The 72,089-nt window shown below is 39.7% G+C and overlaps 1 protein-coding gene across 3 annotated transcripts; it reads left to right on the top strand.

Moving 5' to 3' along the window:
- Positions 1-30,718: 30,718 nt before the first annotated feature.
- LOC147603451 (protein ALTERED PHOSPHATE STARVATION RESPONSE 1-like) lies at positions 30,719-58,337 on the top strand. 3 transcript variants are annotated; one of them, XM_086796836.1, is made up of 5 exons: positions 30,719-30,903; positions 31,621-32,977; positions 33,052-33,224; positions 37,555-37,778; positions 57,321-58,337. In XM_086796836.1, the coding sequence occupies exons 2-5, from the start codon at positions 31,780-31,782 to the stop codon at positions 58,150-58,152; spliced, it is 2,427 nt and encodes an 808-aa protein (XP_086652962.1). In that variant the 5' UTR covers positions 30,719-30,903; positions 31,621-31,779; the 3' UTR covers positions 58,153-58,337. The 3 variants fall into 3 exon arrangements, with proteins under 3 accessions (XP_086652962.1, XP_086652959.1, XP_086652961.1); XM_086796833.1 differs by having other exon boundaries at positions 30,719-31,350; XM_086796835.1 differs by having other exon boundaries at positions 30,749-30,954.
- Positions 58,338-72,089: the final 13,752 nt, after the last annotated feature.

Genomic DNA, 72,089 nt, shown 5'->3' with positions numbered 1-72,089 from the left:
ACACTCCAAAAAACATACAATTTTGGAGCTTTGGATGTGTTTTTTGTTTTGAAGTTTATTTGCATCATGGCATCCTAATTTCATATCTTCAAAGAGAAAACCATGGTTATTGTTTTTTTGCATGATTTCGGAGTCCACAAGGCTTAGATTTAATTGCATTGAATCAAGAAGTAGCTTAACAATTGTGATAAGGTGTGGTATCCACTCCAAAAACATAATCATTAAGCTCCATTAGGTGTGGCTTAGAGTGGGAGAATTGATTTTTATTAATGCATTTCAGAATTTTTCATACATTCTGAGAATTAGTAGCTTAAAAGCATGAAAAATCAATAAAAACTGATAAATAAACACTTAATTATTTGTATACCTACCTTTAACTAAGGTTAGAAACCTTAATCATTCTCCATCAAGTCTAAAAAAACATCAACCAAAATCTCCAAAAACTAGGCAAAACTAGCACACGGGTTGGGAGACGTGAACCAACAGGTGAGTCAACACACGTGAGCCTACAGACGTGAGCCATGTGCTTGGACACATGATCCATGATTCTAGACATGTGAGTCTGGAGAGTTATTCAACAGACATGAGTCTACCATACGTGAGTCATGAGTCTACTGTCCGTGAGTCTAGAGGTAGGTATACCTAATATTACTCTACCAACCAATTATTATTTCCTTGCAGACTTGTAAGTATATACTTACTCATGTTTTTTTAAGGATTTTCTTATCATACCAACTATAACTTACAAGGAAAATTCTTGTTCTTTGTAATTATTGGGACATTAAAGTATACTTATTAAAGTAATTATTACACACCAACTCTATCATAGATAAAAAACATGTGCCCAAATAGGCCTAATTCATAAAAATAGAATCTATAAGCCTAGTATATACAAAAAAGATGTGAGCCTACAAACATGAGTCTATAGGTGTGAGCCTACATCCATGAGCGTAGAGATGTGAGTCTAGAGGGGTGAACCTAGAGACGTGAGCCTACATGTACTAGCTCACTAGATTTGTGTGAGCCTATAAAGATGTGAGCCAATTGATGTGATTCTAGAGGCGTGAGTCCATAGATGTGAGCCTATAGATGTGAGCCTATAGATGTGAGTCTATAGGTATGAACCTAGAGACGTGAACGTCACAAAAAATAAAAGGTTCTTAAAAACAAAACTCAAATAAAAAAAAACTAATTTTTAGAACATATGTGTTTGAAATTATTTTCATATCAAAATGAACCTAGAGACGTGAACGTCACAAAAAACAAAAGGTTCTTAAAACAAAACTCAAATTTAAAAAAACACTAATTTTTAAAACATATGTGTTTGAAATTATTTTCATATCGAAAACCAAAAACTTAAACTACACACACACACACACACACACACACACACACAGAGTAATTTTTTGTAGCTTGAGTGGAACAGATGTGTATGAAATTAGTTTTAGACTTGCTAGGAAGCACTAGAGAATGTTTCACTAGAGTGCAATCCTTGATGCAAACACGACTTGGAAATGATGTTACAATCGATTGTAGCGCATCAAACCACACCTCCTCAAAGCCACCTGTCCTATGATCCCTACATAGACGACCATTGATAGAGTGCTCCTGTGTTAAGGAGGCAAGACTCCCCTTTGAATCTACCTTGAGCGAGGAGTTTTAGGAAGAAATGAGCCATTTAAACAAAGACATGAGTGAAGGAACACAAAGAAATATAAGGTATCCATAAAGAAATTCACATAACATGTCCTCAACTGGCAGCAAGCTTGTAAACCACAACTAGGCTGCATAGGACTAGTGTCGTTAGAAACCACTTAACCCAACCCCATGGGACAAAAAGTCCTAAATATTAAAATAAAGGATTTTTTGTTTCACCGCCATGTGAATATAAAGAAGACATAATTAGGATGTCGTTTGAAATGGGAAGAGGGGCTTGCAACATAGCACCTAGAGGCTCAGAATTGGGCAAAACAAAGCCAATCCACATCTCAAGGATGAAGAGCAAGTTTAATGGAGCTCGAGTTTCCATTCAATACGTAGAAAAGGTTGATCAAATTCACAAGGCCATGGGAAGGATTGTTGATTCTAGTAAGGTTTTTTTATTTAGACTTGATTTAGGTCTCTAAACCTACTTGAAAAGGCTAGCTACAAGGTTTTGATACGCACAATCATTATCCGATTCTCACCCAATGGAGCCAGATGAAGCTTCATTAGAGAGATCTATAATCTCAAGCAAGAGGGGAAGAGACAATGAGGGACTACTTTGCTAGAACCCAGGTTCTCCACACATGAGATGTAGTCCCTGCCTATGAGAGACTAGCTGATTTCATCGATCGATTTATGATTGATCTGAAGAGCAAGGGGCTTCATGACCATCTCTACAGTCTAGACACTACATCTTTGATGAGTGTTGTTGTCTGTGAGATAATAGACGTAGTAGACAATCTCCAAGATAAGGATGTAAAAGTCATCCACTTGAGCCAAGAGATAGGGGACACCTCATCCAAAGTCTCAATGGCTATGGGTGCCCAACTAGCACTAGCTAGATTCCTAGTCAAGGACATAAGCATGGTTGAATTGGCAAAAAGTATGCCAATCGTTTAGGCCAAGTGTTGGCCCAAGGGTAAATCTCAAGGCTAGAGCCCTAGTTAGTTCCTCAAGCAGTACACTCCCACCTATTTCCACAAAGAAATATGGTTTGGTGTGCAATTTGTTGCCAAAGTTATATAAGTACGTAGTGTCCAATGCTAAGGCAACCATCAATAGTTTTGTTCTCATTGCTATAGTAGCTCCACAGGAACCCATGACATAACTCATTCTCATTGTTGGTACCCAAAAGGGTGGGCATTGACACCATGACAGATGCTCCACTCATGAGGGTAACCATTAACCTTGCCAGCCCCACCAGTCACTCCTTAAAATGGCGCAAGCTCTAATGCCTACCCACTAAAATCCCTTACTAAGAGGTATGTATAGACCGCGACAAATGGCCACAATTTCTTACCATGTTTCTTGCATTGGCTTTCCTTGGGAGAGACATTCTTTCATGAGCTTGTAGAAGGTCAAACTGCAATCCTTGCCATGACTTGAGATACCAACGTATTGGGACTTGGTTGTGGTTCATCAAAGGTAAACACTTTAGAAACATTAGAAGGTGGTGTAGCTAGTTGCAATACTGGAGGCTTTGGTTGCATCTTCCATATCACGACTTGATTCTTGGCATATGGGTATCTTCAAGGCTCCTTCTAAGTCTTTAACACCTTCATACTTTACCATTTATCTTATCATAGGATTTAACCAAATGATAAAATGTTGCAGAATCAACCCATCCATCCGAACCATGACTGATGTAGCTTCCTTGAATCCCAGACCATTGCAAATGGCATTGAATATGCTCCCTCAACTTTGATGTGGGAATAACAAAGTTGCAAACTTTTTTCTGTGGGAAGATAAACAATCCCAACCATGACTGATGTACAAGCAATCCAGACCATTGGAAATGGCATTAAATATGCTCCCTCAACTTTAATTACCAAACCTAAATTTAAGTTGCCCCTTATTACTAGTTTATATTTATTTTACCCCTTATTACCAAACCAAAATTGAATTTAAATTGCCCCTTGCTACCAAACTTAACCCCCAAGCAAACCCAAGCACCACATTGGTTTGGACTAGGTTTGGTAGACCACCTTTTTTAACAAATAAATGTATAAAAAATGCAACATTATTGCATACATAACAACTAATCTCATGTCAACTCTTTCAAGGATAACAAGGTGCTTAAATAATTAAATGCAAATTTAGTATCAAGATGCTCCATTGATTAGATGATTAAGGTTTAAGGGTTCATTATGCTCGGGCTATCGATAAAGATCGGATGATCAAGGCAAATAATCAGTTAAGGAGGCTCAAAGTAAGCTCTTGTCTCAAAGGTCTAAATACATAGCTATGGAACCCCAGCCCAATAACACAACAAAAACCACGTTATAGAACACAATAAAACCAAAAACCACCATGAGTTCTTACTAACATAATGACATTATCACGTAGTTGAGCAATAACACAAGATCACATTAGTTCATACCAATGCCAAAATTCATGGAATTTTCCAATAACACCAAATCCCTAAAATTTTGAAGTCATGTGAAAACATATGCTACTCCCCCCAACAATAACATGAAACCAACAAAAAATTATAATAACGTCAAATATCTTATTGTTTTCTAGTAGTAATGTCAATATTTTGGAAATTTATAATAATGTCAAATATCTTGTCTAGAGAAGGAATCAATCCATGATTACATTAATTGGGTACGATACCTAGTCTCCTCCCGATGTGTGGATACCTAGGTTCCACCCAGTGTAGATGGAGATAAGTTCTCTCTGATGAAATAGTGAGACCGGGAGATTCTTCAAGGATCTTCGAGATGCATCATTACATAATGCTTTGTATACACAAAGACATTGGTCCTTTGAGCTATGATGTGTAGTCTTTGATGCTAACTTCATGGGAACTTCATATAGGAACCCTCTCATGAGAACTCCCTAAACGAACACCATCAGAGGTCTTTCAAAGGGAATAGAGACACTAGTGGACCACCCCAATAGAAGAGCTCACTCTGTAGCACTTATGCAAGTAGATGGCCCAACAATAGAGAGTTGGGTTTAGGAAGAGAAAACACAAGCTAACTATATCTATACCCTAGATGTGAGTTGGTATAGTGTATAATATACAGTGCAATTACACTAGCATAGAATGCCCAAACTTGTGGTCAATTCAAGGAGGTATTTGGTGCTCCCACCACTACTTGAGAGTCATTTAGGTTTGGGAAGAGATGACATGGGATAACTACATCTATACCCTAGACGTGAGTTGGTTTGTGTCCAATATGATGTGCTAATCAAACTAGCATAGAGTACCCAAAATTGTGACTGAGTTAAAGAGGTATATGGTGTGCCCACCACTAATCACACTAGCACATAGTGCCCAAACTTGAGACCGAGAAGACTAGTCACTTGTATATATGACTTAAGAAATACACATTCATTCCTTTGCAATAGAATACCTGTGAGCTCTTCTCTTCTCTATTATTGCTTGCATGTCTGCTATTGGATTCTTGCATACTAGATGGTTGATTGCTTGAATAGGTTTTCTTGTAGGTTTCTCCCTCTTATTACCTTCTTCTTCTCCCACCTTTTGTGAGAGAGAACCGCCATGAAACAGCAATCTCTCTTTGCCTCCATCTAGGCATAGGGAGCTCTTCCTTCACCTCATTGGCAAAGGAGCTTTGGTGTGACAATGAAGTGAGAATGCGATAGTGGACGAGAGCTAGCACACCCACAATGAGAATTTGCATTGTGGCCTGAAGGTAAGACCCAATGACACATGATTTAACAAGGCTAAGTTAAGCTCTTGACTAGAACATATTTGGCATGCATTTTATACTTTTTCATAAATTGTTAGGATTAGTAGTTTAAAGCATGCAAAATCAATAAAAATTAAAAAATAAACACTTAATCACTTGCATAACCACCATTAACTAGGATTAGAAACATTAATCATTCCCCATCAAGTCTAAAAAACTCCAAAAACTATGCCAAACTAGCTCTCGAGTTGGGAGATGTGAGCCCACAGTCCCATAAAAAAAGACATGAGTCAACACACGTAAGCCTAGAGACATGAGCCATGTGCCTTGAACACATGAGCCATGATTCTAACAGGTGAGCCATGCGCCTTGAACACATGAGCCATGATTCTAACATGTGAGTCGTGAGTTTGGAGATGTTATTCAATAGACATGAGTCTACCATGGACACATGAGCCATGATTCTAACATGTGAGTCGTGAGTCTGGAGATGTTATTCAATAGACATGAGTCTAGAGGTAGGTATACCTAATATTATTGTATCAACCAATTATTACTACCTTGAGAAGACTTGTAAGTATATACCTACTTATATCTTTTTAGGATTTTCCTATCACATACAATATGTACCAGCTATAATTTCCAAGGAAAATTTTGATTCTCTGTAATTATTAGACCATTAAAGTATAATTATTATCCAATTATTACACACCAACCCTATCGTAGGCCTATTTCATTAAAAATTAGAATATGTGAGCCTAGTGTATACATAAAGGTTTGAGCCTAAAAACATGAGTCTACAGGTGTGAGCCTACATCCATGAGCCTAGTGATGTAAGTCTAGAGGCCGTGAACCTAGAAATGTGAGCTTACATGTGTGAGCCTATGAGGCTTGTTAGCTCACTAGATATACATGAACCTATAAAGGTATGAGCCAGCAACAAACACGAGTCTAGAGGCGTCAGTCCACAGGGATGAACTTGCACATATGTGAGCCTAGAGACATAAGCCATGCATGAACCCAGAGATGTGAGCCTCACAAAAAATGAAACTTTAAGGTTCATGAAACCAAAAACTCACTTTAAAAAAATAAAAACTAATTTTTTTACTAGGCATGGGGAGCTCCTCCTTCACCCCATTGGCAAAGGAGCTTCGGTGCGAGAATGGAGTGAGGCTGCGATTAGACAAGAGCTAGTGCACCTACATTGAGAAGTTGCATTATGGCTCGAAGGTAAGATCCACCAATGACACACGATTTGACAAGGCTAATGTAAGCTCTTGACTAGAACATATTTGGTGCCACTGAATGGGAACTAGCCTAAGGTTTAGCTATTGAGGTTACCTGATATTTTCTAGTGTTAATTAGGAGGTCAGACTTTGAAAAACATACAGTTTTGGAGCTTTGGATGCGTTTTTGAATTTGAAGTTTATTTGCATCATGGCATCCTAATTTTATATCTTAGAAGGGGAAACCGTGGTTTATTGATCATTTGCATGATTTTGGAGCCCACAAGGCTTATATTTCATTGCATAGAATCAAGAAATAGCTCCATTAGCCATGGATTAGAGTGGGACAGATGATTTTTCTTCATGCAGTTCATAATTTTTCATACATTGTTAGAATTGGTAGCTTAGACACATGTACAAAAAATAATAAATAAACACTTACTCACTTGCATAGCCAACATTAATCACTGTTAACTAGGATTAAACATCTTAATCATTTTGCATCAAGTCTTTAAAAAATTAGCAAAAAACTCCAAAAACTATGCCAAACTAGCTCTCAATTTAGGAGACATGAGCCCATAGTCCCATGAAAAAAAGACTTGAGTTAGCACATGTGAGCCCAGAGACATAAACTTTGCGCTTGGACACATAAGCCATGATTCTAGACATGTGAGATGTTATTCAATAGACACAAATCTACCATGTGTGAGTCTAGAGGTAAGTATACCTAATATTATTATACCAACAACTAGTTATTACTACCTTGAATACTTGTAGGTACTTACCTACTCATCTTTCTACAGTCATACAATATGTACCATCTATTATTTCTAAGGAAAAGGAGATGATAGCAAAACACTGGCCAATGGGCACCATTGTCATAGAAGGTCGTCTCCATCTCTGTAGCAATACAATCACTATGCCAACGATTACTTTAGTGAAAGATCACAATTGTCATTTTCTTGGATACCCTATGCGTCCTAGCTAATCGAGCCACCTCCTTCCTCCTACCCGACATCTCCACTAATCAACTACATCACCTACTCGCCTTTGTAGGGCTCTACTCTACAGCAACCAAGGCACTGCCCATTATCAGTAACAAGCTCATCTCGTTATCATCGTCAACAGCCTGTCATCAATAATTTCTGGCCATTCAATGCACTAAAAGTTGACTAGTTTCTTAAAAAAGTTTTTGATTTAAAAAACTTAGTTTAAATTTCTCTTTAAGAACTCTTTGTATGGGTTGTTCACATGAAAAACTGATATGATGATTCATATATGAAATGGGTTCTTCGATCTTGCGTTATTAACATTGTGGGCCTTGCCTCTATCATCATGGGCTTCATCATTTATGTCTTTATCAAAATTCGTATCATCAAATGGAATACTCATCAGATTGGGCATCATCGACAACCTACTTCACCAACCAGTGTTTCATCAAGATTTTTTTCTCAAATGTGCATCATACACTTGATTATTAAGTGATGGCGTCCTCAAAATGTTGCCATAAAAAGGTGCTCTACCATCACAATTGAGGGTAGGATCTTCCTCAAAATCCTTTTTTAGTTTTTATATGTATGTATGGGTCATGGGTCCTCTCCTTGGGTGGTCATCCCTCAAAAAAGATTTGTAATAAATTTTTTGCGTGTGTTTTTTTGTGTGCTTTGAGTCACTTACCTTCAATAACAATCCACTAAAAATTCATTATCAAAGCAAGGGGGAATAATGTGATTGAGACCAATATAGGACATGGACAACTTACTCCCAATGTTACCTTGGACTCTGAGTTCTCTGGGTCAGAGTTGGGGACAAGCTACATGAACCTCTGAGCCAAGCAAGATAAGCCCCTAAGCCATGCTAGTGTTGAGCCTATTGAGGCCAAGCTCACTAGCCTCTGATCTAAGTTACATGAGCCTCTAAGCCTGCAACTAGAACATGCCAAGTTTGAACCAAAGTTGGAGCATTTATATCCCTACCTGCTAAAAGTTCCTCATCACACTTCCATCTTTGCTTCGAAGGGGGGTTTGTTGGGTATTTCAGAGTCTCATGTGTGTGTGTCCACCTTGTGTTTGTTCGTGTCTCGCCATATGTGTGTACCCATGTTTGGGCCTACTATAAAACCTTGGTAGTCTTGAGGGCTTGGTATTGAAGGTAAAGGGCATCCACGTCCTACCCATGAATGTTGGGTAGCACCTCCTAGGTGGTTCTGGTTGCCATAGCTTATGCTAAAGCCGGTGGAGCATGGCACTCTTCTCATGGGCAAATTAAAGTAGTTGTTTTTCACGTGTGGCTTTTTTGAGTTTTCCTTTGAGCATTGTAATCTTCTCATGGTTTTTTGGGCAGCTTGAAGTAGTTGTTGGGCATGGAAGTTTTGAGCCCTCTTCCCAAATGTAGGCATCTTGACTCTTAAGCTCTTCTTATTACTACAGGATGTGGCGTTGGGAGGCTTTGATGATATAAGCTTGATCCCTTGGTGAGTGTCAACATCAAAAGTAGGGGGTGAGGGCTACAAAATCTTTGGCCAATTTCAGGGGAAAGATATGGTCTATGCAAGACCAATTAATCGTATGAGAGACCAATTAATCACATCCTTGAGGGTGTCACAAAAGTGGGTATACGATGCTTCTATGGGAGGAAGGCCAACTGAAGCAGATGTGGTGGAGGTTGGGATAAAGTGGGAATATGTGACGGGTTTGGGGATGGTGGTGGTTGGTTAGGGGTGAAGAAGTCACGAGGCTCAAAAATATCGCTATAGCACGGCCAAGAGGAACTTCTTCACCTTGGGTGGATTGGGAAAACAAAAGGTGGCGATAGGAGGTTGAGATCGCAGAGTTCGCTCGGTTGGAGCCAATGGCGAGTGGCTAGTTGAAAGGTTTCTTCATTTGTAGGCCTTAGGGAAGAAACAGATGGTTCCCATTTCGGTTTCTTTGGAATAGGATGGTTCATGTTTGGGTTTCTTGGAAAGAGTGTGGGGCTTGGGGGTATCAGTGAGAAACGGAGTGTCGCAAGCTGGAAATGACTCATCGGGGTGAGAAGCTCTTTGTCAATGGCATGGCAAATGATCTTAGAGAGCATGTGGAAGTAATGTACCTTGTCAGCCTACTAGGTCCTTACAGTGGTGAAGGATTTGGGCTAGTTGGTTGGTTGGGCCTAGAAAGCAGCCTCTCCATTTATAGGATACGCTTTCCATGAGAGCAACCTTAAGGATTTGTGAACCCTTTTGTAAGTATGTGGTCTATAGCCCAATCATGCACTAACCTAGCATCCCTCATAAAAGGTCTTCCAAGTATGATTTCATATGAGGTGGGTTGGCTAGAAAAGTTCATTACCATAACGGTATGGCAAAATCAAAATGGGAAGATCTTAATCTTCAAATTCCACAAAACTCTCATAGGTTTGGATATCTTTCCATCTACCATTTTTACGAGCAGGTTGGTTTACCCCACCTCTCCTAGCAGTGTTTGGTAACAGTATTGACTATGTAGCTCCTGCAACTAAGAAAGCTCTAGCTTGATAACCTTTGTGAACCACTGGTAGTGTTACATCATCCCTCTCGTAATAATATCCTAGATGATTCACTGAAATCTGTGCCACTTGCTTTAGCAACCTCGATTTCTTTAATCAAGTTAAATTGTCATCAGACCTAGACTTGGATTGAAGTTATCCTTCTACCCATTCCTTCAAGGCCATCAATAAGCATTGATTTTCCCTCATGAATGAACCTATTGAAGACTTAATTTTTGAAGAAAGAAAGGCCATAAGTCTTGCTACATCTCTTGTTGAATGGTTTGAGTAATTATCGTATTCTAGGGATACTTGTTTAGGAATTTCTAGTTCCATGGGAACCCCCCCCCCAAACATACGATTGAACAGGTCCTCCTTTATATTAGACTTAAAATATGATACTTTCATGATTTTTTCCAGAATGGGCCTCTAAGTTCTCATAGGTTCCCTTGTCATTTCTCCCTAATCGTTTCCTTGCTTGGATAGACTACCTTTGTATCCCGACTGGCTCTTAACCTCTCATCCCAAATTTCTCCTGATTTTTCCGGATTAAAGGTGCCAGCTCTAATTTTTAATTTTCTCTTAACTTTCTCAGATTAAAGTTCTTGCCACCTCTAATTTTTATTTTCTAGCTGTGCATTCACCCATTCCCTTTGGAGTATCTCGCATTGATTCTGCTCTATTTCCCTTGCCAACTCCCTCCTGTACGCATTGGGGTTAGCAATGTTTGGTGAAAGCTCTTGTCTTGTTGAGGTTAACTTGTGGGGACATTCAGCCACACGATGAGGACCTTGGTAGTGGTAGCACTGTAGTGGGGCTCTTCTCAATGTAGCATTCATGTCCCCTTCCTTTCTATGTGTTATGGTTTGAAGCACTGGCACTGCCAGTGTCCATCGTTGCATAATGTAATATTCAAGACTGATCTCTAGAGCTTCATCAGGGTAATCATTCAAATTGTCAGCTCCGTAGAGTAGTCTTGATCTAACAAATCCTCTATAATCTCCTTGTGATAGGCATTGGTTTAGGTACGGGTGGGTGTGGTGGCAATACTAACAGTGGTATTAGTACCTCTGATAACCTCTCCTCTCCACTTTATTTCTTCATCTAAATAACTAATCACTTTCTATGGTTGTGGTGGCAATACTGGCAGTAGTATTGGTACCTCTCCGGTAACCTCTCCTCAACTCCACTCTATTTCTTCATCTAGATAACTAATCACTTTCTATGTTTGTGGTGGCAATACTGGCAGTAGTATTGGTACCTCTCCAGTAACCTCTACTCAACTCCACACTATCTTTTCATCTAAATAACTAATCACTTCTTCTATGGTTGTGGTGGCAATACTAGCAATGGTATTGGTACCTTCGGTAACCTCTACTCAACTCCACTCTATTTCTTCATCTAAATACCTAATCACTTCTTCTACATTAGTTGTGGTGACAATACTGGCGATGGTATTGGTACCTTTAGTAACCTCTACTCAACTCCACTCTATCTCTTCATCTAAATAACTAATCACTTCTTCTATTGTTAGTAAATACATAAAAGCTTCACTCGCTAGAAGCTCTTGCAAAGGTTGTATTACACTAGAGAAATTCTTTATGAATGCTCTAAAGTATGCTATTCTCCCAATTAGGCTTCTAAGCTCTATCGTAATAATAGGCCTATCCATTTATAGACAAAGTACTCTCTTCAAAGATGAGAAGCACATTTGTCCCATAGAATTTCTAAGTCTTCTAGTTATTTTTTAGTATCTAGGGAAAAATCAACTTTCATACCACTACAAAGGCTGAAATATTTCCTAAGGTCCTCATAATGCACTTTATATGAAATGGCTACTATCGTTGGTCTCTCCCCTCTCTAATATCCACTACAATTAGAGAAGTGAATTATTTCTAACTCGATCTTATCCCCTAAACCCGAATGCATGGCTAACTAAATGGCTAAACAACTAGGGTGGGCATCCTTTGTATACTCTAAGTTGTAAACCATTACACCCAAATTATTTACTCATACTTAATTATTAACCCATTAATTGCTAATAAGCTCAATTAACAAAGAAAGCAATCATCACTCATTTTCTATTAGATTCCTTTAACATAGTGAAAGAAAATTAAAAATAAACGTAAGTTCTGAATAAACTCAAACCCTATATTGTTAATCATATATTAGTAACCCTATATTACTAACCATCTTACGTTTTTATTTTTTTTAACAATTAAATTATTTAAAAAAAATAGATAATATTTATTGGAAACACAATTCAAGCCATTCAACCCTCCAAACATGTCCTCCCATGCTTGTAAAACATCCCCTTAATTTTTGGTAACCGATAAAAATCATTTTCTAATTAATAATAATTTATTAATTAAATTTACAATTTGCTAAAAAATAGTAAATCCATAATTATGATTATAAAACTTCATGATTTTCATTCAAAAATTTTTATAGTTAGAATAATATCTAATACAACTCTAACTTACACCTTTACTCTTAATTCAATCAATCTCTAAATTACAGTAAATCTTTAAAATTAATATTCAAATAGAAAAAGTAATCCAATATTTTTTTAAATTTTAACATAATATTTTCAAACCATATTCTTTCTCTATATCTCCTTAATTTTTGGTAGCTAATAAAAATTATTTGCTAATTATGATTAATTATTAGTTAAATTTACTATTTTTTTAAAAAAATTAAGTAAATCCATATTTATGATTATTAAAAAATAATTATTGATTAAATTTAATATTTTCTAAAAATTAAGTAAATCCATAATTATGATTATAAAAACTTTATCATTTTCATTCGAAATTTTTCTATAGTTGAAACAATATCTAAGACACCTCTAACTTACACCATTACTCTTAATTCACTTATTAACATAGTTTCTTTAATTAATCTCCAGAATTTAGTACATTTTTAAATTAATAATTAATTAGAAAAGTTAATCCAATAACTTGTAAAAATTCAACATAAGCTTTTTTGACCATATTCTTTCTCTTTTGTTAAGTAAATTTTAAAAATTATTAGTAATTAATATACTTCCTTGGTTTATTGATATGTAACCATAATTATGAAAAGTGCTTAAATTAGCCCCAAAATCATGATTAATTATTGATCCAAGGCATCCATTCTTTCATATAAGATGTAATGCAGCTTTGTACATTAGCATTGCATTAACTATGCATGACAACTCTTAATATAGTAGTTGTTATGCCATTTAGATTAATCACAAGAACACATCAAGAATACCTCAAGATTTATTATGCCATTTAGATTAATCACAAGAAGAACACATTAAGAATACCTCAAGAAGTATTATGCCATTTAGATTAATCACAAGAAAAATACCTCAAGAATTTGAATGATTAAATTAACATGGGTTGTGGAATGTGATGTTATAGTGTAGATAATCTTTAAACTACCTAATCCATGATTTGGAGCTGTTGTCATCCATGCTCTTAAACTTAGTGCTGCTAGTTGTTATTCATGCACTTAAACTTTACATACATTATCTTTTAGGGAACAAATTTTAGTTGGATGTCATTGATTTAAAAGTGTGAAATGGATCTTTACTCAACCTTAGTTTAATATGAGATAAATAAGATGGATTCAAATTTTACATGAGTATGACTTTGAGATTAAGTTCAGGCGCCAGGAAAAGAAAATGTAGCGACTAATGCTCTTAGCATAAAATCAACTACTACTACTACTACTACTACTACTACTACTACTACTACTACTACTACTACTACTACTACTACTACTACTACTACTACTACTACTACTACTACTACTACTACTACTACTACTACTACTACTACTACTACTACTACTACTACTACTACTACTACTACTACTACTACTACTACTACTACTACTACTACGACTACGACTACTATTTCTATGCCTTTCAACTCTATCCCTCATCAAGCCAAGGAAGAACTAACAAAAGATTAATATTTTGAACCAATTCTTAAGAAGTTTTAGCAAGAAGAGCCTCAACTTAAACCTAAAGGATTTAACCTAGAAGAAGGAAATCTTTATTTCAACAAGAGATTGTGTATCCCAAATGATGCAGAACTCAAGAGAAGCTCATGATGGTCCTATGGCTGCTCATCCGAATATCACAAGACTTACTCAACCATAAGAAGAAATTTCTTCTGGCCAGGTATGGAAAAGGATGCCTTGAATTATATTAATAAATGTTTTGTTTATCAGAAAGTTAAGATAGAAAGAATCAAATTACCTCAAGCACTCCAACCACTAGATTTATTGCAAATGAAATGGGAGAGTATCAGTATGGATTTTGTCACTGGAATTTCTTGAGTTCAAGGAGGGTATATGATGCAATCATGGTAATAGTTGATAAACTATCTAAAGTAGCCTATCTTATTCTAGTAAAGAAGGTATATATACACAGTGCTCATATAGCTAAATTATTTCTTAAAGAAATAGTTCAACTTCATGGCCTTCTTCACAGGATAGTCAGTGATCGAGACTCTAGATTCACTTTTAGATTTTAGACTACTCTATTTGAGTCCATAGGAACATATTTATATATGAGCCCAGCTTACCACCCAAAGTTAAATGGGAAAACTAAAAGAGTAAATCCAAGTGATTGAAGATATGCTTAAAGCTTATTGTAGTCAAGAACCTCGTAAATGGATGGCTTAACCTAGTTGAATTTGCTCATAATACTTCATTTTAAAGGAGCCTACACATGTCACCATTTAAGGCCTTTTTATAGATAAGAATGCATCACCCCACTCACTTGGTCCAACCCTTTAATCAAAGTCAAAGCCACTAAGCAAGACATGGAAATTCAAATGAAAAATATCTAAAGATAGCTCAAGACCATCGGAAGAGTTTGCTAATCTAAAGAAAGACATGGTGTTTCTCATAATCAAACCTAAGTGAAGTACCTTGGCATTGGGAAAATTTAAGAAGTTTTGAAGTAGGAGAACACGTATACGAACTTTTGTTACCTCCTCATCTCCGAATGCATAATGTGTTTCATGATAGTCTACTCAAAAAGTATATTCCTCACAAAACCCATTTATTCAATGATGAGCATATTGAGCTTAATACCTAGACAAAGTTTCTCACTATACCTAAGAGCATATTGGATATCCGAAAGAAGCCTCTAAGGAACTGGATCATCCGTAAAAGCATTACCTAGTTGAAGATGCAACTTGGAAATATCATGATAAAATTTGTCAAAGTTTCCCTTCTTTTACAGGCTGAGGACATCTCTATTCTTTTTAAGTGGGGCAGTTTATAAGGTAACCCTTACTGCTAATCATCAAAAAGATCTAAATTTTTTCACTTAGTTGGTCTAGACCAAGTTGCAACCAAATTGATGTTGTTAACAAAAATTTTCATGTACACTGGGATCTCCCCCAAGAGGATAGGGCCTTTGATGCTAGATGCTCCATAGGTATTGAACTTGTGTGAAAATGTGTAATGTAGGCTTGTTTATATATAGTTAACGCTTTGAATTATAGCACCCTTTAAGGGGGTGGACTTATTTATATGTAGTTAACTCTTTAAATTATAATACCCTTAATGGGGTAGGATGCTAAGAAATGCTTGGGAATTATGTTAGCTTAGAGTTGTCAATTAACACTCAGATTTATTATTTGACCAATTATGTGTACTCTAGAGAAATTGACAGATTGTGTGTACTCTAGAGAAAAATAAATTCTTAAACCCTTATTTCCCTTGAGTTAAGAATTAGAGGATTTAATTGGTTCCATTGACTAAGGTATCTTAGAAAACAATCAAAATTGACTTAAAAATATTCTTAAATAAAAGAATTAAATCCCTATTAGAAAGGGGGATGGGTGGCTATGGCCATACCCCTTTCTTCTTCTTCTTTTTAAATTCCCTTATGATGGTCCCTTTTTACTTTTAAAAAAGCATGTGAAGGTGGAAAAAAACCAGTTAAGCACTTTACATTGGATTTTTATGAAGAAAACCTCCTTGTTCAGCCAACCACCACCTCTCCATGACCATTGTTAAAATTGTTAGTTTTCATTGTGAGGAGTCTCACCCATGTCATCTCTTTTCCTAGAAGGTGCTATCAATTGCCTTCATCATATTATCTTCTTCTCCATTCAATAATCTGCATGCCTCATAGCTGTTACCCCCAATTCTCTCTTCCACCTTAATTTAGTACCGTGGGCACTCTCATGCCTACAAGTGACCTAGTTGTCTTCTACTTGCACCCAAAAGAAAGAGAAAGAGGAAAAGCTTTTAAGAAGAGCGGTGGGAAACCCTCATCAAATTCTCTAGGTCAAGTTCCATCACTATTGCTAACTTTACAAGACATTATTAAGGTCATTTCCTTTAACTCTTATCTCTTGAATCAAGTATAGTTTATAAGATTTTACTAGAATATATTTAGGTGTTACCTTATTAAATAAAAATTAGGGCTTCAAAAATTTCTCAAGCCACACATTTAACTAGGTGTTATGCTATGTGAATAATACTAACTAGGTACACATCAAAAAATTCTCAAGATACTATGTGAGTCATGCAAATGCATGTCTATGCTTATGTTAAAGATGCTAAGGTCAAAATAAGCTTATGTGAGTATCCCCAATGAATATGTATGTACATATTAGTGCTCTTCATGCGTGCATCTTGCCCTAGTAAGTGCCTAAGTAAGTGATAATAATAAATGCAAGTGAATTTTAGGTAAGTAAGACCAATACATGTGCATGTATTCAAGTTTGATAAGGTATCTCTTTAAATGATATGAATTATGCCATTAAGAAAATAAAGTCTTGTACAAGGGTATGTGAATTTAGCCATCCGATGAGTTTCCCTGATTCATATTTGTAATGCATAATGAGAATGAGATATGTATGTGTATGTTTATACATGCATTGTCTATATGAGTGTATGTTTATACATGCATTGTCTATATGAGTGTATGAGTATGCCAATAAGGTCTATGCATGTGTATGCTTACGAATGAATTTTTTATACCTATGTGGCTTAAGAAATCAATATCTATGTTTGTGAAGGCTTAATCATGAGATATATATGCATATAAGTACATACGTATGATTGTTTAATTGTTAATTGAGTGATTAAGATTTGGAGCTAGGATTCTCCAAGAATTTAATGTTCAAGAGCGAAGTAATTCTTCTTTCTTCTAAGTAAGATTGAAAGTAAAAAGTGAGTTATCTTCTTTGATTATGTGTACATGCTAAATAATATATCTTGAAGAAATGCCTATGCTATTGTATCCAGCTCATTCAAAACTTTATTGCTAGCAAGAAAGGTTCTCTTTACTTTAAGGATTATTGGGAAGACTAGTAAAGGAAGTGAACAAAGTGTGAGTAAGTAAACAATTAAGAATAATTCCTTAGAAGATAGAAGACATTTGGAAAAGAACAAGACATAGGCATGTGCAATGCTTAGACTCTTGACTCCTTAATCATAATCTAAGGCCAATTTGATTACTTAGGGGAAAGGAATGTTGATTTCCTCATGCATGCAAGTTAAGAAGGAAAATAAGGATGCAAGGAATCCCCCATTAAATTTTACTTGGAGAATTTTGTCCCCTAGGGATGAAAACACCTAAGATAAGCTAAGATGTGAAAACAAAATAATCGAATTTCACTTGGAGACTCTTGTCCCAGGGATGGAATCACCTAAGGTGATTTAGTTCAACCTAATCGATTTTGCTCCAGTTCAACCTAATGGATCTCAATGCTCATGTTTTTGGAGTGGATCCCACTCTGCACAATTGCCAAGCCAATTCTTGGGTCAAAGGAATGAAATCTAAATCTCTCAAGCTCCAATTTCAATCACCAAAAAATTAGGGTTTTGTCCTACCAATAGATGATCATACATTGAATGCCCTAATGCAAAATAAACTTTAAATCAAATCAAAAGCAAAAAATATGAGCCTCTTAAGCTCTAATTTTATATAAATCACCAAAAAACCAGGCTTTTGTCTTACTAATAGATAATCATACATAGAATGCCTTAATGCAGAATAAACTCCAAAGTAAATCAAAAGCAACAAATGCATCTAATGCTCCAAAACCGTTTGTTTTTTGGAGCGTGACCTCCTAATCAACGCTAGGCAATATTGGGCGATCCTAATATGTTAAAATGGATGAAAAATTTGAGCTAAGTAGTCCTCGGAAGCACAACACCAAATATGTTCAATTCAAGAGCTTACCTTGTTGAAACATTTGTCACTGGGTCTTGCCTTTGAGCCGCATAAAAAAAAACTTCCCATTATGGATGCCCTAGTTTGTCCATCGTGTCCTCATTTCGTTGTCACACCGGAAGGCTCCTTGCCAAAGGGGTGAAGAGAGAGTTCTCTCAATGCCTAGATGGATCCAAGAATAGATGGTTCTTCACAATGGTTCTCTCACAAAGGCAGGGAGAGAAGAAGAAGCTACTATAAGAAGAAAACCTATAATCAAACTTATCTAGCATGCATCCAATAAGCAAGCAAGATTCAAAAGTATACAAGCAAGCAAGAAGAGGGAAGAAGGAGAGCTCACAATTAAACTATTACAAGGGAATGATTGTATATTACTTATTATCAAAAATGACTTATATACAAGTGACTAGTCTTCACATTAGGCTTGCCAAACTTAAAAATGGTCTGGTCTCTATTAGTATTTTTAAGCAAGTATATACACTAAGTTTGTAGACTTTCCCTATTTGATATTAAGCTCATGATGGTAAGGCTACTTTATATGTTCCAGTGCCGACTTACAAATGTTAAGTGCCCTTTGAATCGGTAAGATAGCAAAGTGCCTTACGGTAGGTTAGGCAAGTAAAACCATGTTAACCAAGAGAGTGGTTGGCACTCATATATAGCTACCTCATTAATGCATCTTTGATGCATTAAGCCTGATCATATCCAACAAAGTGCATAAGTTGAATTAATGCTATATATACTCTTTTTTATAATAATCACATAATATGCAAAGTTTGTCAATCCTTACTCTTTACAAAAAATGAGGACATGAGGATGGATTGGACATTGCCTTAAGTTGAAGAGAGTGGTAGAAAAATAAAGTTTGGTTTCCTTATGTGAAAGATTTTCTCGTTGGCAAAATGCCGCAAAGTTAAAAAGAATTTGCATGGCTCGCTTTACCTGATTGAGGCCAAACACATCTTTGAATTTTTGTAAATCTAAATCAAATGAATCCAAGCTCATAATGGATAGATAAAAATGAAAGTTATATCACACAATGGAGAGAAAAAAGCTTCATTTGTTAGCACACAAAATAGAAAAACAAAAGCACCCACCTTTAGAAATTGTCTAAATTTTGGAGTAAAGTGTTCTTGTTATTGGATGCTAAGATGCCCCTTCTTGTTGTGTTTTTTTTTTGGGGGGGGGGTGGGGATAGAAAAACAAGAAGTTCAAGAAGAATAAGGCAATGGTGGAGAACAACTAGAGCAGTAGAATAGAGGGCAAGAAGATCAAAACAACTTTGACCAATAGAAATGGGCACTAAAATGCCCAAAGTCCAAGGGAAAGTGATGAAGATTTGGATGCCCTTGTATTCTCATTCGAAACCATATTTTTGTCATGAGAGCACAAGTAGCCCAGAAAATAGGGTTCTTTACACAACACTAAGTGACAAGGCTACCAGTTGGGATGCATAATATGATCTAGATCACTTCCACATGTTTAAAAAGCTCAAGAGTGCCTTCTTAAAGAGATTCCAGAAGAAAACGATGGCCACAAAAGTGTTGGTGAAGTTACAGAGACTCACTCAAAAGAAAAGACCCACGGAAGACTACGCTGCTGAGTTCAGAGCACTCTTGATGAGACTAGATTAAGTTGATAAGCTAGCAGTAGCAACCCTAAGACAATGATTCATGGATGGTTCGTAGATAGCACTCTAAACAATAGTGGCATCATATGATCTAGAAACGCTCACTTCGTTTAAACAAGTGGTAGTAGGAGCAATAAGAGTAGAAAGGATCCCGAGGAAAAATAAGAAGAACCTAGAAAGAAGTATGACAAAGGTATGAAGAAAGAAGAAGATCCTCAATGTCGTAATCTAATGAAGACACTTTTAACTTGGACTATAGTTCAAATTCAAATGCTGAAGAAGAGTGGAAACCCTAGAAGAAGAAAGGCAGAAAGTAGATAGTGGATGTTTAAGAATGTTCAAGAAGCATTGAAGGCTACCTTAGCCAACCTACTTGTTGGAGGACACACATAAAAAAAATGGGTCCAAAGACCAAGGATGGATGTCTAGTGTATGTAATACAAAAAAAATTCTTTTGTTGAGAATTTTTTATTGCAATGTATATTATATATGTGTGGTGAGTATCCATGTGGGACTTGAAATTTGGTATACCAATAATGCTTTACGGAGAAGGGGCTTGTACAAGAAGCTGATCTTATGTGAATACTTTCTCTTAAGGTTTTGATGGCAACTTTAGGAAGCTTGTATAAGAAGCCCGATGACTTGGCGCGATGACTTGGCACCATGTTGGTATGCCGTCTTCAACATTACGATGATTCGGCTCCAAATATCTTGTTTCACATGAAGGATTCCAGCCTAATCAACCCTTCCAACCCTCCCCTACCTAGATTTTCCATCAACAACACATTATCTTTATTTTTGGTGTCAAGAGATTAAGGGAGATCTTGTGATCACCTCAATCCCTTATCCTTCATGTGCATGTATTGATCTTGCATTTATATTATGAACCTTAATCAAGAAGAAAGGATGATATGTGTTGTTTTCCTCTATGCAGCATCAATTACCTCTTATGTGTTGTTTTCCTCTATGCAGCATCAATTACCTCTTATGCCCAATGTGCATGGCAACCCTTTGCTTGAGAGGAGTAAGGATTGTTCCTCATGGGTGTGACTCATTGGATACAACATATTGTATAACCGGTATGCCAAATAGACTTGCAAGTGAGGGGTGTGTCATGTCCCTGCCATATATTTAGAGGGGGATAATTAATTTTGGGGATTTCGTTGCTTCTGTTTTTATTTTTTCTTATTATTCTACATCTAAGTCATAATGGGAAAAATGCATATCTTTCAAGATTAAAGAAAACCCTTTCTATACTTGAATATGAAGTAACATGGGATGTGCATGTATTAGTCTTGTTTTAAGGTTATAAACGAATAAAGGAATATATGTGGTGTTGTGCATCAATTACCTCTTATGCGTAATATGCATGGCAACCCTTTGCTTGAGAGGAGTGAGAATTCTTCTTTGTGGGTGTGACTCATAGACACAATATATTGTATACCTAGTGTGCCAAATAGACTTGCAAGTGAGGGGTGTGTTATGTCCCTACCATTTATTTAGAAGGAGATAATTTTAGGGATCCATTTATTTAGAAGGAGATAATTTTAGGGATCCATTGCTATTTTTCAACACCCCTCCTTAATGTGATGAGGAACATGCTACATTGGATCTACACTCCTAGTCAATGGTTGGAGTGGTCTGTCTCTCAACTTGCCCTATAGGCTATAATGTTAGGTAGTGATAATAAATAACAATACCGGGCTTTTTTAAGTCTAGTAATTGGAATGAATACAATCTAAATCCCTTAACGAGGATCCATTGGAGGGAAAGTCTAGTGCCAGCAGCCACGGTTATTCTAGCTCCAATAGCATATATTTAAGATGTTGTAGTTAAAAAGCTCGTAGTTAGATCTCGAGGTAGGGCAAGTTATCTATCTCTTCTGGTGTGCATTGGTCGCTCCACCCTTTCTATTAGGGATGCACTCTTAGCCTTAGCTGACTAGGGCGCGGAGTCGGCAATGTTCTTTGAAAAAATTAGAGTGCTCAAAGCAAGCCTATGCTTTGAATACATTAGCATGAAATAACGCACGATAGGACTCTGGCCTTATTGTGTTAGTCTTCAGGACTAGAGTAATGATTAATAGGGACAGTTGGGGTTTACACTTTACATACGGGAGGACGAGACCACAACCAGGGGTGAGATGCCATGCTCAGAATAGTTGTTCTCTCGGTTGCTTCCATCTTTTGAAGCCTCACCTTTGTCTTCATCCTAGATCATGATATTTGTTGTTTTGGCACATTTTTAATGCAAAAAATCCTTTGCCATGTGCCCTATCTTTCCACAGTAGTGGTAGGTTATCTTTGTTCTTCGTTCTTCTCTGGTTTTCGATTCTGGTTCTCTTGAGAAGAATGCTTTCTCCTCACTTGATGTAGCTTAGGTTACCTTTCCTCAAATCTGCTTCTCTTCTTCTTTGAGTGCTTCTTCCACTTCTGTAATTGTTGGATGTAGAAGGTTTTTCAAGGTAACCAGGCACCAAAGTGCTTACTCCTCCAATGTTATACTTTTTAACAATATAGCTATGACATCCTCTTCCTTTAATGGGTGCCCCAATGCCAACCAATTGTTATGTTATACTCTTCATTTTGTTAAGGTGTGTCGAAAGAGAGTTGCTATCTTTAATGTACAAGCCAAAGAATTGTATTTTTAAGCTTATTTGTTAATTCTTTTGATTTGCTCGAAACAATTTCTCTAGCTCATTCCAAGCACCCTTAGATGTATCTTGTGATTCAATTTGATGGATAAATGCATCCCCTTATCCTAATGCGATGATGGCTAATCCCTTTTCATCCCGACTTAACTATAATTTTTTTTCCAGCACATTTATCCTACGGGCACTTCTCTCTCCCACTAACAATCCTCTAAAGTGATTCCTTCATTAGCAAAAACTTGAGTTTGGCTTGCCAAGTATGAAACCCTTCACCACTAACAATCCCCCAAAGTGATTCCTTTCTTAGCAAAAACTTGAGCTTGACTTGCCAAGCATGAAACCCTTCACCGTGTAAACTTTTCAAACATAAATGGGCTCGCCATTGTATGTAAATGAGGTCTTTGCACTCAAAAATGTCTTAACGAAACTTTCTAATCTCAGTACAAGGGTTTGATGACTAATTTGAGTAGTGGAGTTATTATTGATGATGTCACCCAATTTTTTACTGATGAGATTTGATGATAACTCCACTAATTTGAGTAGTGGAGTTATTATTGATGATGTCACCCAATTTTTTACTGATGATAAAAACCTCCTCGATGAAGAGTTAAACAATGAGGCATAAGAGTGTGGTTATATGCATGTTATCTTATGGACACGATCTTTAGGCTAGGAGAGACCAAGATGATGATGGTGGTGAGGAGAGTGATGAATTACAAGAAATTACTAATCTAAACAAAGTTTCCTATGCTAAATCCCAAGAAAGAGGAAGCTCTAGTGCTAATTAAATAATAATGATATAAACTAAGTAAACCTTAATCACTTACTAATCACCAACACTAGCCACCAATGCTAATTAAATAATAATGATATAAACTAGGTAAGAGTCCTAATTACTTTTTGCTAATCACCAACACTTATAACCTAGCCACCATGGCTCTGATGCCATGTTGGAAAACATGGATCTAGGCTAGGTTATGGAGGATCAAAACTTATTACCCTCATAGTCAAGTGATTAAGAGAACTAGAAGGCTTAAAAAATGATGTATTAATAATGGATTAACACAAAGCAAAAAAAACACAATAATCATCTTACAGTAGAATTGATCCAAGTACATCCTTTTATAGCTCTCATGGAGCTCCCAAATCACAAGCTATGTACACCTTTGTCCATAAATGCTCACAGTACATGTGCCACCTTGTGCTATCTTTTTGACCTTTGACTTCACCTTACAAGTGACCATACAAAACAATCTTTGATCTAGGAGTCTTAGTATTTCTATATCTTTTCTAATGTGCATGCTCTCCTCCTTGCTCTACACTTTTTGCACCCTCGCACATTGCTATTTCAATACCCCTTCTACAACAAATCGATGTTGGCCCCTTTGGTCAAAACCCCATAAAAAATCAGGCTATTAAGAGTGTAGCGCATGCAGCCACTCTAGAAGACCAAGAAGAAGAAGAGGCCCAGTTGTAGAATCTCAAGGGCCAAATAAATAATATTATATCGAGACTCTAGAAACCCTTAAAGGTATAAGTTTTTGCCTTTTGATTGATTCAGGTAGTTTGCATTCATCTTTCTCTCCTCAATGTTTGAAAATGCTTAGTATTACGACTAGAGAAACTAAGAAATCATTGAAGGTAGAAATGGCTAGTGACTTCTGAGATCCCATTTCTCCTTCATAGCCACACCCTACCTTTCAAGCTTTCAAGGTTATTCATTTGGGAATCTTTCATGGCATCTTTGGTATAAATTGGCTTAGTGGGAATGATGTTAGCATTCATTGTAAGACGAGATGTGTCTTTCCTAGATGCATCCTCTAGTAGAGTGCAAGAAAATGGGGTTCATGGGGTAAGGCCGAGTTAAAGCTCCGCATTTAGTCAAAGGTCTTCGAAAAGGATTAGCCTTGTATGTCATGAAACTGAATAAAGCTAATGACAAGTCTCCAAAAGGGGAACCTCAATAGCTTAGTGAGTATGCTGACCCATTATAAGAGGAGCTTGCAAAATGCATAAAGGAAAGTAGTATCATGTGTGAAGCTTTGCATAGTTGGCATCGTAGTATTTCCATGATTAAGGCATGTTCAACCCTCTCATTAAGACATGGCTTTCACCCCAACAAGGAGTATTAAATGCTTGTCTTTGAGTACTTGTATATGCATAGGAAAGGTCTTAATATGGTCACACTCTTGGGAATAAGCTTTTTTCATGTTTTAGGTTGAGAGTTTGGGAATTAAGTCATAGAGAAGCATATAGCAATGGCCCTTAAGATGTATACATACCATTGTCCCTCCTTCTCCTCCCTTTGGAAAGAGGACACATATCACTTCTTTGCTCATTTGTCCATTTTGGTATTTCAAGTTTATGCCTTGCTCACTTGTTTAACTTTGATTAGGCTATTTCGTTAATCCTTGTTTAATCTTCTTGATGTGCCCTCCTCTCTACATATAGCATGCATAAATTAACTATAAAAATGAGTAGACATATACATTTGGGGGTAAAGTCCTTTACTATTTTGATTGATATAAAAAACTAGCATTCCAATTTTTCAATATAATCTTTCATTTTTATACTACTTTGAATGCTAAGCATTTTTCATACTACTTTAATGCTAAGCATTAAACAAAATTTTATAGTTCCTTATTCGCTTGTTGCAATAAATGCCCTTTCTTTGGGCATGTCTGGTTAATGTAAGACTTGTGTTATAATAGAACATTGATAAATCATCCCCTCATCACCATTGCCAAATCAAAAGATGGAGTTAGTTGTTACTTTCATATTAAAAGAAGGAGTTGATTGTTACTTTCATATAAATGTCCTTTCTTTGAGAAAACTTGTGATATAATAGAACACTGATAAATTGTCCCTTCCTGACCATTACCAAATCAAAAGAAGGAGTTCATGGTAATTTCATATAAAAAGCTATTACCAATCAAACGAAGGAGTTAATTGTTACTTTTGTATGAAAAGCTATTGCCAACACCTAACTTCACAATTGGTTATATTCTCTTACTTCTACACCTCCCTACCACACACTTGGTGTGTTCTCCTAGATTCTAGAAACATGTAAGTTAGAAACCGCTGGTAATAACAAGTTGGTTAAAGAGCCCATGTGATTAAAGAGGCAAACGTCAAAGAAAATCTGGATTATTTTTGCTCATTAGTTTGCCTTCTTTTTTATAAGATGATAATAAATATCTCAGATGTCAATGTGATGTACCTCTTACTTTTAGATAATTTCACTCTTAACCAAAAGGATTTCTAAAAGTTGGTTTAGTAAGAGACTTTTTATAAAGTTGACCAAAAAGTATAAATAGTATAGAATGAGCTCGTTATAAAGAAGCTCTTTCAATCCACGTTGTTTATTACAAAGTTTGACCTTTTTCTTTCCAAGATAAGTTATGCGCTAGTTTTCCCCCCCTAAAAATCACATCCATACTCCCTCTTTCTTATTTTTTATTTATTTTTGATTTTTTACATTCATTTTCCTCTTACACATTTCAATGAGCACAAGAAAATTCTCTTGTCCACTCTATGCTGAGAATGATGAATAAGATAACTAATGTACTGACATGAGTTGTTCAAGTCAGTTTGTTGAAATATCTCCCATCACTTTATCTTGGCTCATCATCTTTATAAAAAAATGAAATGAGATACATCTACTTACAATACTACTCATAAAAAACAAATCCCTCTTCTTCACGATAATCACAACTTTATTTCCACTTCCTACTCATCTTATATACTTTTTAAAGTTTTATATTTGCAACTTTTCATAGATATAATAGTATGGCATTTGACATTGCATTACTTTGAGTTAAATCAAAGGCTGGTATCGATGCCTTTTTTTGCATGATAACTACCTTTGCTAACTTTGAGTTAAATGAAAGGTTAGTATTGATGCCCTTTTTTGTGCATGATAACCAACATTTCATAAGCACAAGTGCATCATATAAAAGTGCAAAGTCATTACATTTAAGTATCGATTTTAGGGATACATTAACTAGTGAGGGTTTTAAACATTTTGGAAAAAGTAAATTAAAGGTGCATTGCACTTAGTGCCTCTTTAAAGTCCATGAGAGTGAGAGACATCATCTCACCTTATCTTAAAAGAAGAAGCACACATATAATGGATGTGAGGATCATCTCACCTTGTCTCAAAAGAAGAAGCACACGTATAATAGATGTGAGGATCATCGTACCTTATCTTCCTTAAAATAAAAAACATGAAAGAATGATGTTAAAAAAGGAAGGTTTATGTACTCTTCCTCAAAAAGAAAGAAAGAAAGAATGAGATTCCTATTGTATAAAACGTGAAGATTTATGTAATCATCTCAACAAAACAAGTTATAAGGCTGTTCTTAAGGCCTTGTCATAGTCTCCATCTTATAAGTTCAAATCTAATGGACAACACCCTTCATGTAGGGGAAAGTTACAAGGTGCTAAGTATGGCATGCACGAGGCATGTGTCATCACCATAATACCCTAAGCTTTGAACACCATTAACAACCACAATAACTACCTCTTAATACTTTCCATAGTGTTTGGATAGAAAATCGAATCTGCTTCATTGGCCCTTCTTTTCCATCATGTATGGAATGGTGGGCTTGACATTGCATGTGGTGAGAGTTAACCAATTACTGACTATGGAAAATAGTTGTCTTGTGCATCTAAAAAGGTTATAACACCTTGGATGTGTGGATGCAAAACTAATAATTTGAAGGGCATCATATTAATAATTGATTTGCAATGGTTGTCATGTGCATCTGAAAAGGTTATAACACCTTGGATGTGTGGATGCAAAACTAATACTTTGAAGGGCATTATATTAATAATTGATTTGCTTGTTTTCTCTTGAATGAATGTATCTTATTAGTGGAAGCTACACTCAAGGTAAAACAAGCATGAAAACATAAAATAATGTTTGGTGTATTTGTGAAAGGTTTTTGGGAATTCTTTTTGCCTACACAAACTTGTCCTACTTTGTGCCCTATGGATTAATGCCTTCTCAAACAATTGGCTTTTGGCACATAAATGAGACCTTTCCTCTACAAATTTGAAGAGCAACATCGTGTGTAGAAAGCATGGTTGGAAAAATATTGCCTCATAGAACCCCCCCCATTAGATAGGGTATGGTGTAACATGATTCAGATGAGGTAGACCATGCAGATTTTTGCCAAAAGGTTGTTATTTGAGTTGATTCATAGTTAAGCATAATTAAAAGTCATCAGATGTTTATCTAATATTTATATATATTTCCACAAAAAACCCATCAAACCTTTAAAATCACAAACTAACCTTCATTGAAAGCATGCCTCACTAAAAAACCCCCTAAGAGCAACAACATGTGTAGGAAAAGCATGGTTGAAAAAATATTGCCTTTAAAAAAACCCCATTAGACCTTAAAAATCACAAATTAACCTTCTCATTAAAAGCAAGCCTCACTAAAAAAACCTCCCATTGGACCTTAAAGTCACAAATTAACCTTCTCATTGCTATGCTCACCGTTCTTGTTTTTAGGCTTTGACTTCTTTATCTTGATTGTTTTTGACAATGTTTTGCACTCACTATTTTTATTTGAAAGAGAGCTATTATTGATGCTACATATTATTCATTTGAAAGTACGACGCTACAGAAAGCAAAATTAAAGACCATCATGATCGATTTAATAATGCCCCTCTTCCCTTATTTTCCTTTTCTCTTGCACATATTAAGGAGGAGGAAATCACATGAAATCCCAAAAGGCCTTCTTTTATCTGGCATGTTTGACTTTGCTTGACATGCACCTTGCCTCTCTCTCTCTCTCTCTCTCTCTCTCTCTCTCTCTCTCTCTCTCTCTCTCTCTCTCTCTCTCTCTCTCTCTCTCTCTCATATAGCATGTAAGGCTCTCTCTATCCATCTCTCTCAAATATTATCTGCACACACACGCATGCACACAACTTGTTAGTTTTCCTTTTTTCGACTAGGGTTGCATGGATAGCTCATTAGAGTAAAACTTATGATTTAGTTAGGGTAAAACATACCTCTTTTTATGGCTCCATGTCTTTCTACTGGATGAGCATGGGTGTTGGAGCTGTGATGGGATAGGACCATAGGAGAAGAGGGGGAGGGGGAGGAGGGCGAGCACAGTGAAAGGGGTTGAGTGGAAGGGGTTGATTTAGGATTGGTAGCCTGAAAAGTAACACTTGTTAAGTTGTATTGATTAATGACACATCATCGAGCATTAATTAATAGCATTGGGGTGGATTTTAGTAAATATAATATAAAATGATAAGAAATATTAATATTTTATTAAAAAACATGTGAAATTAACTTTTGTGCAACATTTCAATGCAAAAGTGTGCATCATTATTCATAGAAAGTATCTATAAAGGATTATGAAAATCTCTGGTCTTCACCTTAGTGAAAATAACTTTGTTGTAAATATGACACCAGATGGCAAAGACTATGACATCCTTAATCCCTTTCTCCCTTGCATTATACATCCCCCCCCTAGCCCACAACATTTTCGTCGTTCATGCGTTCCCTCCCCTTCCCCCTTCTTGCTCTCCTCGAGGGCTCCCCTCTTTAACATGAGAGAGAGAGAGAGAGAGAGAGAGAGAGAGAGAGAGAGAGAGAGAGAGAGAGAGAGAGAGAGAGAGAGAGAGAGAGAGAGAGAGAGAGAGAGGAGAGAGAGAGAGAGAGAGAGAGAGAGCTATATCAAATGTTTTTGAAAGTCCCAAAGGGTCTTTTAAACAAAATGTTACAATGGTACCATGTGTCAGTAAATAAAATAAGAACATAGACAACTATGCACATGCACAATGATGTGTGTGTTTAAAGAGAGAGAGAGAGAGAGAGAGAGAGAGAGAGAGAGAGAGAGAGAGAGAGAGAGAGAGAGAGAGAGAGAGAGAGAGAGAGAGAGAGTTAAATTAAAAGTCTTCAAAAGACCCCATGGGTCTATGAGACCAAAAATGATACAATAGTGTCCATGTAATCTCATCATGGTACACCAGAAAACAAAGGTTGGAGCTATGAGCTGGGAATGTCAAATCTGAGGATCATCATCATACAAGCTTTGGAGCTAACCCCCCAGTAGGAGGAGGGGGCCATCAAAGGTATCAAGCATGGGGGTAGCCTATAGAAGGCTATGTAGATCCATTGGGAGTGGGAAGGTGGCTCTGTGGATCCATTGGGCGTGGGAAGGTGCCTCTGTGCCTCTCCAAGATCTCCTTAAGTTGGGGCAAAACGAGAGAGAGAGAGAGAGAGAGAGAGAGAGAGAGAGAGAGAGAGAGAGAGAGAGAGAGAGAGAGAGAGAGAGAGAGAGAGAGAGAGAGAGAGAGAGAGAGAGAGAGAGAGAGAGAGTGTCACATTAGATTTCAGTAGATTAGAGCATCTTCCCAAAGGACATTAAATGAAACTTGGCCAAGCTTTTTCTAAATGAGATAGAATTTTCCTTTGAAACTTGGTCGTTATGATCGGCATGGCATCAACAGAAGTGCACATGAATGCAAGGCTTTCTCTTATGTGTTTAATGATAAATGATTTTTCAACTTGTAGGTGGGAAAAGCCCTTTATTTGTTGGAAAAAAAAACCTTGAAACCTTACACTACATTTTTGATGCTAGTAGAATTACCGAAAAAGCACAAAGTGAGGGGCACATATTTATGTATATCCCTGAAAAAAGAAAAGAAAAGAGAAAAAGGGATTATCCAGTATTGGTGTGGGCTTATGAGGCCTTGAGGCTAGTGCTCGTGAAAAACATTTGTCCCAACCAATGGAAAAAAGGAAAAGGCTGGAAAATGCTCATTTTTTGCAAATTGACATATTAACTAAAATTTATAGAAATTGACAAGGCAAGCTCAAAATTTGGCCGGGATTTTTAAAATTCAATAGGTGAAAAATACACTACAGGGGAAAGTTGAGGCTTGAAGGCTTGAAAGAATGTTGGGTGGTGGGACAAATAAAAAAAATGCTGAAGTTTTTGATAGGGATGGCACAGCACACGTGTGAAAAAGGTTTGGGTCAGTGTTATATATTTACTTTATGTATTAAAATAATGAATATAATGAGGAATTGGCCAATGCCGGTGACCGGTCACTAAACGATACATTTTGTCGCAATAAGTGGATGAATATAAATATGAAATTTCCCGACATCATAATCAAATACGTGCACAAAGGAATCTCTCTCTAGAGCCTTTAGCGGGCTAGCTCTCTGCACTTTCTCTCTCTTCAGGAAAATGCAGTTTTGGCACGGTGGGCACTGAGCTCACACGTGCCTACTGTAAACTCAAAATCCGAAGTTGGCGGTGTTTCTCTCTCTGCGTCGAGAGTCTCTCTTTCGGGAAGGTGAGGTTTTCGTACGCTGGCTGACAGTTACACGAGTTGCAAAACCTGCAGGTACTCCTTTGCTTCTTTACTCTGTAGAGAGAGAGAGAGAGAGAGAGCGAGAGCCCTTTACCTGTAGCCTTTAACGGCCCGTTTCCTTATCACAAAGCTTCCATCGCCAGGCCCAAGCTTTTCTGAGAGCTTTTTGTTCTGATTGTCGGGCACTTCGTACCCCTCACCCCCCTCTTCTTTCTTCCAAACCTTAATCACACTGCAACCCATTTGAATTCCACCATAGCTTTTTCATACACAACGTTTACCTCAACTGGGTCCTTCTACCTGTGTGCCCTTACTGTTGCTAAAAGCGAACCCCAACGGTACCTTCATCTGGGCGATGAAATGAAGCAGGCGTTCTTCTTCTTCTTATTCTTCTGCTTCTTCATCGTCATCGCCATCAAACGTTTTTAGGTCTGTAAGTTACCCCTTTTCTTTAGTTGGATGGTATCCCACTAACTAAGCCTGGAAACTCTGCAGAATTTTAAGTTGAAGTATAATGTTAAATTAATTGTGGTTTAATAATGCAATTCAATAATGTGTTTTTTGAGTGTCTAAGATTGAAAATTTGAGGACCCATTTCTCTGTTTGGGGCCATATGGAGGTCAACATGGTTGATTTTTGACTACCCATTTCTTTATCAAGGCCAAAGTGGTTGATTTCTAACTTCCCATTTCTTGTCAGGTGCCAAGATGATGGGCAAAACGCCTTTCTTGTCAAGGTTTTACTCTCTGGATACATGGCTACCACCCAGATGGTCATGCTAAACAGTAGTTTCAATGTAGCATGTTGATGATTTTCTGAAGCTTAGGGTTCTGAAGGGCGCTGTGCCATATTTAAGGGATGGGTTGTACCACCTCTATACCTTTGGTGGATACTTGCGATGACGTGATGAGGAGATGCAAGGATCGCAGATTGCTTATACAGAATGCCATGAATCACAGGCAGGAGTTTGCAATGGCACACATTGCATACATACAGAGCCTCACAAGTGTCGGGTTTGCGCTTAGGCGTTTCGCAGAAGGAGAAATCTCTGATTTACAGTCATCTCCTAGAACTCCCAGTAGCCCTATATTAGCTCTACCTCAACCTTCTTCACCTTCTGTAGGAGACTTGTCCCCTCCTGCTTCAAGCTTTCGTGCTTCTGCTCTCTCTCCACCTCCATCACGTCCCTCGAATCTCAATCTTAACACTAACCCACCTTCAACCCCTCCCCTTGCCATAACCGGGAGTCCCCCACTCTCTCCATCACCACTATCCACTGACCCATCTCCATTCTCACCATCTAACCCTCCTCCCTCTCTCCATGCTACGAGCTACCCAGCAGACATCGTTGACACCCCCCTGCCCTACTCTGTGCATGACATAGCATCACCCGATAGAGGCAGCGAACTTTCCCCACCCTATTACTCCCCTGCAAGGGATGACCTAGATGATGCTCTCGAGGCATACAGCCCCCCACCTTCATCCTCTCTTCCTACAGATTCTTCATGGTTTTCATTCGGCATATTTACTCCTCCACTTATCCCCTCTCATCTCCAAGAGCAGAGACGAAACAGGCGGGTTGGTGACTTGAAGGATGAAGACACACAGGAATCTGATGAAGCAGGCGAAGACGAGGGGATGCCTGACCTAGAAGAGGTGGAACACAAGGAAGATGAAGGGGGGCAAGATGATGAGAGGGACAAAATGGATGAGACTGTGTCTGACGATATTGAGAAGAGGGTTGTTTCAGAGGAAAAGGTTGGATTATCTGATACTAAGATGGATGAAGATGGATCTGTCAACGATAGCATGGAGAAGGATAAGTGGGTTGTCGTGTCAACTGTGCAGAAAGAGGTGGAGGTGGTGGCAGAGAATGATGGGAAGAAAAAGGCAAAGAAAGAGCTTGCTGTTCTCACCACTGTGAAGGAAAGGAATGTAACAGAGGCTGTGAAGCACATCGATGAACAGTTTGCAAGAGCATGCAAAAGCGGGCGGGATGTGTCCAGGATGCTAGAAACACAGATGCATCGTCACTTAAGAATCTCAGGCTCAAAAGGTATGCTCTCTGCCGGTCCTGGGCATTGGGTTGTGACATCGATTTTCATGAGTTTTTTTTTTTTTTGGTTTCAGATTCGTCCAAGGTTTTCAATGCAATCACATCGCATTGGTCTAGGAAGACATCTTCTATGATGAGAGATGCATATGAAGACAACGATTTATCAGAATGTGGCATGGCTGGCAGCCATGCTTCAACTTTGGAGCGGCTGTACGCATGGGAGAAGAAGCTCTATGATGAAGTGAAGGTGGGCATTCTTTCCATTGTCTTCTTCTCATGAGGTATATTGCCCTGCCATTATGTCATTGTGCTTGGCTTTGGTAAGAGTGTAAACGTTATACACCTGGAGATGTGGTCGACCACCCGTAAGATGCCCTCGTTTCTTTCTTGCCCCAATCTTATGCCCAGGTTGCCCACAAGATAGTGTCCAGCCTTCGTATAAAACAATAACCTTGAGATCTTGTTTTTCACATGGGAGACATTTCCTGAGATTCAAGCGCTGGTCGGGTGTGTTTCCCACGAGTCAAGCCCTTCTTTGTTTGAGGGTGCCCACAAGATGTTTTGGGTGCCTGGAACCATGCATTGGATAATCTTGCATTCCCAAAGCTTGTACACCAATGAATATTTGGGCATCGTGGAAGCTCTTTCACATTGGGAGAGGTCTAGGTTAGTGATAGATGCATTGTTTAAATGAGTAACCCATAGTTGTACTATCATTGATAGAGCTTGAGTACAAAGTTGCATGCTTTGCATATTGTGAGGCATTACGACCAAGGAGGATTCTATACGAGGATATGGATGTGATGAAGTAGTCCACAACTTTGCAATAATATGACAACTAAAGCTACATGGATATTTGCTCAAAATCTTGTGTTTCATGCAGGTATGAAATAGATTGAGATGTAGTAGCACTTTGTGCGTGAGCTCATCATGTTCAAAGAGGGTGAGATGGTATATAATCTGATGATAAAGAATTACGTATACATCTTCACAAAGGCTCTTATTAAGGATCGGATGAAGCTGCACTAGGCATCAAACCACAGAGATAGTTTACCTTTGGAGATGGGTGTTGGGATATCAATGCTCCACCCTCATATTGTGATGTCTTATGTCCTCGCTCATGTTTGTACATATCCTTCGGTATGAGGATTAGCCATGGTGACCTAGGAGGCCGGATAGTGTAGAGACGGCTCGCATGAAATTTGAAGATTGCCATTATCTCATAATGAGTGAGGGTAGGTATACTTTACTCTTGAACACCTTGTCCAAAGTTTGTAGGGGCCCAAATGGGGTCCAAGATGAGCTTGGATTGCCATGGGATGGTGGCATTGACCATGATCGGCTCACCGAGAACAATGGCACTGACTATCTAGAATGGTCTAGTTGTAGCTGGCTTGGGTATCCAAGTCTATATACCAGCCCCTTCTTCTTATAGTTCATTAGTCATCGCTACAAGTTTATCTCTTAGCCTTTATTAGCATACAACCCTTGTCTTAGATCAGCCATTGAAGCTTTCTTCATGGGGGCACACATTAGTAATACAATATTATTATTCTCTATCTTTGGTATTGTGCAAGTTGAGTTTTAAGTTTTGTGTTGGGAAAGATCTACTTCTTATGAGTGTTGCCGATATACATTGCTCGTTGTAACCTCTTACACACCCACACCCACACCCACATCCACACACACCCGTAATTTACACACGTTCACATACATACATACATTCATATGTACACACACATACATACATACATATACATTCCCATATATTATGTATACATGCATATATGAATTTATGCTTCTCAAGTTTGTTTTTTACAATCTTTATGTATAACTACATTGTCAATTAATGGCTTTGGCAAGACACTCTTAACAATTTATGTGCATGTACATACACGCACGACTCTTTAACAAATATGTACGCATTTGTTTTTTACAATCTTTATGTATAACTACATTGTCGACACTCTTTAACAAATATGTACGCATTTACATACATACGTACGTGCATATACACTATAAACCTAATGGCGTGTTGACATAGACAGATTAACAATGAGAAAGACGTCCACCATCACAATTGCAGGATAGTAATCTGCGCAAACTTTGTAATAATTTGGAAAACCCAAGCCCAATTATACAACAGAGGAAGCTGTTTGGAAAATACAAATAATCAACCCAGAGGTAGAATTGTCTAAGTTGATGGAAATCTCTGTTGTTTTCCAAAGTGGGCGCTGTCTCCTATAGATTCGTGCCTTCTATCGCACGTGGGAGCGTCTTGACGTTGATGACAGCCCGTACGGCCTTCTACAGAGGTGTACGGGCTGCAACAGGTACAGGTACATGGATTGTGTATGGCAGGTGTTGGCGAGACCATATTCCCAAGTGCTCAATATATATTTACTTTGTCCACCATATACATTAATTGAATTAATTGAATGTAAAATCCAATACCCGGGATAAAAAGCCCAACCATGATATGTGAGGCTGAGTGCTCGAAAAAAAAACACTATTTGTTTTTTGTTTTTGAGTTCTCTAGGTTTTATAATTAAAATATATGAAAAATCATTTCTTGAAATAAGGGTTACTGAAAATAAAAAAAAGCTTGATTTTGTAATAAGTCTCATATTTGTAGCGTAGACTTTTCTTTAATATAATGCACTGTATGTCTAAAATACACTAGAATGTCAAGCACTGTATGTCTAAACATCATTAAAAACACGAGATGCCCACATAATAAATTGTCCTTCCACACTCATTTAGAGTGTGGACAGCCTTATAAAAGCTTGTTCCTGCTGCACAAATCCTTCCTAGATCTTTGGCTGACGGCTAGGCATGTTTCCCATGGGACACCAGGGCTGAAGTGACCATCCAGGAAACTGTCTTGGGCACCTTTGACCAAGTTTGGAACACCAAGGTCTTTGCACTGGATAATCCCCTATTCCCAAAGCCATATGTTTGGGCGTGCTGGAGTCCATCAGACCCCTTTCGCAGTCAGGTTGCTGACAATGTGAATGCCTATTTATAGGGTTCTTCACATGGGTTGACTTACGGAACCATGCTTGTAGGACGTGCATCTTTGCTGTCCATGGGCTGTATGGCCTGCCTGATTGTCCAATTGTTTGTCCATGGTGCCCGGTTGCTTGTCTGCCTTGTTTGGTATGCTTCCAACGTGACACTAGGGCTCAAGTGATGATCTCAATATCTAGGGAATTGTCTTGGGCGCCTTTGACCAAGTTCCGGGAGCCAAGTTCTTTGTACCCCATTCCCTGGAGTCCACGAGACCCATTCACACTAGGAAATGTCTAAACTGGTGAAAATGCTTATTTATAGAGGAGATGATTATGACAAGGTGCTTCTCTAGCCTATATATGGCTCTTCAACTTCCCATGCTTCCACTTATGGGATAATCCAAGGCACCTTCTAGCCATAGATCACACGCTCGAAATCGCCAACCTTCCAACATGTAGGACCTGCCCAACCAGCATCTTTGCATAACCAGCCCACGTGGCTGTACAGCTTGCCTGTGTCTGCCCTGTAAGTCTAGTTGTTGGCTCGCATTTTGTCCACACAATGGAGGTGGGTCACATACACACATACATGCATATAAGTATGCACATATGTGTGTATATACTTACATACATATATACGTATGCACATATGTGTGTATATACTTACATACATATATACGTATGTATGTATGTATATATGTGAATACACATGCATACATTGTGTGTATACAATCTACATACACATTCATGAATGCATATACACATATATGCATGTATGTATGCAGACATGTATATGTATATGTGTACATACATTTATGTATGTATGTATATACGTACGTATGTGCTTTATACACATGCAAGTTTGTCTCTCAATCCCCCCTCCTCTCTCTCTCTCTCTATATATATATATATATATATATATATATGTATGTATGTATGTATGTATGTATGCATGTATATTTATATGTAGATATATATACATACACATATGCACATACATACATACATACATACAAACATACATACATGCATGCATGCATATATATATATATTTGTGTGTGTATGCAGATATATACATATACGTATATATGTGCACACTATTATACACACACACACACACACATATACACATCTGTATATATGCATATATATATATTTGTAAAATTGTACACACGTCTGTGTGTGTACACTGTATATGTGCATGTACACATGTATATGCATAGGCATACATACATACATACATTTATGTGTGTATGTATGTATATGTATATATATATATATTATCTGGATGCATCTATTCATACCTATATATATGTGTGTGTGTGTGTGTTTGTGTGCGCGTGTGCATGTACATAGGTATGTATAGATGTATGTGCATATAAATGCACGTTCACCATACATACAAGTACACATGGATGCATGCATACATAACCTACAGGATGTGCACACATGCAAACTTGCTAGTCTACAAATTTTGATTGGTCTGTGTCTGTAACAACTCAAGCATTATTTATCTTGCTCTTCTTAAGGTGTGGAAGGCTGAGGGCTTCATGATTTGTTTTGCAGGCAGCAGAACTTATTCGGATGGCCTTTGACCAGAAATGCAAGCAATTACACAACCTTAATGCTAAGGGTGCCGGTCCTGTTGTGCTCGATAAGATGAGAGCTACTCTAAAAAAATTAGACACGCAGCTTATGGTGTCTCTCAGAGCGATACATGTAGCTTCAATGAGAATCCAAGACCTTACAAATGAAGAATTGTACCCCCAGTTATATGAGTTATTGGGAGGGTATGCATTCTTAGTTGTTTTGTGTAATTTTACTTGCTGAAAGTGTCTCAGTGAGAATGCTTTTGTTGTGTATGTTGTGAATTTTTTATGCATCAGCATGGAGTCTCTAACATGTTTTTTAGATGAGGACTATACTTACTCAAGAGAGTAAGTATAAAGAAGGAATTCCTTAATGTGTTTTTGGAGGAGTTGAATATTTTTGACGGGCAGGAACTGCTACAGTTCCTGTATTAATGGGATTTCCCCAGTGTATATTTTGAATCTAGAGGGCTAAAGCGAATGATTGAGGTGGGCAATGCCTAGGGGGAGGCCCAGGCTATTAATTAATGTGGCTGAAGGCTGAAGGCTGCAAAAGGAAGAAATTGACCGCATTGCAGCCATAGGGCAATGGGAGATTCAGTCTAGCCATGTGTGTAGAAGCCCCAAATTGAGGAATCGCCACAAATGATCTGGGAAGCATACACACGTTGCTTTTGGGAAGGTTGGATGGTGAATGAAAATAGGAAGCTCTCTTTCTCTGTGAGCTGCATTGTCTTCTTTTGAAGAAAGGAGCAATTAATTACTGGCCTTAGGCTTATAGTATTCCTATCAGCCTTTTATGTCAGGTGGGTAGCCAAAAGCGCCAAAAGGGAAAGAGGTGAACCTTACATGTACAATGAAAAGTGAGGCAAGTGAAATATCACATGCATGCTGCTTTTCATTCGGGAGAAGAGGATCTAGGGTTTCCTGCAACACAATTTTACAGGAAAACACAGTAATCTCAGCGATCCAGGTATGGCTTACTAGCATCAGGGTTTCAGCTCGTAGAGGGATTGTCATAGCTGGGTACAGTAAAAAATAGAGCAGCAAGGCCTAGATCTGTAGTGAATTTTGTTTGCAGTGGTTTTGAATAAAACTTCTTTGACTTCATGCCTCACCCGCTTCTTTGCCTGCGTCAACATATGGAAAAGTTTTTTCTGTGTTCAAGTCGTCCGTCCGCCCTTTGATTGGCATTATGGCATTTGCCCAAGCTTATCATCCTCCACCCCCACCACCATCCTTTTCCCCCAAGACGAGCTTAATACCTTACAGGCAGATTTTGATAAAGAAATCAAGACCGCACTCATTGGAAAGATTTTCGGGTAACATCCTTCCTACTCTTAGGCTAGGGATTGGATCTTGCTGCACTTGCCATAGAGCTTGCCTTGCATTTTACTGAGGCCCGCTTACTTGGGAAGGGGATTCTTCCAAGTAGATTGGCAGAGGCAACCTCACAAACTCTTCAGAGAAACTTGTTTCCCTTGGCCCGAGGAAGCTATTCTTCTTTTGATACTGCTGAAACTTCGACCGGGTGCCAGAGGACTGCAAAGCTTAGCAGATGAGGCTGACAAGTAGCCCATTACATGGGAATGACCTTATGAGAGGATCTTGGTGGACCCTTGGGTGGAGCAAGGTATATGCACTGGCCATGACGGAGAGATGCGCAACGACAGTTCTTCTGGACTCCAGGAATTCTAAAAGTCTTCCAGACGATGAGAGAGAGGCATCTACCCAGCATCTCAAAGGGGGTCATTGACAGATTGCATAGATTGAATCAGCTATACCTAACCACTTTATTTGAGGTACATTTTTAGATCAGTATCACCACTTGTGGTTTGGGTTTTTTTCAGGGACAAGTGTGTCCCTTCAGGTGTTGGGATTCTTGAAGGCAGAGGAGGAAGAGGTTGTTGCCTTCTTTCCATTCAGTCTGGAGGCAATGGAATACAAACCACATAGAACATGAGAGGGCAGCAGGCTGCCATAAGCCACAAAAAGATTTATTTTCTCACAAGAAGCACAAAGGAAAACCAGCCAGCCTGGCGACTCGTATGGTTTACTAGGGGACCATGATACAAAAACACAAACCGCAAGGCACCGACATGTACAAGTGATCACACTTGGCTGTGTGATCCGTCCTGTGAGAGTAGTGAGTCGCTTTGAGAAGGGTTGGTATACTAACCCTTCCCTAGTGAAGGTTTACTCATGCTTCATGGTGCCTATGGCTATATGGTGGAATATCTACATTGAGACCTTGGTGGCTGATGTGTGACTAAGCCCATGAGGAGCATACCTTTCTTTAGCTACATTGTGTGTAACACTAGGTTGCTCATGCTTGAGCAGACCCAAAGAGTTTCCACTCTTAGGCATCACACTAGGAGGTGTATGACATTACACCCCCCCATTTCAGAGGAGATTTTGTGTCACCATTTGGTCCATCTCCATTTATGGAATCACTTCTATGGGATTGTCACTCCATAGAGCGGCCAGATTTGTGCCATGTTCACATGGGGCCAGGCCAGTGTCCCATGTGAAAGGGCCAGTTTTATGGTGTCACATAGACGGGAGCCAGATCAGTGCCACCCGTGTGTGTGACCAGTGCCACGTCACATGGACGGAAACCAGTTTCATGTCACCCGTGTGATTTTTGCTTTGTGCTGTATGGACGGGAGCTTGTTGGGGCCACTCGTGTATGGCTAGGATGGTGTCTTACCTATGGGACTGTCACTCCATGGGAAGACTAGGACATATTTATTTATATTTGTCGCGCCAGTTTTGTGCCCGACAGGAACCTCTTGTACAAGTTTCATGAAAGGGAGATTTCGTCCACTATTTGTGCACATGCATTTATGCTTGCATGCATAAATTTGTTTTTGCATGACTTGTTTGCGTGTGTCTGCCTGTTATGCCGTGCCAGTACTCTAGATGGGGACGCTCCCAGTGTACTGTGGAATGCTGTTTGCTGACTTGGTGGTGTGGCGTGTGAACAGGTGGTAAGTATTGTCATTTTGCCCCTTTTAAAATGTAAAATCCATAAGCTATGGGTAACTTTAATGTTTATAAGCTAATGTGTTCACACATTTAAAAGAAGAGCTGGACATTTTCTTTTGATGGTGTCCATAGTATTAAATTGGATGTAAGGTTTTAATAACCTTTGATAAGGCTTTTGCATGAAACATTTTTGGGAAATTCCCACGTGTGGTGGGTTGGTGGCTTCTTTCTCTCCATCGCCTGCAGTCTCCTCTATCCATCGCCTGACTGCTGTACTCGCCTGCTGCCTACGCCAGTACTTGCTGTACCCGCCTGTACCAACGTGCTGAACCCGCCATACAGCCTTGCTGTCCACGCTTGTACCAGCCCTGCAGTACCCGCCACACAGCCCTGCTGCCCACGCTTGTACTTGGCTGCCCTTGTGTATCTGCTGGCTGCCGTGTACCTACTGGCTGTCCATGTGAACCTATTGGTTGCCCACGTGTACCTGCTGGCTGGTTGTACCTGCACACGTGTGAAGTACCTAATGTGCTTGATTGTACCTGCTACAAATTGTACCGGTTGTATCTGGATTGTACTCACCGTACCAGGTGCTCTCATATTCTTTTTCTTATTTGTATAAATTTGAAATTTGCTAATTTAAATTCAGAAAATGCTTTAAGTTGTGTAGTGCAAGAGCATGGCATGTATATGCTGACCATGTTCAAGAAATTCTTCCTGGTGTGGCTAGTATATTTCCCAGTGTGGTGTTGTTAACCGCGCTCTCAGAGCTCCTGAGAGCCAATGAAGGTTAGACTCCCCAAGGAATTTGGAAGCAAAGCTCATTGGGGACAACCAGGCCACGTTTCCTCCATGGTGTACCCTTGGCTTGCGTTAGTACGGGCGTGCCTGTTGGTGCACGGTCCCAGAAGACCAGTGAAAGGCAGGTGTTCACCCAGTGAAGGTGGGAATGAGCCTGTGATTTGGGGTTACTCCGACCAACACCTCTTCATCGACTTGAACCAGTTCTATTTGGTTGTTTTCACTCCCTTGTGGAGAAATCTGGCTAGTCAGGTCCGTAACACTTGGACAAATATAAATACTCCAAGAAATACAAAAAGTGTTGAGGGGGGAGCCGGTCCTTTCCGGCCCCAGTGCTGGTGTCATTTGTATTTTCAGCATTTCCAGTATTTGTGTTGCTAATGTTGTTTCCATTGTTTAATAAGAGTTAAATTAAGTGTTCTAAAAATGTGTATATTGTCTTCCGATCTGTAGGTCTCCTGTAGCCATCACGCGGTAAAGAATCCATGCACGAGGAAGAGCCCAATGCATTGAGGGCTGAGTTGGAGCACATGAAGAGGCTCTTGCAGGCAAAAGAGCAAGAGCTGAAATTCTTGCATGAGGACCCCCATGTACGAAGTGTTATAGAAGCCAAGAAAGCTGATGCTATGGTGGACATGACTTTTGAGTCTATGGCTCGAGAAGTGGGTAAGAAGCCAAGGGAGTTGCCACTCTCTTATCTTATCCGCAAGGGTGACCTTAAAGAGGGAGAGGATGGACAGCTTATGTCCAAGAATCCACCCCGTTTGCAGCATGGGGACCCAGCCTCTCAAAGGTTGAGATCATACTTGCATAAAGAAGAAGTATCGGTCACCTCTCGCCATGCATCCACTTCTCATGGCATAGGAGGAAACAGATTTATGTATGCTCAAGGCCATTTGGATTCTAGGTATGTACATCATGGGGACAATGGTCGGCATGCAAGCGAAAAGACCGAGTTGTCTCGTGGTGGCGAGACAAGGCATTTCTCAGTGAGGTCACATGCAGTGGGGCCACAAGAATCAAAGACCCATGTCACTTTGGCTAGTGGAACACCCATCATTGCCCATGAGGCTCATGCAGAGAGAGCTCGTTTGTAACATGGAACCCAGCCTCTCAAAGGTTGAGATCATACTTGCATAAAGAAGAAGTATCAGTCACCTCTCGCCATGCATCATGGCATAGGAGGAAACAGATTTATGCATGCTCAAGGCCATTTGGATATTCTAGGTATGTACATCATGGGGACAGTGGTCGGCATGCAAGCCAAAAGACCTTGCCTATTGAGTTGTCTCGTGGCGAGACAAGCCATTTCTCAGCGAGGTCACATGCAGTGGGGCCACAAGAATCAAAGACCCATGTCACTTTGGCTAGTGGAACACCCATCATTGCCCATGAAGCTCATATCGGAGAGAGCTGCCCCGTTGGATAAGGGGAAGAGAAAAAGAGAAGAGCATGTACCACATCCCAAGAAGCTCAAGGAGTTCAAGGCAGGGGACAAGTCCGTGAAATTTGATGCCTTTCATGGAGAGTATGATGCCTCTAAGGTGCTAGCTTTTATGGCCCAGTTTGATATTGCTTTTAGCGATGAGGACTTCACTGAGAAGTCTAAAATTCGTCATGCAAGCATGTTCTTGAAGGGGACAGCTTCCCATTGGTGGATCACTGAAAAGACCACCAAAGACCCCATTTGCACTTGGAAAGAGTTTAAGGACAGATTTTATGCCCAATTCTTGCCTCCTAATGCAGAGCAAACTCTCACCCAAAAGTGGGATAGACTTGAGCAAAAAGATAATGAAAGTGTGTAGCAGTATGTCAATAAGTTTTGGAAAGTGTTGCTTGAGGTAACTCCCTTTATGCAAATCTTCGAGGATGAAAGAAAGAGAAAGTTTTACTCTGGATTGCAACCAGCTTATCGTTCGGGCATTGAATTGCACCCGAAACACACTTTGCAACAGCTTATAGCCTTTGCTCTTGCTACGGAGCAATTGGTGCTCAAAATTAAGCAAGATCAAGGGGGTTCTAAGGGCAAAGAGAAGGCTGTCCCAAATCTGCAAAAAGGTGGACAGCCACATAAAAAGAGCTTCCGGGAGGTCCAGAAGGGAGGTAAAGCTGAAAATACCTCATCCAAGGAATGGGCCAAAGAAGAACAAATTTGGCTTGACTCCCGAGCAAAGGGAGCAATATGCAAAGGAGGGGAAATGCTTTTCTTGTGGCAGCAAAGAGCATATGCTTAGACAATGCCCTAACCGCAAACCAAAGCATGAGGACAAGCAAACCAAGGCAAATGTGCATGCAGTTCCCGATGTGCAGGGAAACACAAAGCATGATGGAAAAGAGAGGACGGTATGCAAAGCATGGGGTCAAATCAAGGATTAGCCCGCTCTATTTATGTTTGATGATTGTGCAACAGATAACTTCATCTCTATTTAGATGGCAGCCGCCTTGGGTATTAAGGTTGAGGACATGGGGCCTCAAATTGAAGCAAAAGCTGTCTTTGTTGGTAAAGAGGTGCAGGTTATGTCATGTGCATCACAGATGCCATGGACATTCTCTGGGCTAGATCCAGAAGAGGCAAACAGATAAAGACCATGAACTAGTAGAAGATAGGTAGAACCAGAATGTAGGAGCTTCAGGTGTAGCATCTGAGGTGGACATGGAGCAGGACTTGGAGCAAAGCATGGATCAAATGGCTGTCGGCCGCAGGACAGAGGATGCTGGCTGCCAGAAGAGCTGTCGGTTGACGTCAGCAGAGTGTGGGCAGCAGGCGCATCATACACAAGTAGCAGATCCAGTCGGGCAGCGTTCACCATCAGTCGGGCGGCGCTGAATAGTTGGTATGGACATGGAACTGGCCGACCAGCAGTCGGCCAGCATAAAGAGTGTCCAAAGACCCATATAAATAGGGCCACATGCTCTATGTTTTATTCATTCAGCCCACTAGGGGTTTGAGTCATTAGGAGTCCTAGTTTGGGACTGAATTTTGGTGTGTTATCACCTTTTCAAGAAGGCAGCCCATGGCTGCAGACATGTACCCTTTTTGTACCATAGTATATACTGAATTTCCAGCACTTCTCTCTCTCTCTCTCTCTCTCTCTCTCTCTACTCTCTCTCTACCTGCGTTTTTGCATCAGATGGTGCGTTTTTGCATCAGAAGGTTTCCAAGAGTGTTTAGGGCTGAAAGAAGACTACCCAGAGCTTCCGCATGTTACATTGGTATCAGAGCATCAGGCTCAGCAAAGCTAAACGCTGAATCAGTCCCAGATGATGGTGTACAGGTCCAAGGTACAGGAAAGTACACGGATTTGAAGCCCAAGGCGAGGAGCATAGAAGCGGGAAGAACTCCCAGGAGGTTTGTTGGTGGTGTTCCACAGTGCCAGATGGGGATGGCAGTTCCGTGAGCCAGATAGGCTCTCAGGTAACGGTCCCAAGGGAGGTTGATCCTCCAAGGGTGATGTGATGCCAGACTCAGTTCCAAGAATGAAGACCAAGACGGTGTTCAGAGTTAGGGCAGGAATGGATTGTGGACTAGAGGAAGACCAGATGCATAGATCTTCATCAGAGACAGAGTGGTTTGGAGAACAGGCCGGGTTTTTAGAGAAAAAGGTCTGGCAGGGGGATGGATGATGACAGAGGGACTTCGGGACAGGATTGGGATGATGACAGTCATCCAAGAGCAGGTTGGATTCCCGTCATCAAAGGGGGATGTCATGTGCATCACAAATGCCATGGACATTCTCCGGGCTAGATCCAGAAGAGGCAAACAGATAAAGACCATGAACCAGTAGAAGATAGGTAGAACTAGAATGTAGGAGCTTCAGGTGTAGCATCTGAGGTGGACATGGAGCAGGACTTGGAGCAAAGCATGGATCAGATGGCTGTCGGCTGCAGGACAGAGGATGCTGGCTGCCAGAAGAGCTGTCGGCTGACGTCAGCAGAGTGTGGGCAGCAGGTGCATCATACACAAGTAGCAGATCCAGTCGGGCAGCATTCATCATCAGTCGGGCAGCGCTGAATAGTTGGTATGGACATGGAACTGGCCGACCAGCAGTCGGCCAGCATAAAGAGTGTCCAAAGACCCATATAAATAGGGCCACATGCTCTATGTTTTATTCATTCAGCCCACTAGGGGTTTGAGTCAGTAGGAGTCCTAGTTTGGGACTGAATTTTGGTGTGTTATCACCTTTTCAAGAAGGCAGCCCATGGCTGCAGACATGTACCCTTTTTGTACCATAGTATATACTGAATTTCCAGCACTTCTCTCTCTCTCTCTCTCTCTCTCTCTACTCTCTCTCTACTTGCGTTTTTGCATCAGAAGGTTTCCAAGAGTGTTTAGGGCTGAAAGAAGACTACCCAGAGCTTTCGCATGTTACAGGTTACTCCACTTATTGGGAAGTTGCCGGGTTACCTTGATCCTGAGCATTTCTTGGTTGCACCACTTAATGGATGCGATGTATTGCTTGGCAAGCCATGGCATCATAGGCTTGAGCCCCGCAAAGAGTACAAGACAAACAGAATTTTCTTTATGCATAGAGGGCGCATGCATGTTATTGATGCTGGCAAGGAAGGGGATTCTATCCCACTTGTATCTCACATCCAGATTAATAAAGCAATGAAAAAGAGTCTTTTTGCGTACTTGGTTTTTGTTCGTGATAGCATTGAACCAAGTCATCGAAATGTGGATGTTTTGACTCAGGATAGGTTGAATTTTCTTCATGCATATAAAGATTGTTTTGCTGCTGCATTGCCAGGTGAACTACCTCCTCAAAGGCCCGAGGATCATCGCATAGATCTTGTGCCAGGTAGTTCTCCACCTAGCAAACCCGCATATCGTGTGAGTGCCGCACAACAAGAAGAGATCATGAAGTAGGTTAATGAGCTTTTGGAGAAAGGTTTGGTTCAGCCAAGTTCCTCACCTTATTGCTCTCCCGTGCTTCTTGTTCAAAAGAAAGATGGGTCTTTCCGCATATGTGTGGATTATAGAGCTCTAAATGAGCTCACCATCAAGAATAGATTTCCAATCTTGCGTATTGATGACATTTTGGATAAGCTTAATGGCTCGGCTTGTTTCAGCCGTATTGATTTGAAGAGTGGTTATCACCAGATACGAGTGGTGCCACAGGATGTCCACAAAACTGCATTCAGGACAGCTTTGGGATTGTATGAATTTTTGGTGATGCCTTTTGGTCTCACCAATGCCCCAGCCACATTTAATCGTATGATGGATAGGATATTCCGACCCCATCGAAAATTCACAAGTGACATCTTGGTTTTCTCCAAGAATGAGCTCGTGCATAGGGCTCATTTGGCCACAGTGTTTGAAGAGTTGCGGAAGCATAAACTCTTCATTAATGCCAAGAAAAGTGAGTTCTTCCTTTTAGAGATACATTATTTGGGTCACATTGTGTAACACGCGGAAGCTCTGGGTAGTCTTCTTTCAGCCCTAAACACTCTTGGAAACCTTCTGATGCAAAAACGCACCATCTGATGCAAAAACGCAAGTAGAGAGAGAGTAGAGAGAGAGAGTGAAGTGCTGGAAATTCAGTATATACTATGGTACAAAAAGGGTACATATCTGCAGCCATGGGCTGCCTTCATAAAAAGGTGGTTAACCCTAAAATCTGTCCCCTATGGGACCTCTAAGGATCCAAACCCCTAGTGGGATTGAATGACTACAACATAGAGCAAGGGGGCCTTTTTATATGGGTCTTGGACCCCTTTTTATGCTGGCCGACTGTTGGTCAGTCATAATTTCATTAAAGTTTATTTAATGAAATTATGACTGTTGGTCAGTCATAATTTCATTAAAGTTTATTTAATTCAACCGACTGGTCATTAATGCTTGTTTTCGATGATGCGCCTGCAGCCCCCCCTTCAACTTGGTTCAGCCGCCTCCACCTCTGGTACAGCCGACTCCCTTGTGGTACAGCCGACAGGCTTTTTCCTCTTGCTCTCCAAGCCCTGCTCCAGTCTACACTACCAACAGCTCTCTGTGCTCCATTTTCTGGTTCTAATGGTCCTTTTTCTGGCTGCCTTTTCTGGACTAGCTGAGGAACTTGTCCATGGGCATCTGTGCACATGACATCCCCCTCTGCTAAACTTGATGATGGGATTTCAACCTGCTCTTGGATGACTGTCATCATCCCAATCCTTTTCCCGAAGTCCCTCTGTCATCATCCATCCCTGGCAAACCCTTTTCTCTGAAATCCCGGCGTGTTCTCCAAACCACTCTGTCTCTGATGAAGATCTATGCATCTGGTTTCCTCTAGTCCACCATCCATTCCTGCCCTGACTCTGAACACCTTCTTGGTATTCATTCCTGGAACTGAGTCTGGCACTCTCACATCACCCTTGGAGGATCAACCTCCCTTGGGACCGTTACCTGAGAACCTATCTGGCTCACGGAACTGCCATCCCCATTTGGCACTGTGGAACACCACCAACAAACCTCCTGGGAGTTCTTCCCGATCTGTGTTCTTGCCTTGGGCTTCGAATCCGTGTACTTTCCTGTACCTTGGACCTGTACGCCATCATCTGGGACTGAATTAGTGTTTAGCTTTGCTGAGCCTGATGCTCTGATACCAATGTAACACGCGGAAGCTCTGGGTAGTCTTCTTTCAGCCCTAAACACTCTTGGAAACCTTCTGATGCAAAAACGCACCATCTGATGTAAAAACGCAAGTAGAGAGAGAGTAGAGAGAGAGAGTGAGAAGTGCTGGAAATTCAGTATATACTATGGTACAAAAAGGGTACATATCTGCAGCCATGGGCTGCCTTCATAAAAAGGTGGTTAACCCTAAAATCTGTCCCCTATGGGACCTCTAAGGATCCAAACCCCTAGTGGGATTGAATGACTACAACATAGAGCAAGGGGGCCTTTTTATATGGGTCTTGGAGCCCTTTTTATGCTGGCCGACTGCTGGTCAGTCATAATTTCATTAAAGTTTATTTAATTCAACCGACTGGTCATTAATGCTTGTTTTCGATGATGCGCCTGCAGCCCCCCCTTCAACTTGGTTCAGCCGCCTCCACCTCTGGTACACCCGACAGGCTTTTTCCTCTTGCTCTCCAAGCCCTGCTCCAGTCTATACTACCAACAGCTCTCTGTGCTCCATTTTCTGGTTCTAATGGTCCTTTTTCTGGCTGCCTTTTCTGGACTAGCTGAGGAACTTGTCCATGGGCATCTGTGCACATGACACATTGTATCCAAGGATGGTGTAAGAATGGATTTTGCCAAGATTGAAACCATTCGGAATTGGCCAGACTTGCAAAATGTACATCAAGTACGTAGTTTTTTGGGGTTATGTTCATATTACAGGCGCTTCATAAGGCATTTTGCTATGATAGCCACCCCTCTACATGATCTCACGAAGAAGAAAGCCACTTTTAAATGGACTCCAAAGGAGCAGGATGCCTTCTTGCAACTCAAGAATGCTATCATATGTGGACCCGTATTGATTGTTCCCAACTTGCAAAGGTCATTCATAGTGGAATGTGATGCTTGTGGCGATTGTATAGGGGCTGTCCTAAATCAAGAAGGTCATGCAGTTGCATATGAGAGCCGTCGATTGCATGATGCCGAGCTTCATATGGATATCTATGAGAAAAAGCTCTTGGCTGTAATTCATGCCTTAAAGATATGGAAACATTATCTTCTTGGGGTTGAATTTGTAGTCAAGACAGATCATCAAAGCTTGAGATACTTTCTATCTCAAACAAAGCTTTCGGAGAAGTAGATGAGAATGGCAAACTTTCTTTCCATGTTTCATTTTCAGATTGTACATAGTCCGGGAAAGAAAAATGTGGTGGCAAATGCATTATCTAGGAGGCCTTATGTGGCTGTAGTTTCAGTGGCCTCTCATGGGGACTTATTTGCCATGCGAGATTTGTATCATTTGGATGCTGATTTTTGCCATATATAGATTGATTTGATGGCTGGTGGCTCACATGCCTCTTATGTGATCAAGAGGGTTATCTTATGAAGGATAACTGCTTATCTGTGGTGAAGGAAATGCATCCAAAGGTTATGGAGGACTGTCACGCTCCACCTTATGCTGGTCATAGAGGTATCATGCCTACTACACGCATGATTGAGAGATATTTCTTTTGGCCAAGCATGCGTAAAGACATTGAGGCATATGTACGTGCATGTCTTACTTGCCAAAAGGTGAAATTTGACAGGCAAAAACCTCCAGGTTTGCTTCAGCCATTGCCGATTCCCTCGTAGCCATGGGAAAGTATTACTATGGACTTTATTATGGACTTGTCTAGATCCCAGCATGGGAATGATGCTATTTGGACCATTGTGGACAGGTTTAGCAAGCAAGCTCACTTCTTGCTCGTCAAGAAAACCATTAAAGTTGATCATATGGTGAAGCTTTTTCTTGCTAACATCTTCAAGCATCATGGTATGCCTAAGTCCATTGTTGGGGATAGAGATCCCAGGACTACGAGCCTCTTGTGGAGGGCTTTATTTGATAACATGGGCACTAAACTTGAGTTTTCATGAGCTTATCATGCCCAAACGGATGGCCAAAGTGAAGCTGCAAATTCAGCCGTGTTGGATTTGTTGAAGTGTTATGTGGTAGATCAAAAGACTCCATGAGAGAAGCATCTTCCACTTGTAGAGTTTGCCTACAACAACACAGTTCATGTCTCCACGGGAAAGGCCCCATTTGAGATTATTTATGGCAGAGTGGTCTTGCCACCCATCCTTCGTTCAAAGGATGAGATTTTTGCAGCTGATGAGTATGTGCGTGACTTGGATGTAGCCTTTGCTCAGGTGCGGACAGCCATTGCAAGGTCACAAGATAAGCATAAACGGGTTGCTGACAAGCATAGGAGAGACATGCAAGTCAAGGAAGGTGATTGAGTATTGCTGAAATTTGAGAAAGCTAGGCTTCAGAAGAGGCCAAGACGAGAGGGATAATATCCAAAGCTTTCTACTCGATATTATGGACCCTTCCAAGTGATTGACAAGATCAATGACGTGTCCTTTACCCAGCCATTGGAAGATTCACGATGCTTTTCATGTGAGTCTTTTGCGGAAGTATGTGGGGCCAGATCCAGAGGCGCCTGTCACAGAAGATCCGCCAGAAGTTGATGAGCTTGAGGAGATCCTTTAGCCAGAGCAGATTGTATTTCACAAGGAGAGAAAGTTACCACATGGGAAGCTTTCCAGGAGATGCCTTGTGAAATTTAAAAATTATTTACCAATTGATGCAAAGTGGGTAGATGAGGATTATTTTGTTGACTACCCTCAGCTTCTACAGGCATATCTTGAGGCTTTTCAGTTGAGGTCAACTGTTTAGAAGCCTGGGGGGATGCCACCATTTGGTCCATCTCCATTTCTGGAGCCACTTCTATGGGACTGTCACTCATAGAGCGGCCAGATTCGTGCCATGTTCACATGGGGCCAGGCCAGTGTCCCATGTGAAAGGGCCAGTTTTATGGTGTCACATGGACGGGAGCCAGATCAGTGCCACCCGTGTGCGCGACCAGTGCTGCGTTACATGGACGGGAACCAGTTTCGTGTCACCCGTGTGTGATTTGCTTTGTGCTGTATGGACGGGAGCCTGTTGGTGCCACCCGTGTATGGCCAGGTTGGTGTCTTGCCTATGGGACTGTCACTCCATAGGAAGACCAGGAGATATTTATTTATATTTGTCGCGCTAGTTTTGTGCCCGACAGGAACCTCTTGTACAAGTTTCATGAAAGGGAGATTTTGTCCACTATTTGTGCACATGCATTTATGCTTGCATGCATAAATTTATTTTTGCATGACTTGTTTGCGTGTCTGCTTGTTATGCCGTGCCAGTACACTGGACGGGGACGCCCCCAGTGTATCGTGGAATGCTGTTTGTTGACTTGGTGGTGTGGCGTGTGAACAGGTGGTAAGTATTGTCATTTTGTCCCTTTTAAAATGTAAAATCCATAAGCTATGGTTAACTTTAATGTTTATAAGCTAATGTGTTCACACATATTTAAAAGAAGGGCTGGACATTTTCTTTTGATGGTGCCCACAGTATTAAATTGGATCTAAGGTTTTATAACCTTTGATAAAGCTTTTGCATGAAATATTTTTGGAAAATTCCCACGTGTGGTGGGTTGGTGGCTTCTTTCTCTCCATCGCCTGCAGCCTCTTCTATCCATCACTTGGCTGTTGTACGCGCCTGCTGCCCACGTCAGTACTTGCTGTACCCGCCATTCAGCCCTGCTGTCCATGCCTGTACCAGCCATGCAGTACCCGCCACACAACCCTACTACCCACGCTTGCACTTGTTGGTTACCCTTGTGTACCTACTGTACCTGTTGGTTGCCCATGTGTACCTGTTGGCTGCCCATGTGAACCTATTGGCTGGCCACGTGTACCTGCTGGCTGGTTGTACCTGCACACGTGTGAAGTACCTAATGTGCTTGATTGTACCTGCTACAAATTATACCGGTTGTATGTGGATTTTACTCACCGTACCAGGTACTCTCATATTCTTTTTCTCATTTGTATAAATCTGAAATTTACTAATTTAAATTTAGAAAATGCTTTAAGTTGTGTAGTGCAGGAGTCTAGTATGTATTTGCTGACCATGTTCAGGAAATTCTTCTTGGTGTGGCTAGTATATTTCCCTGTGTGGTGTTGTTAACCGTGCTCTCAGAGCTCCTGAGAGCCAGTGAGACGGTTAGACTCACCAGGGAATTTGGAAGCCAAGCTCATTGGGGAGAACCAGGTCACGTTTCCTCCGCGGTGTACGCTTGGCTTGCGTTAGTACGAGCGTGCCTGTTGGTGCACGGTCCCAGAAGACCAGTGAAAGGCAGGTGTCCACCCAGTGAAGGTGGGAATGAGCCTGTGATTTGGGGCTACTCCGACCAACACCTCTTCATCGACTTGAACTAGTTCTATTTGGTTGTTTTCACTCCCTTGTGGAGAAATCTGGCCAGTCAGGCCCGTGACACTTGTACAAATATAAATACTCCAAGAAATACAAAAAGTATTGAGGGGGGGGGTCGGCCCTTTCCGGCCCTAGTGTTGGTGTCATTTGTATTTTCAGTATTTCTAGTATTTGTGTTGCTGATGTTGTTTCCATTGTTTAATAACATTTAAATTAATTGTTCTAAAAATGTGTATATTGTCTTCCGATCTGTAGGTCTCCTGTAGGGAGCGGTCACATTTTGACAGAGACTTCGGCACTCGTCAAGAGGAGCGAGATATCCTACTTCTTCTGGCTTTCTTGTCACGTGCACCCCGCGCGTGGATGCCACGTAGACATATCTGTACAGAAGGTGCAGGACCTGGGATGGAAAACTGGTCCCATGTGAGCCGAGTTCGGGACGAGTCAGCCAGGGTTCCATTCCAGTCGTCCGAGGTCAGGGGTGCGTTGTCCTGCACATGAAACAGTTCCAGTCCGCGTTGTGAGTCTCCCTCTGGAATGATGTCAGTGGTTCTGTGTCAGTGATGAGTCTCCAGAGCACTGTGTAGACAGTTAGGGCTTGCATATAGGAAAGGGGCAGCCCATAGGGCTACCCCAAGGACAGATATGGGCATGGTGGAGGTGTAGAACCACCCCCATAGGGGCCAGGAAGGGCTTGGCTGTGGCCACCAGCCACGGGATGGCCATGGAAGGGCTGTAGGACAGCCCTACAGCTCCTGGACAGGCAGCCGACAGGGTACGCAGCCCTAGAGGGCTGTAGGCCAGGTGTGGGGCAGCCCACACAGGCTGCCCAGCAGCCAGAACTGAGGCGCTTGATGGCCAGCAGTTGTTTTTGGTGATGCACAGATTTTAAAGCATTTAATGCTGTATTTTCTGGTCGTGGAGCAATTTTCAGGCAGCCGACGGGCTTTAAACCAGCCGACTAGCATCCGTGAAGGGTATAAATACCCATTGCATGGTTCAGTCCATTCATCTCATAATTCACCAAGTGTTGAAGCTGAACGAAAGGGCAGGACAGCTAAGGACAAGCTAACGCAGAAGGGTTGAAGGATTGAAGGTCAAGGGCAGAGAGCTATCTCAACCAAGACGGTTCAAGTTTAGTCTTTATTTTAGTTTTGCATCATTCTAATAAAAGCAAATATACCATTCGTGGTGGGGGCCTTACAGAGGTTATTCAGGACCCAACACTGTGTCCTCTTCTCCCCCCCCTCCCCCCCCCCTCTCTCTCTCTCTCTCTCTCTCTCTATTTTTGTGCACAGCTATATTCAGTTTTGTGCGTTAATTTCGTCGCGACAAGTGTGCTGTTTTTCTGAGGATTGAAGTTACCGACCCCCCCCACCCCCAAGCTTCCGCATGTTACATTTCTACACGGTGGGTTGTCCACCAACCAATGGAGATCTATTTTTGGCGCGGGCCCTTCTTGTCCTAGATGCCCAGCTTCATCCGAGATAGTGTATCATTGCTTATGGGAGCGCAAAGGAGCACAAAGAATGTAGGTATCTATAGCCCAACACTTCGGCAAATTGAGAAGTGATCCTACTATATTCTTTTTTCGAGAAAAAGATCCTTCTATTAGTTAATAAAAAAACAGTCACGAAGGGCTAGATACCTTGCCTCCATGTGTGGGGAAACAAATAATCAAGAGGTGGAGAAAGATGCACTTCTCCTCCGGTTAAGGGCTTAGCCCCCCACCATCCTCCTCATAAGCCCTGACAACCTTAGCGTCTGTGGCCCAAGCGACAGTTCTCCATGTAATGATATGGGTTGAGGTCTTGTCCATAGTGAAGATGCAGAGAATCTGTTGCCAAACCTGTTGAGTCTTAAGGCAATCCCAAAGACAATGTTGCTGAGACTCCTGAGCGTGGTTGCACCTTGGGCAAGTTGCTGGTTGACCTCCAATGGCCAACCACGTGCCTACCACCAAGCTCTTGTGTACTATCAACCAAAGAAAGAGGGTGCTCTTTCGAGGCCAAAAACTGTCCTAGAGCCTCTTCCAAAAATCCACGAGAGAACGTTGGGAGAGGCTCTGTGACTGCCAACGTACTACTGCTATCGGGGTGCCGTCAATATCTGGCATTTGAATCCTGCGGCCTAGCCGCGTTATGTATGCGAAAAAGGGGGCATTCAGAGTCTCCTCTGATCAACAGGATCACGCCAAGTCCACTCTCTCGGGTCCCATTGGAGGTGCGTGAGAGGTTGGCTCTCCCAAATCCATACCGCTAGAGTCTCTCCTTGGCTACCTTGGCCGGCGGGGGGTCTATGTGTCACTCATGTGCTTGGAATCCCATCACCCTCGCCCTCTGTAAGGTGCAACCATTGAAATCCTCCAAGGGGGGCTCGGATCTCTCTAATCTACCATGGGGACCAATAGAAAAAGTGAGCAAACCACAATCCTCATCGCTCCATGGACTGCCAATAGAATATCATGCCTAATAAACATGCCAAGTCATCGGCCGGGGGGGTGGGGGTGGGATAGGTGTCAGCCAATCCTGAGGAATAGCAGAGTCGATGTCGAGGCTGAGCTGTCTCCACCTTGGATCCCTTCTAGGCCTCTCTCTCTCTCGAACCTCTGGGGGCAGCGGCTTGTGTGCAAAATCTCGAAGGGACTTGGCAGGTCCTATGCTCAACACGTCTCATGATACATGAGGTTGGGCCCCCAACATATGGCCACTGGGTAAACGGATTAGGGGTTCCAGATCAGTGGCTTCCGCATACGCTCCTCTGAGGCTACTGGAGCTAGCTGCCTAAGGGCCAGCTTGAGGTTATCCCAAGCTCGGAGTAAGCTGGCTGCAAATTTGTCCTCAAAAGCTAGGCTAAATCCACGGGCCGCATCTCTGTGAAGATTCGGGGGGAGGGGGGAGGGGGGAGGGGGTGGGGTGTTTGGGATAGGTTTCAGCCACTCCTGAGGAATCCGGCTGATGGCATTGGCCAAGATCTTGTAGGCGGTCCCAAGAAGGGTGATGGGTCTCCATTGCCGGATCTCCAATCTATCACCACCCTCCTTAGGAATCAAGTGTATTAAATCCTCTAAAAGCCTCTCTGGCATGGACCTGTGGTCATAATCTCATTGAAGGCTGGCTGCTCGAAGGTCGCCTTCCATGAGGTCCCAGTGGTGAAGAAAGAAAGAAACTGGAAGCCCGTCCGCCCCCGGGCATTTGCCCCTAGGAGGAGCCATCAATGCCTCTGCCAGCTCTATTGCAGTGAAGGGAGTTAATAATAAGGACCGAAGAGTGGGGAGAACTACCTCTTATGTGTGCCGCTAGACCCTCTCATGCGTGTCCATCCCTTGTGGGGATAATGGGACACCCTCGACACATAACTTAACCTTTTTTTATGACCCTTCCATCTGCTTTTTCATATCTCCGAAATTTCGTACGTTTTGGATACGGCGGTTAAAGTAAGTCACTTTTTGAATGAAGCGTGGTGAAAATGAGTGGCGATGGCTCTCACATGGGGTCAGAAACAATAGCTCCATCTTGGCCATGGCTCTCTTCGCCTGTGAGTGCCTGCTATCTCAAAGAAGTCCCTGGTGACTCTATCGCCAGCCTCGGTCCAAAAGGAAGCACTGGCTTGGTACTTGTACTCCACTCTCCTTTCCTCGATAGATCCGATCTCCGTAACGGAAGTTGACTCTTAATCCACGGGCTGTCCATCGGAGAGGAAGGCTGTTGGGAGGGGCTCGTCGGGGGTTCAGTGGGGCCAGCTTGCCTCATTGGAAACTGAGAGTCGGAGGAGGAATCTCTGCGGGGAAACGGTCGCCAAACCAAAGGGACCCTCGCTGTGATTGGAGGGGGCCCATCGCCGACGGCTGGGAGTTGTGATAAATGCTTGAAACGGTTCTGTGACATAACCGAATCCTTTTGTACTTTGCCAGCTTGGCCGCGCAGCGGCGATGCTTAGCTTTGGTAGTTAGTTGATGGCCCAGGTGTGGGCCAACGGTCCGCCACTCTCTGGCAGCAGGGTCATCTGCGGTCGGGTCCTGGTGCTCCGTTGCTTGAGAGCCTACCTCTCTCTCTACCCCTTGGTGAGGATCTGAACGGGGATCCAGGGGGGGGAGAAAATGGGTCCCATTGACATTGTATTGGATGTGATTGGTTGACAGCTTTTGGGTTATTTCACATGAATTTATAGCAAGGGTATATGAGTTTCATGTATGGAGATGATAAGTTTACGTTGATCAAAACTCATGTGCCAAGTATCAAGAGATCCGCGCTGATCCTATCTCATAGTTGTTTGTGAAACTAGTCCTGCTCATGAGGTATGTAAAAAACGGTATGGTACTAAACTATGCGAGCGAAACTAATGCGAAACTTTTTTTATTATTTTTATGGCCATTTTTTTGGGGTGGCTTTTTTTATGGCTGTTTTTTTCTTGTTGTTTTGTTTTACTGTTTTTTATGGCCGTTTGGGCAATGGGGGCTTTTTACCTTGCCACCTTCTCTCGACACTGCATCCCCAAATGTGTACAAATATCTTTTTTTTCAAGTGTTTTTTAAAGTCGATCGTACCTCTATCGAACTTATTTTTTTGCAATAGAAAGTCCCGTACCGGTACTGTTTTTTGTACCTTCGTCTCATTTCGTACTTGACAACTATGTCCTATCTATATTACTTGGGGTGCATGATTTTCTAAGTCTGGCCCATAGCTTGTTTTTGAGGGTAGGGGAGCAGATCTTGTTATACTTGTTCATAGGGGCAGGATACCCCCCCCACCCAAGTTGACCAGATGCTCTGAGGCCTTCAAGGGTATTCATGTTTATGACATCCAATGTATTCGCAGTATTATGGAGTGACATCGTTCACACTCTTTTGGCCACTTGAGGGATCTTCTAGAGCTGCGCAAACAAAATGCAGAAGATTTATGAGAGACTGGAACCATGATATTTTCTTCTCCTACACTCCTGTAGGGCTTTTATGGGAGCATATGTTGAGATCTCCCTTTGTATGATTTTATTTTAATTAATAGAAGTCTCTTTTTTGGAAAAAAAAAAACCTCATGAGTGATGTTCTAAAATATTTTTGGGTAAATGCCAGGTTAGTGAGCATGTGGAAGATGATGTTGGAGTGTCACCGAGCACAGGAAGCAATTGCATTGAAGATGCAGACTTTTGAGAACTCTGTTACAGGGGATGAGGCCAGCGAAGCACACAAGAAGGCAATTGTTGACCTAGAAGAGGAGCTTGAATTGTGGCAAAATCATTTCCAGCACTGGATCTGGTCTCAGAAAAAATACATCAATGATCTGCACAAATGGTTAGAGAGATGGTGTGAAACAAAAGAGCCAAGTAAGAAAGGCAAAAAAGTCTCTTCTGACTGGACAGAGGGGGCTCCAATCTCCCGGCTACTAAAAGAGTGGAGAGATTCCCTTGTGGGCCTTGAAACCCGGCAGAAAGTCGTCGACGGTATCAGGAGCTTTGCCGCTGTGATCCACTCTCTAGAGGAAAATCAGTCAGATGAGCTGAAATTAAAGAAACAGGCAAAGAGGTCTGCAAAGAGCTTAGATCAGCAGACACTCTCTCTCAAGAAGCTTGAGGAGGAGTATGTGGAGGGCAGAGCCCACTCGGCCAACCACAGGTACAAGTCTGCGGGAAGGTCTGGCCAGACTACAGAGAACAAGTTGCAGGAAAAAAGGGCTCGTTTGGACGAGTACAGAACTCGTGTGGATAATGAGAAGCACCAGCACTCTGCAGTAGTGCAAGGCCGGAGAAACACCACCCTTGATCTTCTCAAGGAACATCTTCCAACAGTGTTCGAGTCCATGGCTTCATTTGCTGAAGATGCTTGGAGAATGTATGTGAAAGTGCAGGAAAAGACTGAGATTGCTGACACAGAAATTGTTGCGACACATCTAATCTGGAAGCAGTAAAGGCTGTTAGAAAGTGGTTTATGCTCATGTAAATTGTATAGTATCTATTTTTCTACTTGCTATTGATGGAAGCATGCCTGTTTGGTGGGCATGAAAGGAGGGGCCTGGGCCTTTTGGACCTTATTTGCAGAGAAGGGTTCTGTACATCAGTATTATGGGAATTTGATGTCAACAATTTTGTGTTATGTTGACGTTGTTACTATTATTCTTTCATTTAAATAAGTTTATGTAAAGCTTACAGCCTAATTATTATTTGCACTCCTACAGTAAAAAATGTCTATGCTAAGCTACTTTCTTTTGGTGTAAATAAGGGCTAGGTTGAAGTATTTAATTTGGGGAAAGAAGCCTGTAGAGGGCATCAAAGCCATTAAAACCTTATATAGAAGGCCTCTTAGCAAATAGGATTGCACAAGAAGGTCATACACCTTCTAGAGAAGGCCTCTTAGAAAATAGGATTGCAGCAGAAGCGTCCACATAAGGCCACTGTTTTTAAACTTTCTCTAAGATATATATTTTGAAGGTCATGGCCTTAAAATTTAAGGGTAGGGTAGGGCTTCAAATTGAAGGTCAGGTTGGGCATTCAAATTTCTGCCCTGTTACAGCAAGGGATCTTGGACGATAAGACAAAGGATAAGGATGGAGAGAGAGATTAGTGGGGATTACGATGGATAATCTCGGGCTTAAGAGCTGTTCATATGGTTTGGGCTTTCAACCGCTTAGGAAGACCTTGCATGGCTAATTAAAGGTTGAAGGCTACGCCTATGGTTAATAATATTTTGTGAGATTATTTTTTGAAGGACTAGAGGGTAAAGTAGGAGGAATGGTTACTTTAAGGATGCTAGGAATAATGGCTGCACCCATAAGTAAATACATTGAATTATAGACTATGGAGTAATGAATACAAGGATGGTTAGGTTTTGGTGCACAATGGTGACCTTATATTCTTGGGAAAATCAACAAAATGACCCTCATTTTCAAATTTCTTAAAATGACCCTAATAAATTTTAAAATTGGCATTAATTTTTTCTTAAATTCCCAAATTAACTCTCATAATTTGGAATTCTTAGATTGAACCCAAGGAAAAAAATAATTTGAGAAAAATAAATCTTGAAATACCCAATTTCATGCTTATTGTAATATTGAAATACGGTATCTCAAGATTAATTTCTACCAATTTTTTTTTTCCTTGGGTTCAATCTAGGAATTCCAAAGTATGAGAAGGCAATTTCATAGGGCCATTTTGGGAATCTTGAAAATATGAGGGTCATTTTGGGAATTTCACCAAAAACTAGGGTCATTTTGGTAATTTTCCTAAATTCTATGTGGGAGTTGTGCATGGTGAATTGCTTAGGAAGACCTTGCATGGCTAATTAAAGGTTGAAGGCTATGCTTATAGTTAATAGTTAGTGAGTTTAATTTTTAAAGGACTAGAGGATAAAGTAGGTTATATTTAACTTTAAGGATGCTAGTAATAATGGTTGCATCCATGAGTAAATACATTGAATTATATACTATGGTGGATCCTTGAGTAATGAGTGCAAGGATGGTTAAGTTTTGGTCCACAATGGTGATCTTATATTCTTTGTGGGAGTTGTGCAAGGTGAATCCCTAAGGAAGACCTTGCATGGCTAATTGAAGGTTGAAGGCTATGCCTATGGGAAATATTTTGTGCGTTTATTTTTTTGATGACTAGAGGGTGAAGTAGGAGGAATGGTTATATTTAGCTTTAATGACGCTAGTAATAATGGCTACACCCATAAGTAAATACCAATATTGAACTATAGACTATGGTGGATCCTTGAGTAATGAATGCAACGATGGTTAAGTTTTGGTGCACAATGATGACCTTCTATTCTTTGTGGGAGTCATGCAGGGTGCAAATTTTAAAGGCTTATTGTTTGGATAGTATTCTATGTATGCTTCAAAAGATGCTAATTATTATTCAACTTTCTAACACTTAATTCCAAGGGTCCCCAAGGCTATAGACTTAGGATTAGTCTTTATATAGAACATTTCCCTCACACAACTATATACTATAGTTTATTCAACTTTCTAACCAGTGTCCCCAAGATTATAGATTTAGGATTGGCTTTATATTAAAAACTTCCCTCACACAACTATCTGTAATAGTTTGACCTTGTTTTGATGTCGATGAGAGAATATGTGACTACTATAGTCACTTTGATATGGATGAATAAAATTCAATTTTAGAACATAAATAATGAGGATCTATCTCTCTTGTAGAAACATTATAAGGGATCTTCTAATTTAAAAAAATAAGGAAGTTGAGGTTTGATTCTTGATCAAGGAATGTTTTGGAAAAGGACCTAAATATGATAAAAAGGCCTATATTTGAGAAAAAGAAGTGAACTCATGAGTATGTGATTAGTGCCCATCACAAAGGCCTTGTAGCTACATGAAGAATGTTTGAATGGTGTAAGCCAGATGAATCTGAACTTACGAATAATTTTAAAAGAAAGAAGAGAATCACTAAAAACAAACAAATAGGAAAGCTTAATAGAGACACTTTATGACTAATATGGGATTAGTAAAGACCTAACCTCATCACTTAATCTCCGAGGAACCCAAGGCCATGTATATGATGCATGCGTGCATCAAAGAAGGTTGCAGAGAATGATAACTTTAAATATGGTGTTCCATGTTTATGGAGCTAAAGTTATTAATTAAAAGTCATAAATACTAAGAAAGAAGTTGGTTAGGTTTGGATAAGAATGTAGGTAAGTTAACCCTATGTATGGTTATTCATTTCCTTTGCCATTGGGTAGAGAACTCATGGATTATTTGTATTCCTGAGGGGAATATTGAAAGTATAAGAAGGATGTAGACCTCCAACAACCAAGGAGCTGAGGAAATGTGTGTGCGTCCCATGGCAGACAAGGGGATGAGGAACTGGAAATGATAGGCCTCAGTGGATCACATCTCTTGGCCAAGGAAGCCCATTATGAGTGTATATATTGGAAAGAGGGTGGAAGGATGGAATGAAAGCTCGTAGAGGGTTTAGGTTGTCCTCTGTGATGCATGCATGCAAAAAGGCTGAAGTTAAGGAAGGTGGTTAGGGAGGAATGAAGGCTCGTAGGGGTTATCCTCTACGATGTACATAACCACATTATCAAGTCCCATTTTCTAACCTTAAACTTGCTTTTAAATTCTAGAAGATTTTTCCAAAGTTTATATTTTTGATTTTGTTCCCAAGAAAGGATATGTTGTGATAATAATAAGAGCAATTAACAAAAACAAAATATTAAATAAAAAGATCTGAGAAAATTGTTACCTTGAAATAACAATTGAATGCAAGCTATATGTGGTTTAATTTCTTAGCTGTTTTTAAGAATGGTGTTTTAGTCTAGGTCCTAGTTAGGGGGTTGGCACCTGACTTACTTGATCTTTAATCTTTTTTGTCATAGTATTCTTGACTTTCCCTTTTCACCCTCTTCCTACTTCCACAACGGCCTCGCTCCTACTTTTACTTTTTTTTCCCTCTACTTTTTCTATTCACATGTGGTGGTGGGGGCTTCCCCATCCCCTCCTTTTTCTATTCCAAAATTTATTTAATTCCTTTATTTTAAAACTTATATTTTCAATCAATTCTAATATTTATATTTTTTTCTTATTTTTCTTAAAATTTAAACCTTCCTTCCTTTAATATCTCTTTACCTTCGTACATCTCCTTTATTTTTCACAAATATTTTCATCCTCAGTGTGCATTCTCTTATGATTTCCATCTCTATGTCCATCCAACAGCCAACTTACTCCATCCTCCTCCTCACACTCCATAACCAACTGCACTCTTTCTAGCCACTATAGTGGTGCAAAAATCCTTAAGTGCTTGATATTATAATCAAGATTTCTAACTAACTAAAGGGAAACTACTTGAATTACTTAGACATGTACTAGTTAGAATTGCACGTTTATGCTCCATGGTACCCTTGTGGTGATACCAAACATGTGCTGATGTCCACCTTAGATATACTACCTTTTAGACCATAGCTAAGAGCCATAAATGTGGTTCACAATTAGAGAAAGAATTCGAGTTAAAATAGAAAGCAAGTTGTTAAAGTGGATTTTTTCACTTTGGAAATCTGTGATTGATAGAGATGTATCTCATACACCATGGTCAAGGCTGGGGAGGGTTGTTAATAGTGACAATGATATGATTGATTGAATGCATGTGTTAGTGATAGTTGACATAACCATATTCTACTACCATGGGATTACAGAGTGGGATAAAATGATGACCTAAGTAGGTTATTCAGTACTCAGCGTGAGTGTTGAAAACCAATCTCATCTTTGTGTCCATCCCTTTAAATGGTTCAATTGGAAAGAGAGAGAGAGAGAGAGAGAGAGAGAGAGAGAGAGAGAGAGAGAGAGAGAGAGAGAGAGAGAGAGAGAGAGAGAGAGAGAGAGAGAGAGAGAGAGAGTGTTGGGGGGGTGGGTTGGGAGACTCCGTCTTATATTGTTGTATCATGATACCACATAAACAACTTTCCTACTACAATGATCCAATGAATAGGTCCTACAAATTATCGGTCCCATCATTCCAATATAAGACAATACAATACTTTGTTGGGAAAGGTTGCTTTCATCCCCATTTTTTGGGCATTTTTCCTATTAAATACAACCACTTATATTGAGTGGCCATTGAAAAATAAGGTAAAATGTGAAAAATGGGCATTGTTTCCACTAAGCCCATCATTTTGAAGGGTGACCCAACCCATCCAAACTCATCCTGGTTTGTTAGAATGATCAAATTAGATTCTTTTAATGGTGACCCTTTATAGATTCCCTTATATAAGCTGCAGCTAGAGTAGTAAAAGTTAATTCTTGTATGTTGTCCGTAAACAAGCCTAAAATAATCATAGGGCACTCAATCATTAGCATTACTGGAACCATCTTTGATAATCATTAGCATTAGTGGAACCATTAGTGTTTGTAAACAAGCCTAAAATCATCATAGGGCACTAAATCATTAGCATTAGTGGAACCATCTTTGATAATCATGAATAACTGTTAAATGCTTGTATAACGTTTGTAAAAAACCCTAAAATCATCATAGGGTACTCAATCATTAGCCTTAGTGGAACCATCTTTGATAAGCATGAATGACTAATATCATCTTTGTGCGGTTGGCTTGAATTGGTATCCGCCCGTGACACTTCCTCTATGTGTCTCTCTTATGAGTCTTTGTACCCTTACTCTTCTTGATGCTCAAAATACAACATTAGATAATTTGGGAAAAATCTCACACTTTAAGCCAAGATTCTCCTTGGCTTGACCTCATAAGTTTATTAGTGGGTTCCTTAAAGGTTATACATTATTAAAATAAGACTCCAATGAGTCTAGAAACATGTCCTTGTAGAGAAAGGTTATATTGGATTAATTTATCAATTCCTAGCCCCACAAGTGAAAAAATAATTTGCCCCACATAAGTGAAAAAATAATTTAAGGTATCTATAGTTATTTTATGAAATTAATATATATTCAACATCAATAAAAGTGTCCCTATAAGGGGGAAAGAGCTTGAGTAACAAGACATCACATCAACAAACTTCTCCAAAAATAGGAATAAAAATGGGCTATAGTTTTCTCATGTGAGAAAAAGGGGAGGAACATCATGAGGTGCCATTCATGGACCACGACATGTGTGACATTCTCTAGAGAAAACAAACGACAATGATAAAAAAATGTTGCTCTAGATGGGAGAGACTCAAAAGGAACCTAATAGATTGAAGAAGACTAAGAAGAAAAGGGATCCCTTTAGGTCCTTTTTCCAAGTATATGAATTTTTTTCATCTATATGTCACCCTGACAATCAATATGGATGTATCCATATCCATATCCAAGTTGGTACATATGTACGCATTCAAGTTGGTACGTCATATCCTTTTTACCAATTGCTATGCTCGACACATCTAATATTGGTATCGACCTATGCACTCACATTAGTATGCCAGGCTCCCCAAAGTTTGATGTACTGTACTCAGACGCCTTTCTTTCTAACCGAGATATTCTAATGTTATACATATATAACTACTTCCCTCAAAGGAAAAAGAAATAAATGTAGTATGAGAAAGAGGATAAAGGATTGATTGAGAACGTACTTAAGCTCATTTTCCTCAAGCATATAGATGGGTTATCTAAAAGCACTTGGAGAGTTAATTGTACACATGAGAGCACCATTCTAGACATCCTCAAGGAGTGATTTTTAAAGCTCAAGTGTGGATATTTAGGCTTTAGATCGACTATACTCCTTAATAATGAAGATATAATGTTACTATTACATGCCAAAATAAAAAAGGACTCAAATAAGCAAAGAAGAAAAGGTGTATGATGGCCTTACCAAGACCAAGGATATTGACTTAGCCTGACATAGAGAAGACCAAAACTCATTTACGTGCATGAAACTTTTTGAGGAAAAAGTTAAGGACCTTGAGTACCTTCATAGTTAAAAAAAAAAATGTTACATATGGAGAGACAAGGACATGTATAGGGTTCCTCTAGGTAGAGGGAGAAAGTCCATCAAACAAACCCAAAGAATGCAAAAATGATTAAGAAGGAAATCTAGAAGTTGTTAGATGTAGGGTTTATCTATGAAGTTGAGTGCATAGGTTGGGTCTCACAAATTATCATCATCCCCCAAGAAGAACAAGAAGTTGAGTGCACAAGCTGGGTCTCACCAAATATCATCATTCCCCAAGAAGAACAAGAAGTTGAGAATGTGTATGAACCTTACGTAGCTCAATTCTTGCAACAAAAGTCTCACTAAATATACCTTAGAGATAATAGTAGGGTTAAACCTGTATAATTTCTTAGATGGGTTTAGTAGCTATATCAAGGTTTTCATTGGTCAAAAGGATCGACACAAGAAGACATTAGAAATATATGGGAGGTTATATGCACACAAGGCCATGCCATTTGGATTCCAAAGACCCCATGTTTATAGCTTTAAAAAATAAATTGAGAAGATGCTTAGAGATCTTTTGATGAACTCTATGTACATTCCTAGTGATAAAGGCACCCAGACAAGATCAAGGAGGTGTTAGAGGAGTGCCAATAAAACTTGCATAATGTTCTAAAACACTAGTTCATGGCGGCACATGAGGTGATCTTTGGACACATTATCTCAAGGAATGGGATAACTGAAACAAAAGCTAGAGTGCTAGTAGATGTTATGAGACTGACAGGAAACACTAAAAGGTAAGAATAGAAAATATTATTATATGTAAAAGGTTTCAAATGGGAAATACCTAAAGCAATGATTAATAGGAATTAAAGTTAAAGTAAAAGGAAAGTAAATGGTGCACAATGGAAGCCTAGGGCCACAGAAGTAGGCGCCCCCTTCTAGGGGTAGTTGAAGGGGCTTTGGTGAATGAAAAGGCCATGCCTAGCCAATGAAAGGTCAAGGGGCTGAAGTTGAAAGGTCCTGCATCACTTAGCTGTGTATAACCATAAGTTTAGGGTCCGTTTGAGATATGGTTGGGTGGAGAATCAAAGTTCTAGTCTTACAAGTCCTCAAGCTTATAATGTAAGGAGCATTACATTGGTACCAGAGCCAAGTTCTTTCTCTTTCATGTTTCCATTGAGCTACTCATTGCTAACTCTAATCTCTACTCCTTAATCTGTTTTCTATTTATTTCGATAAGCTAATCTCTATATTTCTCAAATCTTCTCCATACAAAATACCTCTTGCCTAATAAATTGGGCATACTTTTGAGATTCTACATGGAGCAAGTGGTGTACATGACAACCTTGAAGAATCATTGAAGCGAATATTAACAAGGAGGAATCAACGTAATTGTTATTTATATAATTAGAAATAATTCATAATTACCCAACGAAGTAAGGTCATTGTGTTGCATTTTTTTTTTGCTTTGTAAGAAATTTTCCATTTTGCTTATTGTTAAGAGTAAATGGTTTCTCAAGGTGGGAAGGATGAAAATGGGGAGAAGGGGGAAAACCCAATGTCCTCTTTCCACATAGAAGAGGATATTGCAAAAACAAATGAAATAGATATACAAGATTTAGATCTTAATGAGTATGAGGATATAGAAATCAAGGAAATGAAAGAAAAAATCTCTAATATAAAGAATAAGCTTGAGAAAATGATGGGTCTTCTTAGCTCCTTGATGGGAGGGAAATGATTGGGAGTAAAAGAAATATCTAAAAGTAACATTGATAAGGGAAGGGAAAAAAACTCTAGAAAAAGGATTGAATGAAACCATAATTGAAGAGGGTTCCAAAACTAGATACCAAGGTATGGTGTTCAAAGCAAAGATTTAAAGGCACCCGCTTTTAGTGGAGAAGAGAAGGAGAGAAATAAAGATACGGTCCATATTTTTCTACAAAAATGGTAAGATTTAAAGGCACCCACTTTTAGTGGAGAAGAGAAGGAGAGAAATAAAGATGCGGTCCATATTTTTCTACAAAAATGGTAAGATTTTGCATCTTTTAAGAAATGTGCCTGATCATAAACGTCCCATTGAAGCTAGCCTATCCTTACAAGGCAAAGCTTATAAGTGGTAGATCAGTTTACAAGTACCCGATTCTTGGGATTCATTTAAAGACTTATTCTTAAAGGAATATCTTCCTAAAAATGAAGAAGACCAGATTTGGGAGGAGTGGGATAATTGTTCTATGGAACAAAAGAATTTAAGTCTCACTCAATATATATCTTGCTATAGAGAAATTGTCTTAAAACTAAAGAGCATAGACAATTTTCAAAAAGTAAGAGGCTTTATTAGAGGCTTGAAAAAAAGGGAGTGTAAGAAGGAAGTTTGCTCCAAAGAGCCCAAAAACTTAAATGAGGCTATAAGATTTGTAAACAATTTTGACGATACTATGGGTAATGGTAATCATAAAGAAAAAGATAAGAATTTTTCATGTAAGTCTCATGGAGGAAATTTTGACTCTCAAAAAAAGAAAGGGTTTTTTCTTTAAAAGAGATGGACCTTCAAAAAAGCAAAAATCCAATCCTAGTAAGTTTCTAAAAAAGTAAGATTTTGAGAGAGTGGTTAAAGAAAATATTTATTTCTCTTGTCTTGAGACGACGAGACATGATAAAAATCATTGTCCTAAGTGCCAAGGACAAGAACTTACTAGGAATGGTAATGATAAACCTAAAAGAAAATCAATGCACACTATTTAAGTATTAACACTCAAGGATTATCCTAAATATAAATCGATCAAGGTTTGTCATTTTGATGAAAAATATTGTTGTATGGTGGCAAAATCTATATGGGACCATCATTTGGACCCCTATTAACGATAAAAATTTTATAATCCTCATAGATGATATGACCACATATAACTTTTTCAATTATAATTTGGTTAAGAAAATTAAGTTGCCTCAAGTCCCAAGTCATCATAAGTATATAGTATCATTAGCCAATGGCTATGATAAAGATGAGTGGGATGCTGTGGTAAACCAAGTTGATATCAAAATTCAAGAGTATAAAGCACTTTTGGATTGTCAAGTGATGTGTCTGTCGACCGTGGATGTAATTCTTGCGAGATAATGGATATTTTCATTGGAGGAAACACTTTCGAGAAGTTATTTGCATGATATACTAACATTTGAGCATAAAGAAAAATTTATTACATTGCAAGGAGAGCACAATGTACCATTTTCTCCATTGATATGTAATATCGAGCTCCAAAAGCTTCATCAAGATAATGAAATAAAACAAATGTTTTTTTGTTTTTGCAATACCTCAATTTAAAAACCATTGTGAAAATCTTGATTCAAGTATTTGTGAATTATTTAATTCTTCTTTGAACAATTTATTAGAAGAATTTGAAGATATTTTTTTACAAACATTGCCAAAAGGTTTACCTCCGGATAGAGGGATAAATCATTCCATAGAAGTTTTAAAGGATTCAATGCCAATTAGTAAGCCATCTTATAGAGTAAGCTTTACTGAAAGATAAGAAGTTGAAAAAAAATGGTTGAATATTTAGAACAAGGCATATTAGGCCAAGTAAGTCTCCTTGGGCTTCACCCAATATTATTGGTGAATAAAAAAATGGATCTATGCGCTTGTGCATAAATTATCGTGGATTGAATGCAATCACAATAAAAAATAATTTTCTTATCCCTAGGATAGATGAGTTGTTTGATCAACTCAAAGGTTCTAAATATTTTAGTAAGATAGATTTAAGGTCTGGGTATCATCAAGTAAGAATTAGGATTGAAGATGTTCCAAAAACAGCATTTAGGACATCTTTTGGGCACTATGAGTTTTTAGTTATGCCTTTTGGTCTAACTAATACTCCTGCTACTTTTATGACCATGATAAACACCATACTTCATCCTTATTTAGAAAAATTTATGGTGGTTTTTATTGATGATATACTTGTCTTTAGTCAAAATGAATAAGAACATATTGAGCACCTTAGAAAAGTATTTCAATTCCTAAGGAAAAATAAATTATTTGCTAAAAACTCTAAATGTGATTTCTTCAAAAAAGAAATGTAATATCTTGGACACAGTGTGTCTGAAGAAGGGATTTATATGGATCCTTATAAAGTTGAAACTATGAAAGGCTCCATCTAATATAGATGAGTTACAAAACTTTTTAGGACTTGTAGGGTTCTATCGAAAGTTTATAAGGAATTATGCTAAGATAGCTTTTCCAATGAAGAATCAGCTTAAAGGAAAAGGAAAACAATTTAGCTGGCAACAAGCTAGTTTTGAAAAATTGAAAGTAGCAATAGCTACTGCTCCTATTTTGTAAATAGTGGATCCAAATGAACCATTTGTATTGGAAACAGATGCTAGTAATTTTGCTGTAGGAGCAGTATTACTGTAAAAGGGAAGGCCGGTTGCATTTGAAAGTAAAAAGTTGGACAAAGCTCAAAGTAACTATTTAACTTATGAAAAAGAACTATTTGCAATTGTGCATGCTCTTAAAAAGTGACGTCATTATTTGTATGGTGCTAATTTTAAAGTATTGTCTAACCATGAAAGTCTTAAATGGTTAAGTACTCAAAAGAAGTTAAAAGGTAGGAAGGTTGTATGGGCTGAAATCCTACAAGAGTTTGATTTTCAAATCAGATATAGAAAAAGAAAATTTAATGTCGTGAGAAGATGCTCTAAGTCGAGCACCCATGATAAATGAGTTGAGTTATAGAAAAAGAAAATTTAATGTCGTGAGAAGATGCTCTAAGTGGAGCACCCACGATAAATGAGTTGAGTTTTACTCAACTAGAAAGTGAGTTGCTGGCTCACTTAAAAGGAAAATGTGCTAATGACCCTAGCTATCAGGTAGTTTGGAATTACTTAATTAGAAAGATAACTCTCAAATAGAGAGTAAAGAAAATGCAGCTTTGCTAGTGCTAAAAGGATGTCACTTAAAGAAGGGTTAATAAGTGAAAAAGATCATTGGAAAACTTTTTCGCTTGATAATGGGTACTTGTTATATAAAGGTCGCATTTGTGTACCCAAAGAAGAAAATATTCGTGAGAATATTTAACTAAAATGTCATGAGGAACACACACCTATTTTAGGCGGCTCCTTTTTGTTTCTTTGTCTCTCTCGACAATCAATCCCTCTCTTCTTGCTTTAATCTTGCAGCCATGGAAATTGAAAGAGTGAAGGTGAGGATGATGATTTAGAGTGCCTACTCGTTGTGCTTGTTATGGTTTCTCTCTTTTTTGAAATTAGGGTTTCTAATTGTTGAAGTCAAAGGCAAAGCCTTAAGCATAGTTTTCTCTTGCCACCATTAGTCCTGGAAAAGAAGGCAAATTCACTCCCTTCAAAACCGAAAGTTGTTAATAGTGAACAATGATATATGCATGTGTCAATACTCAAGAACTCTAATCTCAAAAAAGTGAGAAACCCTAACAAGAACAAGACACACTCACTCTAAATCATCATCTTCATCATCCTCACCTTCACTCTTAATCTAATGACACCCAGGCGGCTTGCATCAGAGAAGGAAGTGGTTTGCCTCAAAAACATGACCAAAGAGGCTTCAATTGATGGGACATGAGGAATGCTTATCGGATGCCTACATGTGCAAGCAAAAGAGGGGGAGAGAGAGAGACTCGAGATAAGAAATGGGAGGATTTCTTATTGGATGCCCCTTCACCAAGATTCATTAGTGGAAGAGTCTTCTCACATCAATGCACTTTCACCCAGATTCATCAGTGAAAGGGGCTCCTCAAGAATGCCTATGCAATAACCTTCTAAGTGCAAGATGAAGAAATGGGCACGTTCACCAAGATTCATCTCACCGGTGCAAGAGGCTGCTTAACACCTATCCCCATCTACATATTGCCTCCATTGTGGATCATTTGTTGACATCCACGCCGTGCAGACATAAGGTTTATATTTTAAACCCTAATTAAAAGAAATATTTAGAATATTTTGGTGTGAATTCCCTACCCAAGGGGTAGTTCACATGCAAAAGTGTCATGTCCTAACTCTTCTTCTCTTTGTACTCTCTTTGTACACAAGGAGGGCGCTAATCTTCATGAGGGGTGAAATGTCTTTCAAGCATGAGTTCATCAAAACCTAGAGGCCATTATATTTTTGTTTTTCTTTTTGTCTATCCTAATCAAGTGTGATAGTTAAGAGAGGGGAGGGGTAATTCTTAATTATTCCATTATGAGGGTGTGCTATCATTTCTATATCAATGGCTGGGTTCATTTTCATGGCCTTCAATGAGTAGTGTTCTCATTTATTTCCATTATGAGGGGAGAAATGTCTTTCAAGCGTGAGTTCATCAAAACCTAGAGGCCATTATATTTTTGTTTTTCTTTTTGTCTATCCTAATCAAGTGTGATAGTTAAGAGAGGGGAGGGGGAATTCTTAATTATTCCATTATGAGGGTGTGCTATCATTACTATATCAATGGCTGGGTTCATTTTCATGGCCTTCAATGAGTAGTGTTCTCATTTATTTCCAAATTGGGTTGTGATAGGTCTCCATGAGTCAATCTAGGATATAATCCTATCTTTGGTGGGAGTGTCTTATTTTGAGAGTATATGTTTAATCTTCAATGTGAGATAAAGTATTTGCGTTAGAGATCATTTGTGTGCTTTCAGTGAGTGAGATAGGGGTTCCCCTTCCCTAGTTGGTCATGGCTAGTTGTCCCTAGAAGACTACCATGGCTTGTGGCCTTCACTTCATCAACCTAACTTCATAAACATTACAAAGTTGAGTTGGTGGTGGTTCTTCTTTGACTTGGCTCAATTCTCATTTCAATGTGAGAGAAATGATGAAACTGGCCTATTTCACATGTATTTTCATGGCTACATTTGATGTTCTAGCATTATTTTGATGGCATCATTCTATAAATTCATATATCATTTTATTGTAAGTGATTGGGTTATGAGTGGGTCTACAAAATTATAAAAGATAATTCAAATTTTTATCCTCAATGTGCATTCTCTTATGATTTCCATCTCTATGTCCATCCTACAACCTCCAACTTACTCCATCCTCCTCCTCACATTCCACAACCAACTGCACTCTTTCCAGTTAGTGGTGCAAAAAACCTTAAGTGATTGATATTATCATGAAGATTTCTTTCTAACTAAAGGGAAACTACTTGAAATTACTTAGACATGTACTAGTTAGAATTGCACGTTTATGCTCCATGGTACCCTTGTGGTGATACCAAACATGTGCTGATGTCCACCTTAGATATACTACATTCTAGACCATAGCTAAGAGCCATAAATGGTTCAATTGGAAAGAGAGAGAGAGAGAGAGAGAGAGAGAGAGAGAGAGAGAGAGAGAGAGAGAGAGAGAGAGAGAGAGAGAGAGAGAGAGAGAGAGAGAGAGAGTGTTGGGGGGTGGGTTGGGAGACTCGGTCTTATATTGTTGTATCATGATACCACATAAACAACTTTCCTACTACAATGATCCAATGAATAGGTCCTACAAATTATCGGTCCCATCATTCCAATACAAT

Source organism: Cibotium barometz, chromosome 64 (assembly GCF_041138505.1).
Source record: "Cibotium barometz isolate CiBa-2024 chromosome 64, ASM4113850v1, whole genome shotgun sequence".
Taxonomy (NCBI): domain Eukaryota; kingdom Viridiplantae; phylum Streptophyta; class Polypodiopsida; order Cyatheales; family Cibotiaceae; genus Cibotium; species Cibotium barometz.
Note: the sequence above shows the minus strand (reverse complement) of the source record. Positions and strands in the feature narration are given on the sequence as shown.

What these genes read in the sequence shown, in the direction of transcription:
- LOC147603451 (XM_086796836.1), top strand. Translation starts at nt 31,780, where the DNA reads ATGGGTTGTACCACCTCTATACCTTTGGTGGATACTTGCGATGACGTG. An exon ending in AGCTCTATGATGAAGTGAAG is followed by an intron (nt 33,225 to 37,554) that starts GTGGGCATTCTT and finishes TTTGTTTTGCAG; the next exon opens with GCAGCAGAACTTATTCGGAT. An exon ending in TTATATGAGTTATTGGGAGG is followed by an intron (nt 37,779 to 57,320) that starts GTATGCATTCTT and finishes GGTAAATGCCAG; the next exon opens with GTTAGTGAGCATGTGGAAGA.